The following is a 60,495-nucleotide window of genomic DNA, read 5'->3' as shown; positions in this document are numbered from 1 at the left end:
GGAAGCCCCCTGATGACAGAGGTGGAGCAGTACTGCTCCAGGAAGGGACTAGTCTTTGCTATGTCTCTCTTCTGCCCCTGACATGGAGACTGTGAGGGGTCTGCTGGATCCAAGTTGGAGCCTTGGGTATGTGACATATTAGACACATAACCCTAAGCAACTTTCTTAGTCTGCTGGGGCCTCAGTTTCTTTAGCTTCTGCACTTTAATCATGCTTGTCCCACCCACTTTCTTCAAGGAAACACCGTGTGCCAAAGTGCTTCGGTGGCCTGTCAAGCCCTGAATTTCTTTATGGGTGGGGCCAACTTCTAACACGGGGCCACTGAACGTGGAGATCCCCCGAAGGCTGGCAATGATTGTAGGGAAGGGTGTCTATCCAGCAGCAGCTCTGCATTCTGAGATCACTCCCATCCAAAGCATGAGCAATCCCTTCCACCTCCACCCAGTCCCAAGAAAAACTCAGGCTTGGGTTTGCTCTCCTGGTACCTGGAAACAAAGGGAGTACTAATCTGTGTCAGGGCTTGGTCTCCTTGGGGAGCTTCTCCAGCTATACTGTCTGCAGCCGTCATCTGGCTCACCTGCCCTGCCACTTGCTGAATGTCTGCTCTCTGGGATTGCCCCTGAGTGCCAGGAAGTATTCTAACTTAGGTTCCCTGTGAAAGCTCCCTGGTGGATTAGGAGTTGTTGTGCAGGTGGTTAGGAGAAGGGTTGCTTCCTGAAAAATGAGATAAGCCTCAGTGTGATGAAAGAGAGTGAGCTTTCTCCCAGTGGAAAGCAGGCATCAGAGAGCAAGAGGACATTGTCCAAGGTCAGACACAGATCAGCTGAGGAACTGTAAGTTCAAATAATGTCTATTTGATGTCAAGCTCATGTTTTTCTCCACCATGTAACACTGCCTTCCTGGATCCAACAGGCCCGCCTGCTTCCAGGAAAGCACCAGCATTTACAGTGTTTGCATACTAGGGGTCATGCTTCCCCCTTCTGGCCCTCTCTGCATGAGGGAAGGAGAGAAGGCACACCTCCAGGTGGCTGAGAGCCTCTCAGTGAACCACAGACAGAAGTTGTTTGTGATTAAGCCCTGGCAATCAGAGGTCTATGGGAAACAGGTATGCTCTAGTATGGAAGCTATGCTGAGTTCAACATTTGGTCCTGGTCACCTAAAACAGAAGAACCAGGGAAAAAAAATAGGGCACCATGTTCTTTTCTGCAACCACCTCCTCTACTCCTCCTGCCAGCCCCCTAATGCCATAAAAATGACCCATTTTTTTCTCCAAAGTAGGATGTAGCAGACAAAAGAAAATTTTCAGGGGAGTGAAGATTAAAAGGAACTCCTTTAAAACTCACAGAAACATTCAAATGGTAGAGAAGGAAGTACACTGATGTTGAGCTGATTCCCAAGGAAAGTGTTTATAGTTTATGTCCAGCCAAGTCAATTACTTGCTAAAACCAAAACAAACTAAAAAAAAAAAAATCAACTCTTTATATTCCTCCAAAAAATCCAGAGTCTCCAAAGTGTAACTCACAATGTCTAGGGAATAATCAAAAATTGACATATGAAAGACAAGGAAATGTAGCCAATTCTCAATAAAAAACTACCACAAATGACTCAGAAGCTGGAATCAGGAAACGAGACTTTGAAGCAGCAATATATCTATGTTCCATGATGTAAGGAAAACCAGGTTTGCAATGAATAGAAATGTAGGGAATCTCAGGAAAAAAATCCTAAAACATAACTAAATGGCAATTCCAGAACAAAAAATTGCAACCTATGAAATAAAGATTACAATATCTGAAATTTAAAAATTATGGAATGGGTTTAACATCAGAGTGGAAATGACTGAAGAAAAAATTCAGTGATCAACAGAAATTAATTTAAGAACAGAGAGGAAAAAGAAAAATTTGTTTAAAAATAAAAAAAGACTCTCAGACCAGCAGAACTCAGGGAACATGTGTCTAACACACCTATAATTGGAGTCACAGAAGAGCATGGAGCAGAAAAAAATATTTGAAGAAATAATGGCTGAACCCTGCTCAAATATGGTGAAAGACAAATTTATAGATTCAAGAAGCTCAGTGAATCAGAGGCAGGATAAATATGAAGAAAACTATGCCTAGGCACATCAAACTATTGAAAAGCAAAGAGAAAGGCACCTGGGTGGCTCAGTCAGGCGTCTGTCTTCAGCTTAGGTCATGATCCCGAGGGTCCTGGGATCGAGCCCTGCATCAGGCTCCCTGCTCAGCAGGGAGTCTACTTCTCCCTCTCCCTCTGCCATTCCCTCCATTTGTGTGCTCTGGCTCTTTCTCTCTCTTTCAAATAAATAAGATCTTTTAAAAAAAGAAAAGAAAAGGTAAAGAAAAGCAAAGAGAAAGAGAAAGCAGTCAGAGAAAAACAACATGTTAATACAGGGGAACAGTGACATGATTGCTAACTTCTCATCAGAAGCCATGGAAACATCTTTAAAGTGATGAAACGAAAAAGAAAAGTGTCAATTCTCATGCTAGTAAAATATCCTTTAAGAATGAAGGCAAAGGGATCCCTGGGTGGTGCAGCGGTTTGGCACCTGCCTTTGGCCCAGGGCGCGATCCTGGAGACCCAGGATCGAATCCCATGTCGGGCTCCCGGTGCATGGAGCCTGCTTCTCCCTCTGCCTGTGTCTCTGCCTCTCTCTCTCTCTATCATAAATAAATAAAAATTAAAAAAATAAAATAGCATTTAAAAAAAAGAATGAAGGCAAAGACAATTTCAGATAAGATAAAATTAAGAAAACTCATTGACAGCAGAGCTCCACTCCAAGAAATGATAAAATTCTTCATGCTAAAGAAAATACCAGATTGACATTCAGATCTTCAAGAAGAAATGAAGAGTTTTGGAAATATAATAATAAATATCTTGAGATAATAAATACCTTGACAAATAGAAAAGTCTATTTTTCCTCTTAATTTATTGAAGATATGTATGTCTTTGAGGCAAAGAAATATTTTCTTGTGGGTTTTATAAGTAGATATAATTAATACACATGACAATATAATATAAAGCATAAGATGGCACACTTTTCCTGTAAAGGGCAAGAGAGTAAATGTTGTGGATTTGGGGGCCATAGAACTTTTGTCACAAATACTCAGCTCTGCAATGGGGTGTGAAGCAGCCACAGACAAATGCAAGTGAAGGAGCCTGGCTATGCTCCAATCAAACTCTATGTACAGAGATGCCTGGGTGGCTCAGCGGTTGAGCCTTCAGCTCAGGGTGTGATCCTGGGGTCCAGGATCAAGTCCTACATCGGGCTCCTTGTGGGAGGGCCTGCTTCTCCCTCTACCTATGTCTCTGCCTCTCTCATGAAAAAATAAATGAAATCTTTAAAAATAAAATAAAATAAAACTCCATGTACATAAGTATCTCATAAGGCTGTATTTGGCTCACTAATCACAGGTTTGTTAACCCTTAGTATAAAAGAAAATGGCAGTAGGATGGCAAAAAGTCTTATACAGGGGCAAAGTTTCTCCCATTAAATGAAGTGTTGCAATATTCTAAGTGAACTGTAAAAAGTCAGTGTCTCTCAAAGGTGGTCAGATCATTCTTCGCTCTGTGTGTGTTGTGGCAGGGGATGTCTCAAGCATTGTAGGATATTGGGGAGCATCCCTGGCTTCAACCCACTAACTTCCAGTAGCAACCAAACCATTTGTGACAACCAAAAATGTCTCCTAACACTGCCACTGTCCCCCAGGGAGCAAGTACCTCCCCATTAAGACCAATGTCCTAAAGCAACCACTAAAACTTAATATTTTTAAAGATTTTATATATTATTCATGAGAGACACAGAGAGAGGCAGAGACATAGGCAGAGGGAGAAGCAGGCTCCCTGATGCGGGACTCGATCCCAGCACCCCAGGATCACAACATGAGCCAAAGGCAGATGCTTAACCACTAAGCCACCCAGGTGCCCCACAATGACTAAAAATTACAAAAAGATAGAGATAAAAAATCCAACAGGTAAATTAAAATAGAAGTCTGGGGGCACCTGGGTGGCTTAGTCAGTTAAGCATCCAACTCTTGATCTTGGCTCAGGTCATGATCTCAGGGTTGTGAGTTCGAGTCCTGGATAGGGCTCCATGCTCAGTGCAAGCCTGCTTGAGATTCTTTCTCTCCCTCTCCCTCTGCCCTTCCCCGTAGTGCTACATAAATAAATAAATAAATAAATAAATAAATAAATAAATAAATAAAAATCCTTTTAAAAAAATAGAAGTCTAGAAAATATTTAAATAGAAGGCAGGAAAAAAAGAAGGCAGGAAAATTTCCTCCCTTGTGTCTCTCTCTCTTTCAAAGGAAAAAAACAAGGGAGGAAAAACAGAAAATAAATAATAAGATGGTAAATATAAATCCAACCATCTCAATACTGCATTGTATGTTAATGGAGGCTACACACTCCAATTAAAAGGCAGATATTGTGAAAATGAATAAAAAGCAAGACCCAACTGTATGCTGTATCAAGAAACACACTTCAAATATGAGGGCATAAATAACTTGAACATAAATTAACAGGAAAAGATATACTATGCAGACAGTAAGCAAGAGAAAACTATAGAGTATATTAAAGATATACAAATAAAATCAAATTCAAGGTTGAAGGGCATTAATAAGATAAAAAGGGGTATTTTGTAATGTAAAAATTAAAAGGAAGATGAAAGACCTGTCCCCCCAGAACTATAAAATATTGATGAAAGAAACTAAAGATGATACAAACAAATGGAAAGATATTCCATGCTCATTATTGAAAGAACCAACATTGTTAAAATGTCCATACCACCCAAAGCAATCTACAGATTTAATGCAATTTCTATCAAAATATCAACATCTTTCACAGAATGAGAACAAATAATCCTAAAATTTGTACAGAGCCACAAAAGACCCCAAATAGCCAAAGAAATCTTGAGAAAGAACAAAGCTGGAAATATCCTAATCCCAGATTTCCAGATGTACTGCAAAGCTCTAGTAATCAAGACAGTATGGTACTGGCATAAAAAGGACACATAAGTCAATAGAATAGGATAGACAGCCAGAATATATGTGATTAATTAATCTACAACAAGATAAGCAAGAATATACAATGGGGAAAAGATGGTCTCTTCAATAAATAGCGTTGGGAAAACTGGACAAAAGAAAAGAACAAAACTGGACCACTTTCTTACACCATATGCAAAAATAAAATGTATTAAAGACCTAAATTTGAGACCTGAAACCATAAAACTTCTAGAAGAAAACACAGGCAGCAATTTCCTTGACGTTAGCCATAGAAACATTTTTCTAGACATGTCTCCTCAGACAAGGGAAACAAAAGCAAAACTAAACTACTGGGACTACGCCAAAATAAAAAGTATTTGCACAGTGAAGGGAACCATCAACAAATGACAAGGCAATCTACTGAATGGGAGGAGACACTTGCAAATGATGTATCCTATAAGGGGCTAATATCCAAAATATATAAAGAACTTATACAACTCAGGGTGCCTGGCAGGCTCAGTGGTTGAGTGTCTGCCTTTGGCTAAGGTCATGATCCTGGGGTCGATAGGATGGAGTCTCCAATCGGGCTCCCCGCATGGAGCCTCCTTCTCCCTCTGCCCATGTCTCTACCCTCTCTATGTATCTCATGAATAAATTTTTAAAAAATAACTTATACAACTCAATACCAAAAAAACCAAACAACCCAGTTAAACAATAGGAAAAAAATGGACAGAGGAACTGAATAGACATTTTTTCCAAAGAAGACATATAAATGACCAAAAGACACATGAAAAGACGCTCAGCATTGCTCAGCATCAGGGAAATGCAAATCAAAACCACAAGATGTTAACTCACCCTGTCAGAATGGCTAAATTAAAAAAGACAAGAAATAACTAGTGTTGTCAAGGATGTGGAAAAAAGGAACCCTTGTGCACTGTTGATGGGAATGCAAATTGGAGCTGCCACTATGGAAAACAATATGGAGAGCCCTTAAAAAATAAAAAATAGAATTACTATATGATCCAGTGATTCCACTACTGGGTATTTACCCAAAGAGAACAACACTAATTTGAAAAGATATATGCACTCCTATGTTTATTGCACATTGTTTACAATAGTCAAGATGTGGAAGCAACCCAACTGTCCATCAGTAGATGAATGGATACTGAAGGTGTGGTATATGTGCATAATGGAATATTACTCAGCCATGAAAAGAATGAGAGATCTTGCTATTAGCAACAGCATGGATGGGCCTACAGGATATGATGCTAAGTGAAAAAGCCAGTCAGAGAAAGACAAATACCATATGATTTCACTCATATGTGGAATTTAAGAAATGAAACACATGAACAAAGAAAAAAAGAGACAAACCAAAATACAGACTCTTCACGATAGAGAACAAAGTGGTGGTTACCAGAGGGGGGAAGGAGAGGGGATGAAGAGAGCACCTATCTTGATGAGCACTGAGTATTATATAGAACTGTTGAATCGCTAAAATGGTACACCCGAAACTACAGTTCACTGTATATGAACTATACTGGATTTAAAATGAAAAAAGTAAACTGTGTCAGTGAGCACAGGCTTGTGGCATGGCCAGTGAGGGGGAGAGCAGCAGGGGGAGGAGACGGTGTCAGAGTGACAGGCAGTGCCTTTAGGCCAAGGTACAGATGACAGATGTGGATTCTCTTAAGTGGATGAGAAGTCATTGGAAGGTGTCAAGCAGGGAAGGAGGTGCTCTGGGAAAGGGTACAGAGGAGAGAGTCCGGGAAGAAGTCTGCAGCTGCCTCTCTGCCCTGTCCAGGATCACTGCTTCCCATCTGGGCTGTGGGGACAGAACTCTAAGTGACAGAGTAGCAGCGGCATTAACAATCCCCGGGGCACCTGGGTGGCTCAGGTGGTTAAGCATCTGCCTTCAGCTCAGGTCATGGTCCGGGGTCCTGGGATTGAGCCCCACGTCAGGCTCCCTGCTCAGCGGGTAATGTGCTTCTCCCTCTCCCTCTGCCTCTCCTCCCTGCTTGTGCTCTCTCTCTCTTTCTTAAAAAAAAAAAAAAAAAAAAGAATCCCTTCCCCTTGCCTCATTCCATCTTCTCGCCCTTTAGCTCTCAGCTCAGGGAAGCTTCTTTGACACCTTCTGTATTATTTTATCCGTGATACTCCATAGCTCTCCTTCATAACCTTTTTACACTTTAAAATTATATATATATTTGTGCAATTCTTTGATCCATGTCTCTTCCTTTGAACTATAAACTTGAGAGCAAGGACCATGTCTTGTGCTCACCACCAGGGGCAGATGAAGGTTTTGTGGGGGTGGAAGATTTGATCATTTGGTGGGGAGAGCCTCTTTAAGAAAATAAAGATATGGGGATCTCTGGATGGCTCAGCAGTTTGGTGCCTGCCTTCGGCCCAGGGCGTGGTCCTGGAGTCCTGCGGTCAAGTCCCACGTTGGACTCAAGTTCCACGTCGGACTCCCTGCAGGGAGCCTGCTTCTGCCTGTGTCTCTGCCTCTCTCTCTGTGTGTCTCTCATGCATAAATAAATAAAATCTTTTTAAAAAAAGAAAATAAAGATATAATTATAAATAAAAGATTAACCACAAATAAATGTTCATTTAGAGTGAGTATGGGATTTGCCGCAAAATCCTAGAGCTTAGGAGCTGGAAGTCCCTTCTGAGGAGCTCACTTGGACATTTAGTAGACATATAGAGAAATGCTTCCTGGTGGTAACGAGGCTTCCTCCGCCTACTTACAACATTCCACAATTCCACAATTCCCAGCACTCACGCGGGCTGGACAGGTGAGGGGCCTGAAGCTTCATCGTCATTAGATGCTCAGTACTTCCATCTCTGTCCATCACCATAGCCCCAGCACCGCGCTGCTGTACAGGAGATGCTCAATGATTCACAGCTGCTGTAATGGTAACGATTATCTTCTTGCCCACATCTGAGTGTCGACCAGGATATGCAAAGACAAGAGAGGAGAAGAAGACGTCTCATCTCAACTCATACAACCAGTAAATGAGTGAGGTAGACAATCACAAGTGTGATGTCTTTTTAGGACAAGATTAATATGTCACCAGGAAGGACAGGAAGTTGAGTAACTTTTCTTCCAGAAGGCAAATCAAAGTTGGGAAGAGAAGACCACGAAGGTCAGTTAGGAGAATTCAGGCACACAAGGTGGCTGATGGGGCATTTTATGTTTTTATGAAAGTACAGTAGCAGCTAACACAAACTTCCATTTTGTTTTTTATTTCTTAAAAGATTTTATTTATTAGAGAGAGCATAAGCAGAGGGGAGGGAGAGGCAGAGGGAGAAGAAGATTGCCAATGAGCAGGGATCTCTATGCAGGGCTTGATCCCAGACCCTGAGATCATGACCTGAGCCAAAGGCAGATGCTTCACCAACTGAGCCACCCAGGCACCCCTTATTCTTTATTTTTTTAGCAGTTTTTTTAAGTAGGCTCCATACCCAGCATGGAGCCCAACTCAAGGCTTGAACTCATGACCCTGAGATCAAGACCTGAGCTGAGATTAAGGGTCAGACACTTAACTGACTGAGCCACTCAGGCACTCCCAAATTTCCATTTTAGACCAGAAGTTATAGCGCCTAGCTGCGGATGAGACAGGGCGGACCACCACACTAAAAGGCTTGGCACTCAGAGAGATGTGATGGCTATGTGCCCAGACATAGCCCATCTTAAAGCCAAACTGTCTAACAGAGCTTCCTCTCCAGGGGCTGGGCAGGAGGGTGGAAACCAGGGCTGAAGGGGTGTGGTTGAACCACAGGCAATAGCATGGAGCAAGTAGTTTTCATAAAGAACGAGGGTGGAGCCTCAAGAAATCTGTCAGGGTGTTTGCTGATAGCAAGGCCATCATAAAATAAGAATGCAACATCTGGATTCTGATATAGTCACCTGAGCACATAAAAACACTTAATATTTCATTTGGGGAATTCATGCAACAAGCACTGAAAGCCTTCCGTGGGCTAGGCAAATACTTGCTTTCTTCTTTACATATGTTTCTCTCCATTTTTGTACCTAAATAGCTTAAGTCAAGTTTATCTGGACACTTGCAAATAATGATACATCTTAACATAGGTATTGTGCCCCCCAGACGTGCTCAGACCTCAGCCTTCCCTACTATTTTTAAAACAACTATTAGGTGAGCCCCGCTGTCCCAGGCACTGTGCTAGACTCTCACATTCTCCCATTTGATCCTTACACCTATGCTTCCTAGTGGTGGTCATCATCTGCTCTGCTCTGCACAGCCCCATCTGATCTGTTTCCCAGATAACAGTAATTCTTTTTTCTTGGGAAAACCATTCCTTTCTTACTCCAGACACATAGTTCTGGTGGAGGCTGCCAATTCCTACGCTCACTCTGCTACCAAGAGGAATGGATACATTGCTTGGGATGAGCCAGTGGTGATACACCATCTCTTTGTTCATAGTGAGTGTTCTGGGAATGAACACAGAACCAAAGCCTGGCCAGAGTTTTGCCCCAGTGTTTTTCAAATTAGGGTCAGGAGAGAAGTTCTGTCTTTAACCTCTGACCTCAAAGATGAAAGCATAGGACTACAGCTCTAGACTTTTGGAAACAGCCAGGCTGAGAGAATAAAGCAAATGTGGAATCTAGAAGTACAGAGACAGATGGAGCCAAGCTGTCTCTGAGGCCACATATGACTTGGCCCTCCCCTTGATTTGGTTCCTCAAAGCATTTGATTCCCCCTTCCTGCTGTAGCTAGTTTAGTTTTAGGATTTCGCTGAATGTAACCAAGAGTCTTCTGAAGGTGTTTTCTATTTGGACAAATCCCAGAATCTCAGGCAGCCCCTGCAGCAGACCTAGAGTCTCAGATCCTGTTCCTCTGAGTTTTGACATGCTTTTGAAATTCTCTTCCTTCCTTTATAGCTGCTACCCCAGCACAGTAGAGCTAGAGCTCACAGCTCTGGCTTCAGCTCATAGCACTACTAAGATAGGCTGGAATCTTCAAAGACTTCATTAAAATTCTGAGGTAACAGCAAGCAAATAAATAATATGAAGTAAGAAATGTACAAAATAGATATGATTACAGAGCAGAAGAATTCAGCTAGCCCATGCTTCAGGGCCTGTTGACCTATTCTACTGCATGCGCTACACTGAGATTGCTTCATTCTAACCCTAAAGATGTGGCAAAACGTTTTAGCAATCCAGCTTGGGATCCCTGCTTCCTAGCTGAGTCTGACTACACATAGAGAGCATTGTTTAAAACATTAGCTAATGTAAAAAGCCGAATTGATTTATAGATGCAATGCAATCCCAATCAAAATCCCAGTAGGCTTTTTTTTTTTAATTTTACACTTCATAAGCTGATTCTAAAATTCACATAGAAATGTAAAGAACTAGAATAGCCAAAACAAGTTTGAAAAAGAGAAACAAAATCGGAAGGTTTCTGCTCATTAAAGAACCACTACAGCAATTCCTCAAAAAGTGAAACATATGTAAACAAATGTAAAAGTTAAAACTATAAAACTTCTAGAAGAAAACATATAAGAAAATCTTTGTGACCCTGGGGTAAGCAAGGATTTCGTAAGCACAAAAGTACAACCTTAAAAGAAAAAAAATAAATTAGACTTCATGAAAATGAAAAACTTCTATTCAGCAAAAGACACCATTACAAAAATGAATAGGCGAGCTATTGGCTGATAGAAAATGTTTGCAAAGTGTATATCTGACAAGGATTGGCATCTAGCAGATACGCACATATATATATATAGATGCAGAACTCTTGCAACTCAGTAATAAATCAACCCAATCTTTAAACAGGTACACAAAGGGGTGCCTGGGTGGCTCAGTTGATTGAGCATCTGACTCTTGATTTTAGGTCAGGTCATGATCTCAACATTATGGGACTGAGCCCCGCATTGGGCTCCATGCTTACTGTGGAGTCTACTTGAATTCTCTCTCTCCCTCTCCCTTTACCTCCTGCCCTGCCCACCACTCGTACTCTAAATAAATAAATAAAATCTTTTAAAAATAAAAATAGAAAGGTACACAAAATTTCAATACTTCATAGACACAAGAAGATTTAAGAAGAGCCATGAAAAGATATCCAACCATTAGTTACCAGGGAAATGCAAATTAACCCAAAATGAGATGCCACTAACCACCTACCAGAACAGCTAACATTAAAAAAAAATGGATACCACCAACTACTGGCAAGGGTGTGGCACAAGCTGGACTCCCAGTATGTTGTAGGTAGAAATATAAAATGGCACAACCGCTTTGAGAAGAAGTCTGGCAACCCCCAGTACTAAATACTGTAATCCTCCTGCGTCTATGGGGGGGTTGTTTCAAGACCCCCAGTGGATGCCTGAAACCACGGGTGGTATTGAACCCTACATATGTTATGTTAGGTTTTTCCCATGCATGCGCACCTATTATAAAATTTAATCAGAAATTAGGCACAGTGAGAGATTAACAACAATAACCAATATTAACATAGAATAATTATAACACACTGTAATAAAAGTTATATAAATGTAGTCCATTATAGTACTGTCCTCATCATCCTTCTTGTGATGCTGTGAGATGACATGAAGTGAGGGGAATGATGTAGGTATTGTGATGCAGCATTAGGCTACTGCTGAACTTTTTAAAAAAGATTTTATTTATTTATTTGAGAGAGAGTGAATGAGAGAGAGAGAACGGGGACGGAGAGAGGAAGAAGCAGACTCCCCACTGAGCAGGGAGCCCGATGTAGGGCTTGATCCCAGGACCCCAGGATCATGACCTGAGCCAAAGGCAGATGCTTAACCAACTGAGCCACCCAGGCACCCCAATTATCATTTCATTTTTAAAAGAAAAAAAGATTTTTTTTTTATCTATTCATGTGAGACACAGACAGAAAGGCAGAGACACAGGCAGAGGGAGAAGGAGGCTCCCCCCACCTCTGATGTGGGAGCCTGATGTGGGACTAGATCCCAGAACCCCGCAGATCTTGACCAGAGCTAAAGGCAGACGCTCCACCACTGAGCCACCCAGGTGCCCCATAATTTCATTTTTTAAAAGGTACTTAGGAAATTGGAAAAGAACTTCGACATAGACATTCTTAACCCTTGGACTGGTGAAACTAATCTGAGGACAGGTGAGACTGCATAAGACAATCACCACAGCACTCAAAGACAAGAACTCCGCCACTCACGTAGCCCCTGTCCCCATTTCACAGACAAGGAAACTGAAGCAAAGTGGAGGCACCTGCCAAGGATTGAAATCCAAGCATCTTTAACTCCACAGACCAAGTGTTCATCTGCCACACCCCAGCATCTTCCAAGAGTTCCCAAACTAGGAGCTTTGAGGTAGGAGGAGGGGGTCCCCATGCTAGCCTCAGGTGACTTCTCTGACTCCCACCTGCTCCTCCCATCGCACTCCACAGGCACATGCAATGTGCAGCTTCCAACATGTATGATATCACTGTATGCATCTTCTCTCCAGGCGAATTCTGAGAAGGCTTTTGTTTTTTGTTTTTTTTTTTTAAGATTTATTTATTTACTTATTTATGATAGAGAGAGAGAGAGAGAGAGAGAGAGAGGCAGAAACACAGGAGGAGGGAGAAGCAGGCTCCATGCCAGGAGCCCGACGTGGGGACTCCATCCCGGGACTCCAGGATCGCGCCCTGGGCCAAAGGCAGGCGCTAAACCGCTGAGCCACCCAGGGATCCCCCTGAGAAGGCTTTTGTATATAAACAAAGAAGTTTATAAATTCTGTCCCTTCTCAGGACTAGTGCTACACTTTATAGTTATGTGTATTTCCAGGAACCACAGGACACACCCTTAAGCCATGGCACAAAATATTTTAAATTAAAACACCTACTCCAGAAACTTGAAGTTCCCCCAAATAAATCTCACAGAATCACAAAGTTGGCCAAGTCCCCAGAAGCCTTCTTTTTTTTTCCCCCCAGAAGCCTTCTAATGGGGAGCACTGGGCAGCCTCCACGCCAGCACTCAGACATGTGGTCTTCTTGCTTTTGACCTCAGGCCTCATTTGATGACTTGCGGGTTCCCAGAAGGATTTCACTCCTGATATTAGCCAGAGAGCCCAAACAAACAAGGCCTTGCATTTATAGCCTTTTATCTTCATTTCACTTTAAATAGTTTGTCCTTCTGTGTGTCGGGGGTGGGGGTGGGGGGGCTGTTCCCTCTGAATGGCCATCAAGTGACCTAGGGGCCAGGGAAGCTCTCCGCAAACATGGGGTTCTGTCCTAGGTACCGCATTCACACAGTCCCCTTCTCAATAGTTCAACAGTCACGTTGGAAAGCCTGACTCCAATGGACCCTGACATTGCCTTGCTGTTGGGGAAGGTCATCAGAAAGACGTGACTGCTAATTGACCCGTGAGCTGGACCCCAGCACTTGGAGGCTCATCACCCCCTCCCCTGTCCTGGGAATGTGGGTTCTGCTTGCCTTCCCCACTCCTACTAGAGACTGCTCCAAGGACAGAGCCCTGAGGGAGTGATGTGGTTTTATGAACACCTACATGGTTTATGTGACTGAATCCAGTTAAAGGGCCTCTTTATACACTTTTAAGATTTGGCAGGCGAGTGTAGGAATCCATTAGTCTTGGTGCCGCCCAAGACAAGTCTCAGATGTAAGTTCCCTTGGCTTATTAAAACTGCCACCTGCCAAGCTGGAGCGGCCTGACTCTTCCGTTTCTCTCTGCCCTCTGAGTACAGAGACCAGTTTCCGATCACACCTGGGAAGTTTCTGGCAGGATTATGAACCCGTACTTGCTGTGTGGCCCTGACCAAGTCTCTTGACTTCTCTGGGCTTCTTATCTCCTCTACAGATGAGAACAAGCCAACTGGACCCAGTGTGAGCAGTGTGAAGCAGGAGCTGGGAAGAGACTGCCCCCACCCAAGAGATTTACAGAAACACAGTCAGGGGTTTTCGCATTTTTCATTCTCATCTCTAAGGCCTCGAGGGGCTCACGTGGCAGGACCCTGGACGAGGGTATTCTCTATTAGTAGTCTCTGCTCTCCACCTTCTTCCGACCTGCCTTTGGTCTCAGAAGCCAACTTCCAGAGACTACAGTCAGGGCACCCTCACCTCCAGCTTTGATTGGGTTTGGCCAATGGAGGACTACAAGAGGAAGAGGTAGGGGTGAGACTCCTGGCACCTCCACACTCTCCTCTCCATTTCCCTGTGTTCCTGGCAGTGGCAGCCTTTTGCAGATACAGATCTGGTTGGGCGGCCCCTCCTCCTGGACTCCAGCTCCCAGGGGTTTCCATCACAAAGTTCCTTTTACCTTATCTCTCCAGGGGACGGGCGTTAAAAAGACTTCTTGCCATTGTCAGCCACTGTCAGCCACCGGGGACCTCACACCTCTTATCAGTTCCCTTGACCCTGCAAACACCTCTGCAGACTGTCCTTCCATGACCAAACCCTCTGAATGGGCTCTTTCCTGTCATACCTATCTGACGCAGACTCTTACTGGTACCTTTCTTCTGGCATTCAGAATTGGTGTTCTAACCAACCCTGGCTCGGGACAGGTTCCCCTATAAGACCAAGAGGCGAGTTTTGAAGGGACAAAGCAAAGATCTCTTTGTGCCAGGCACTTTGTCTTCCAGCTGCACACACCCTCTCTCATCCTGGGTGCAAATGAGTGAGTGGAAAGTCATCTAATGGTCGGCTACTGGGTGACATGTTTTACCAAACACAATCCTGTTGCTCACCATAATTATCTGTATTTGTGTGTAAGCTGCATTCCTCTGGCCATCTGTCTTATTTTTGGTTGACAGACTTCCAGATTCCCACTCTTTTATTCATGCATAATACACAAATGATTCACAAATGGGAAAGTCAGCAGGGCTCCTTCTACCTCAGTCTCCTCGTCTGTATAAACGGGATAATAATACTGTCAACCTCACAGAGCTGGTGTGAGAATTAAATGAGTAACATCTGTGTTTAGAACAGCAGGTGCAAAGTATTGTCTAATACTATTATTATACTCTCTCATCTGGTTCCTCTTGGCTCACTTTCCTGAGCTTGTCTGTGGGCAGGGAAGCAGGGGACCTGGGTAGGAATCCCCAAGTCGCCCCACTTTCAATGTTTTCCTCAGCTTTCCCCTCCCCCTCCCCCTCCATACCCCATTGCAGAGTAGATCTCCTTCTTTGCCATCTTTTCTATCCCAAGAAGCTTCTGGAAGGGCAACCAGAGCAAGCTGTGATCCTTATGTGTTCTGCTTTCAGTTCTAGACTGGAGGTTTTCATATGGTGGCCTAGAGAGCCCTAGGGCTCCCAAAAAGCACCCCCCCCACACACACACACACCAGACCACAGAAAGTGGGTATCACTCTAGGTCACATCCTTTAGCTTGCTTTTATCTGTTTAAGCTTTCTTTCAAGATTTTGTTTGAACAGAGGCTTCCAGGACTTTAAAAAGTTGGAAATCCCTGTTCTGAGATATTGAAGCCCTAGATCTGGCAACTCTCAGTCTTAATTTCTTGGACTCCAGTGCCAAGGAACTTTCTTTACTTCATTCAAATAATTTGTATTCTTTTCTATTTCTGATGCTCTGTAACAGATACGTGAACAAGCACATCTTTGTGTATTTGCCTGGGATGTCTTTCCCAGGTGCTGAGCATGTTCAGCAAATATTGTCTCCTTAATTCGCAGGCCTCTAGGGAAGAAAACTACAGCACTGTTTAACAATAGAAACCTTTGAAGGCACTTGATGTTTACTGGCACCCTACTCAGCTACTGGAATACTTCCAACCCAGGAATCAAAAGACTACTAGGACTCTATCCTGATAAGACTGGGCCAAGCCTGCTCCTAATGGCTGCTAGCAATAAGGGAAGTAGGGTAGCAGAAACTGTACAGGACTGGCAGGGAATACGTGAAAGGAGCAAAAGACCTAACCTCCAGATCTTTGCCTGGAATGCCTTTATCCCAGATTGCCACAAGGCTCCCTCTCATTTGGCTCAACTATTATCCTATTAGAACTGCCTTAAGACTAGGGGCACAAGAAGCTCCTGCCTTGGGCTCTGAGCTCTCTGGTCGTCTTCTAACCATAATCTTTTCCACCGAGCAAGAAGCCCATGGGCCAAGGGCCCACTCAATTTCCTGCTCCTCATCCCTTATTAGATCATACTGTGGGTATCCAAGACCCTAGAATTCTCTGTCCCTATAGTACTAGGCCAGCTTCTAGAGATTTCATTGGCCTTTCCATCTTCTAGAGGAGCCAAGAAACAGCTATTTGCAGGAGGTGTGAATGAAGCTCAAATGTGCAGACTCAGGGATCCCTGGGTGGCACAGCAGTTTGGCGCCTGCCTTTGACCCAGGGCGCGATCCTGGAGACCCGGGATCGAATCCCACGTCAGGCTCCCGGTGCATGGAGCCTGTTTCTCCCTCTGCCTGTGTCTCTGCCTCTCTCTCTCTCTCTCTCTGTGACTATCATAAATAAATAAAAATTTAAAAAAATGTGCAGACTCAGATATTGTAGGTGTGGGCAGATGGCCCCTTGAAGTATGGGAAAGAGCTGGAGTGCAAAGAATAGGAAGAAGGCCAGGAACCAGTTACCCCTTAAACCACCCCATTCCGGTGTACATCTTGGGGGAGCCCAGGAATTCTAAATTTAAATTTGGCCTTCCAGATTATGATGAAGGTATACTGTCACAATGAAAGGATAGGAATTTTACATACCAGTTTAACTTAGTTTGTAATTTTTAAGTGTGTAGACATACGTGGGCCTCCATTTGTACTGTTGACCAAAGCTCTGTAAATATTAGGGGTAGACTCATCCCTGACCACACTATGTAAAATAAAATAGCACTTCTCTTGTCACTCTATTGTATAGTTCTTCGTAGCATTTGTCACCATCAAATCTACATTTATTTGTATATCATCTCTCTATCCCTAACCCCACTAGAATGTAAGTCAGTGACTGTAGAGTCTTGGTTTGGTTTCCTGTCTTAGCACCCCCCTTTTAAAGAGTTTATTTATTTGACAGAATGAGAGAAAGAGAGATAGAAAGCAGGCAGAGCTGCAGAGGGAGAGGGAGAAGCAGGCCCCACCTGGAGCAGGCAGCCCAAAGTGGGGCCCCATCCCAGGACCTGAGATCATGACCTGAGCCCAAGGCAGAAGTTTAGCCAACTGAGCCATCCAGGCTGCCCTACTATCTAATTCTTAGTACTACCTAGAGCAGTGCCTGGCACAAAGAAACCACTCAGTAAATGTTCAGTGAATAATGAGTCCGGTCTCAGATGGCTTACAGATGAGGCGGGCTAACAGAGAAAACACCCAGGAAAAACATCACGTGTGACAATGCTCTAAGGAGCTCTGTCTGTAAAATCACTCCGCCTAGGAGCTACAAAAGGTGACCAGGGAAGATAAACTATTAAACACCTTAGTACGCATGAACACAAAGTTAGTTGTGGGCTTCCTTGTGAGGGGACACCTGAGTGCCCAGGGCTTGGAGTTAGGTGTGGGGGACCTGGGCTGCTGGGAGCCCCACTGGAGGAATCGCTCACAACCTTGGGAGGGCGGCCAGACCCGGGCACCCAGGAAACCTTGATCCCAGCGCAACGGCCACGCCAATCTGGCCCAGCGCAGTGGGGGGGGCTCCTCATGCACGACTAGGAAGCCCTCAAATATGCTTCCTCGGAGGTCACAGGCCTCAGGGGTGTGGGCACATCTCATCCCTGTGGGGTCAGGAGGATCACAGACTCGGAGACCTTCCCTCTTCTCTTTCACCTGTTTCTAAACTCCCATCTAGCTGCGTGGAGCGGTCTCCAGAACTTTCTTGGTACAGCATGAACCGGTCCAATCTATTCCAACTTACTTCTTTTCCGTTAGATACGGGGCTCGTGAGAAGCCAAATGACCTCCTCGAGTCCCCAGCAGCCAGGGGAATACCGGTCTGGGTCTCGGCCGGACGAACGCCCCTCGGATTTGGGGGTGGGGGCTCCTGGGCGGGGGCTGCGCTCCTCGCACCCCTCCCCACCCCCCGCAGCGGGAGGCGGAGACCGGCGGGCGCAGGTCCGCGGGGGCGGGGCCTGGAGGCGGAGGGGCGGAGCCTGGAGGCGGAGGGGGCGGGGCCTGGAGGCAGAGCGGGCGGGGCCTGGAGGCAGAGCGGGCGGTAGAGGGGCGGAGCCTGGCGGCGGAGGGGCGGGGCGGGGGCGGGGCCGGGCAGCGGAGGGGGCGGGGACCGGCTGGCGCAGCTCCGCGGGGCGGGGGCGGAGCCGGGCGGCGGAGGGGGCGGTGCCGGGCGGCGGGGGGGCGGGGTCCCGAGGCTCCTCCCCGCGACGGACGCCGGCGGAGCGGCGGAGCGGCGGGGCGCCCACTCGTCCGACCCTGGGGCGCGGAGGTGGGCGCCGCGGCGCAGGATGGGCTGGTGCGGCTGCCGCTCGGGGCCGCCGCCGTCGCGGCTGCTGCCGCTGCTGCTGCTGCTGGCGGCGACCGGCGCGGCCCCGCGCTCCGCGCTCTACTCGTCCTCCGACCCGCTGGCGCTGCTGCAGGCGGACACGGTGCGCGGCGCCGTGCTGGGTTCCCGCAGCGCCTGGGCCGTGGAGTTCTTCGCCTCCTGGTGCGGCCACTGCATCGCCTTCGCCCCGACGTGGAAGGCGCTGGCCCACGACGTCAAAGGTGAGAGGCGGGCGGGGGGGGGGGCCGCGCCTCCCAGGCCGACCCCCTCCCTCTGCCCGCACCGGGCCTCCGCGCCCCGTCAGCCTCCGCCGCCCCGTCAGCCTCCGCCGCCCCGTCAGCCTCCGCCCCGCTCTTCCTCCCTGCCCCTCGCGTCCCCCCTCACCCCCGCCTTCTAGCCCTCAGCTCCGTGCTTTGGCCCCCGCGCCTCGCGGTCGCCTCCCTTGGCGGCTGCGGCGCGCTTCTCCCCACCGCCGGGCCCGGCCCTCACACCTGCTCTGCCCCCTGCCCGCCCTCAGCCGGCCCACTGCCGCGTCCCTGCGCCGGCCTCTGCTGTGGCCTGTGGCAGGCACCTTCCTGCCGGGGTCCGCAGCTGCTCTGGGGTCGGTGCTGAGGAGGAAGGGAGCGGCGCCCGGCCACTTGACCCGGCTGCTACCACACAGACGTCGTTCTTCAGCTTCAGCTTCACTTTGGAGACGGTCCTCCTGTCTCGGTTCTAGGCCTCTCCTGACCTGCGGCCTCCAGCTCCTGGGCCACATGCTCCCCCTCGCCCTTGGCCAGGCACCCTGTCAGACCCATGAACCCAGATGCGCGACCGAAGGCAGCCTCTTGGTGTGTGGCCCTTGCTCCATGCTCCATGCTCCTGGTCACCGGCCTGACCGCCAGCAGCATATTCCCTCGATTCCAAGAGCCCCTCCGTTGTGAGACGTGCCACTCGTTTACTAACGGTCTGAGGGGGTAAAGAGAGAACGAGACCGCTAAATGTATTGAGATTTTTGTACTCTATTACAGAAATGGTAAACTTTTTTTTTTTTAAACACTTAAGATCTGAACTGAAAAAATATGGTAATAGGAGTAATGTTTACAAACGCTCACTCTGTGCCTGACACCTTCCTGGGTAAGTACATGACTCCATTATCCCAGAGTTTCCTTTCCAGAATTTAAGGATCTCTGTGGTGTCACACGGCTGCCTAGCCCAGATAGTGGGTGTTTGGTGGGTGTGGTGGTAGTGATTTGCTTCTGATTTGCTGCCTCCGAATGGAGCTACTTCCTGGTTGTGGTGTTAGGGCCCTAGCTCGGCTCCTGACTGGGAATGATCACTGAATGAGAACTGTGGGCATCTGAGGGAACAGGCCTCTCTCTAGAGAGAGAACTGGAACCGTTGTTTCCATGCTGTGCTGTTGGCATTTTTTAAAGCTTTCATTATTATTATTATTATTATTATTATTATTATTAATTATTACTCATTTGAGAGAGAGAGAGAGAAAGCACAAACCAGGAGAGGGTTACAGGGGGAGGGGGAGAAGCACACTACCTGCCAAACAGGAAACCTGACATGGGGTTCAGATATTGACCTGAGGATCATGGGACCCCAGGATCACAACCTGAGCTGAAGGCAGACATCTAACCTACTAAGGCACCCAGGCACCCCTGGTATTTCTTGCTCATCTCAACCATTCGTGATAGAGTAGTGCATTTGTAGCTGTTGGTTTTCAAACTCAGGCTTCCCCTGAGCAGCTTGCATAGTGGTTACTGAAGTGGCCAGATGGAAAGATGTGTACATCTGTTAGCCATATGGAACGTTATTTTTAACAAAACCGATAAACTGTTTTTACCTCCAGTATACATGTAGGCACTTGTCAGCATGCCTCTCTGGTCCCATCACCTGAATGTGCCATTTCTCAGCAGCTCTTCACACTGTTTCAGTGATGTCAACACATCTAGTCAGGGCAAGAGGAAGCAAGAGTGCTGAACATGGAACAGGAACACCTGAGGGGACATTAGTGTTCAGGGGACCTTGTGGGCCTGAAAAATCATAAAAACCCCCAGATCAGTTTCTACCTTGAGGCTATGAGAGGTCTTGAAGGGCTGCTGATGAGCTCAATCTAGAAGATTCTTCTATCTTAAGAATGCTGGAGGGAAGGTTTAGGTTCCAGCTGACTCATGTGTTTGGCCTTCTGCAACCCACAGTTTTCCAAAGAGTTGCATAGCCAGACACTGACCCAGCTCACTCCTGGCTGAGGGCTGCCCCTTCCAAAAGGGGTCTTTTCCTAGTGCATGGGGTGACAGACTTCCCCTAAAAACTGCAAATGGAAGCTTCATCTCAGGAAGGACAGGGGAAGCATCAAAATCTGTGGAGATGAACCACAGCCAATGGGAAGTAGGAAATTTAGGTGGGGAGCAGAGGTCTCCCATGAGCCACTGGGATGGGTCAGTCTCCTTAACAAGATCGTGTTGGGGGAGAGCGCTGGCCAAATCTGGTGTCAGCCTGCAGTGATAAGAATGCCCCCACTCCATTCCAAGGATGAGGCCCCGCTGAGAAGCCAGGGTTGTTCTCACATCATCTCTGTTTTATTGAGGTTCGAGGCTCCTTGGCTCCAAAATGGCTGTGGGCCTGCAGAGGGCTTGAACATCATCTGGGGCCTGTGGGAGTGTGGCTCCTGCCTTCTGCCAATGCTGTATCTGGGGTAGGAGCAGTGAGAGTGTAGAAGGTCATGAGGGGAGAGAAAAATTTTTGCAACCCTGCCCAGCTGGCCTCAGGCATTTAATCGGACTGGCTAAGGCTCATTTATTCAGTGACTTGTGGGATGGGTTCTCCAGGGCAGTTGTTGCCATGGGCCAGGGCACTGGCTTCTAAAGATCTGGTTCATCCCTTTCTATTCCAGGACGGCTCTCACTGTGTCGCCATATGTTTGGGAAATTGATTGTGTTCCTTTTAGATCTTCATTAGTCTTCACTGGCTAATCAATCCGTAAATATTTGTTAAGTGACCTCTGTGTGCAAAACCTTGTTTACATTGCAGTTTGGGAAATGAGCTACACATAGCAGAAAAATTGGCAACAGTAAGAGGCTGTGTTTGAAAAAGGCCAAAGGAGTGGCTCACCCATTTCTTGTAGGAACTCAGGGAAGGGGACAGTCACAGAGGGCTAAGCTGGTCACCAGGCCTTAATTTAAGCAGTTATTGGTCACACACTTGCTTAATGCACTTTGCTAAGGGCCTTTACAGGTTCCTATTACTGGTGTGTATATGTATATACACACAGACACACACACACATATGTTATATATAACCATTATGAGAAAATATCTGAGGAATCAATTGTTCTTTGTTTTTAACAGATAAGTAACTTGCCCAAGATTGTACAGATGCTGGGCGAGGTTCCTGAACCCATCTCTTTCTCTCTAGACCATAGGCAGGTGGAGAGATGGGTGACACTCTGGGTGACAAAGTGGTCTCTGCAAAGCCACGGAGATGACATAAGGCATGGATGTTTGAGTGACACTGACTGGTGTTGGTTTGCCTTCTTTTCTTTTCCACGGGTGTAGACCGCCTCTCTTGTACCCCTGTGATGCCTTAGCGCAGAGCCTGGCACAGGGTAGGATCCCACTGAATATTCACGCAGGCCAATGGCATGAGCCTCACAAGATTCCAAATGAGAATATAGTGACCAAACCTTTTGCTGGTGCTGTGGCTCTTCTGGACTCAGACCTGGGGTGTCAGCCAGGTGTGAAGGCTAGGGATGGCATTTTGTCTATCCTGTGACCTCACTGCCCAGAAGTCTGCAACAAGGAGGAAGGGATGCGGTGGTGACAGCATGGCACAGGTGGGCTAATTCCCCATCAGGAGGTCTCCTGGAGACTTGGATGGGGGTCTGGTTCTGACCACTCGACTTGAGTGGCTCTTGGTACTTTGGGTGAGTCTGGCCTCTGTCTTTTTTTTTTTTTTTTAATGATAGAATGAGAGAGAGGTAGAGACACAGGAGGAGGGAGAAGCAGGCTCCATGCTGGGAGCCTGACATGGGACTCGATCCCAGGACTCCAGGATTGCGCCCTGGGCCAAAGGTAGGCGCTAAACCACTGAGCCACCCAGGTTCCCCCTGGCCTTTGTCTTAATAGGAGCCTGATTAACATTCAGAGGACTCATGGTCATTTTTCTTGTGGAGAGTTATTTGCCATCCAGCACTTGAACAGTTGTTCGAACTGGAAAGGGCAGGAGATACCATCTATCCTGGTCCCCGTTTGACCCACAAGGCCCAGAAAGAAGACATATGGTGCTTTGGGCACTTAGAGCTATACGCAAGTCACACAACTTGCTCTGGGTCCATGCCCCTTCCTGGACTGGTGAGTGGGGGTGGGGATACTGCCTGTGTCTCCAGATGGAGCCCATGACCCCCCCTCACTACATGTGCCTCCACTCGCCACCCCAGAGACCATAGCTACCCCAGTTATGCTTGTGTCCACACCCTTCCCCTCTCTGTTTGCTCATTTACTCCGTTGTTAGTAGAGAAATCACTTTGCCAGGGCAGTAATTGCACCAGGAGACATTCTCCCCAAGAGTCGGGCTGGACTGATACTGCTAATGTTAAGTGTTGCACCTGCACATTGTGGTGTTTTAAGTCACCTGACACTTAAAAAGCCTCCCTCACCCAGTCCTCTTCTTTGACAGCAGTGCACTTTACCTAAATGCAGCTTTGCATTACCAGTGGGCACCCAGATAAGGGTCCTCTTTATTCCTCCTACGGTTACTAGAATGATGAATGGTCAGGCCCGTGGTGATTAGAATCAAACCAGATCTTTATATGTCATTATGGCTCATTAAGGTATTGACATTGATACTCCTGAGAAACATTGCTTAGCCAAGACTCTTAGCACCTGACTGGCCTCAGCCTCCTCCTCCTCCTCCCCCTGGGGCTGGAGCAGGTAAGAGGAGGCAACGGTTCCATTTCATGGAGGGACATGGAATCAAGGTATAAATATAAGGTATAAAGAAGTCAAAGACCTGCCCAGAAGCAAGGGGCTGGCCACCACCTTTCCTCCTGGTTTACGAAGGGCCCCCTCCACCCCACCGTCTCTGGCTTTCCTGGTTGGACAGCCAGGAGAGCAGCTCTGTCTTCTGTCTTGGGCCCCCTTGAGACTAGAGGAGAGACTCAAATTCTAGGTTCAGATCCCAGATTTACCTTTGATTCATGTGTACCTTGGGCATGGTTCTCGGATCCTTCTTTTACAGTGGGGAAAAGTTCTGGAGATAATAATTCCTGTCTTTCTTCCGAGGGTAGTTGCAGGTTGAAGGAGATAAGGGCAACAGACCCTTTGTAAACTCTCTGTACGCATGACACATCATCTAAGAGCCAAGCCTGTGGCAGTGACTGGGTGCTTGAGTTCGAGAATCATATGGTGTTTGAGGACAGCATGGTTTTTACCATTCTCTCTTTCATGGGGAAGGTGGTGATCAGAGCAAAGAGCGAAAATAGAGGGGTAATTCTGCCCCTGGTGAGGCAGAGGGGGAAGAGAAGTGGGTTTGAGTCTGGTAGCCCTCGAACAACTTGGCGGCTTCAGTTGCTTTTTGTAAAGTAGGGGGAATGGTGTCCCCCTCCAGGGCCAGCAGCCGAGAGAGGTCATCTAGGGTGTCCCCATTGAGCGCCAACTGTCTCTTCTGTCCCCTACCTGTTCCTTCAGCCTTTACGTGCCAAGGGCAGCAGGCACTGACTCCAGCCCAAGGGATGGCCTCTTGCACTCTTGGAGAGGAGAGTCCTTGGTCACCCCACCACGTGGCTTTGTGAGACTCCTTGCCAGCAGCCCTCACTGGTGGAAGGAAAAGAAATTGCTCTGTTCCATGCTTGTGTCTCATTGATTTAATCTTATGAGAGTATCCAAGTCTCCTCTGTGGGTCTCACCACACAAAGTGACCAGAGCCCGAGATGTGTAATAGAAAGAACAAAGCCTAGAGTGTGTCAAATGGTAGAAGGGGGTGACCTGTGCTTCCCTCTCTCCCCTGGGCCTCCCCTGGGCAGGGAGGAGGGCACAGAAGGGCGGCCTGAGGTGCTCTTGTCTGTGTTCCAGGGCAAACCCTGTACCTGGGCAGCTCTGGTCGTGGGCATTACCTTCACCCCTGGCTTGGGCCTGCTAGGCTGAGGCAGAGCTGAGAGTCGCTGTCCTGGCACTGGGGCTGCTGAGAGCCAGGCCCTGGCCCATGTGACGCAGTCAGTGGTGTGCTGTGTGCTGCAGAGCAGGGAAGCCAGGCAGTGAGGATGCAGGAGGCACTTGGGGGTGGACAGGCTCGTAACTGTGGAGGAGCTGCAAGCAGGGCCCTGGGCTTGTTGCTCACACGGGGCCCCGTCAGCTGACCAACAAGCTTCCACTCAAGCTTCCCTTTCTGGCAAAGCTCGTGCTCAGTCCCCAGGGCTGGTCACCCCCGTGTCCTCACCCCGGTTGGGCTCTGTGCCACGTGGCAGGCATCTATCCATCACCACCTCATGGTGTGTGTGGCTTCACATGCAGGAAGCTGGCCTTCCAGCTGAAGCGGCCTTGCTGTAACGTGGAACTTCCGTAGCTACCAGAGGGGCACCTGGGCCAGAATCAGAGCCCCGGCGGCCTGTGCAGTAGGGAAGTCTGTTTTCTGTTTCACAGATCTTGGGCCATGGCCCAGAATGGTGCCATTAATTTCTTCTGCCAGAGTTAAAGCAGAGGGAGGCCTGGGGCCTATGGCAGGAGCGGAGTGCCCAGGCAGCTCAGGAAGCTTTTCATCTCCTTCCAGACTCTGGCCTCAGGGCTCCTTTCCCTGCAGTTACTAGATTCCAGGTGCCTATGCCTTCTTCCCTGGGCTTCCTGCTTCCATCTCCAGCAGGGGAGCCAGTCCTCAGCACTCTGTGCGCCACCCATGCAAGCTGGGCTGACTGCCAGGACCTCTGGCTGCAGAGGTCTTCACCAAGCATCCACTGGGGAGTTCTAAACATCCTGAGGCATGCTAATCGCTCTTCTGGAGCCCAGCAGGGACAGAAGCCATGTCAGGGTTTCTCCCCAGGGGTTCAAGCCCATCTCACATCTCTCTCCAGCCCCTGTGGCCTCCCCCACTGTGGAATAATGGAGGAGCACAGATACCATTAGAGGACAGCACTGCTTGTGCTATTTGGCCATGTCCTGAGCACAGACTGAGTACAGAATGACCAGGCTATCTCAGAGAACCTTCCTGAGCAAGGGGATGGATGACCTTTCTCATGAGAACCTTGGGGGCACTGGTATGGGTGGAGTATTACCTGGGGGGAGGTGAACAGACAGGTGCCAGCCCCTCTTACTTACCTAATTGTTTTTCTTTTCCTTTTAGACTGGAGGCCGGCACTGAACCTTGCTGCCCTGGACTGTGCTGATGAGACCAACAATGCAGTCTGCAGGGACTTCAACATCCCTGGCTTCCCAACCGTGAGGGTACGTGAAAGGGAGAGGAGAGCAGGTGTGGGGCTGGCAGGTGTGGTGTTGCCAGTTGCCCCATGCTTCCCTGGCATCGGAGCTCCATGGGGTCCTCTGATGTTTCTGGGCTTGATCTGCTTAAATCACAGCCCCTGGAGCATTGCCCCTGTGTTTGATGAGACACCTGTTGTAGAGGCAGAAGGAGGGTGTGCATTGGGAGGTTCATTTGGCCTGGCATGTTCTGCCCTTTATAAGGGAAGGGGCTGTGGCAGGGGAGGGTACTTGTGATGGGCTGATTTGAGCTGTGAGGTGGCTGTCACCTGGGGTCATGAGAACCCCAGCTCCTAAGGGCCTCTTTCCAATTCCTCTCACTCCTGACCTCCCAGCCGTAGAGGTCTCTAACCCTATAAAACCCACTTCAGGCTCTGAGCCTGTGGTCAGGATCAGATTCAGGGGGGCCTGATGATCTTCCAGAAAATACCAGCAGGCTTCATCCTCATCCGGCAAGTGCCTTGAGACCAAGTAGCTCAGAAGTGACCTGTCAGGGTAGCCTCACCCCGTGGTCAAATGCCGATGCCTCGGGCAGCAGGGATCCCCGTCGCGGGAGTCATCACACCCAGCACATGAAGGCTCCATCACCCCAGCTCTCCAGTGAGGCCTTGCCTGACACCCTGCCCACTGTGGGGCATCAACAGCTTAATTAACATCTGAACAACTTCCAAGACTCTCAAGTAGGAGGCCCTGGAAAGCCCAGAGTAACAAGGCCATGCAGTTATACTTAGTGCCCTCCCCAGGGCTCAAACCCAGCTGTAATCCAATTAGCTTGCTTCCAAATTAAAGAATCAGAATCTCTCTCCTTACCTCCAGGTACAATTAGCCTCCTTCTACCAGAATGACATCTAGAAAAACATTTCCTCTGTAACCACGAAGAACGATCAGGAAAGGCCTCTGAAAGCTAAAATGCCAAGCACTGTCCCCTGAACAAGATATGAGTTCAGGGGCCTCAGGTTCCATGCAGAACCACAAGCCATATCTCAGCCTAATTACTCCAAGAGAATTTTTCTGGAAAGCAAGGCTCTACACTCCAGCAAGAATGCCCCGCTCGAACTCCATGTGACCTTTCTGTTCCTCACACCCAGTGAAATCCTGCTGGGTTCAAGGTTCCCACAGCCCCAGAGAGCTCCCTCCTACATTCTTGTTGCCACGTGGGTCAGGCCCAGACCCCAAGTTTAGCTGAGGCCAGACTGGTCCAGGGAACAGCTCCTGCTATATCATTTAAAGGTGGCAGTAGTGGGATTGCTTATCAATCATTCCTTTCAAGTAAAAGACGTCCCCGGCAGGGCCATTGTTTTATCCACATCCCGAAACATGTAACTGAAAATATTTAAAATTACTATCCAGGGGAGGACAGGGATCTCTGTTGCTTTTATGAGCCAGGGTGAGTAGCCCTGTGTGGGAAGTTGTGGGAAGACTGGTGTGCCTGGAAGAGCCAGTGATGACTGGCCATGGGGTTTCAGCCCCTGGGAACGGGATTGGCATTGGTGCCAGGTCAAGGTTAGGACATCCTGGGGATGGGGATGGTGGCGGTGGGTTCAGTGGGACCTGGCACCCGAGGCTTTGTATTTCTTCCTGGGAGTGGCCGGGGCTTGGTGGTTATGAGGGAGGTGGCTCAGGCAGTCCGGAGGTCCCGAAGCTCCCAGTGCCTACCCAAGTCACGCAGCACACGCAGCCTGAATGCCTCAAGTGATTAATCATCTCCTGCACCGCCCAGCTGGCTGTGGGAGGAGAGCTGGGAGGGCCCCGAGCTGGTCGTCTTGACCTTCCCCAGCCTCCACACCGGCTGGGCCCAGCAGTTTAGTTTCAGCAAGGAGAGGCCCTCAGTGAGCTGTCCTCAGGACTCTAGCCCAGGGGGCAAGTAGTCCTAGCTCCCACTGGGTCTCTGCTCTAATGCCCAACACAACTGGCTTATCAAACATTTTTACTATGACTCGTGGTACAATATATTCATTTTACAGTGAGATCCAGAAGTTGGTTTGTATGTGATCACTAAAACAAAAGTGTCCTCAAACAATATTTATTCTTCCTAAATGCAGTACATGCTGCTATTTTCTGTTCCATATATTTTTTAAAAACTATTTCTTTTCCCACTTATTTTTTAAAATACTAGCTGTTACCTCTAAATCGTTACAGCTTACTACTACTACTACTATTACTACTATTCGTTTTCTTTTTTAAGATTTATTTATTTATTCATGAGAGAGAGGCAGAGACACAGGCATAGGGAGAAACAGGCTCCTCAGGGAGCCCAATGCGGGACTCGATCCCAGATCCTGGGATCACGACCTGAGCCGAAGGCAGGTGCTCAACCGCTGAGCCACCAGGCATCCCAGTTATTACTGTTCTTTTAACTATTCTTGAATTTGCTGTAGTTGCTTCGAACGTTTGGGAAATGCTGCTCAAGGAGATTGCAGAGCTCCAGAGAGTCTGGTGTGCCTGTAGGCATCACACCTGGATTCCCTGAGAGCCATGCAGACCCTGGAGGTTGGCCTGGCTGCTGGTAGGCTGCAGTGATAGCCCTGTTGCCCTGTCTGCTGCCCGCCCTAGGGCTGGACCTGTCCTCACTCCTACCTGTAAAGGCTATGGGAAGTCTAAGATCAGGACACATGGTGAGCAGGGGAAGAGAGAGTGTTGCTGATATGATGGAGACAGACCCACACATGAGTCTGGGCCACCCCCAGTTACATGTATCATTGTCCCTTTCCTCTGCCTCCTGCCCCTTGTCAACCATTAGCAAGCAGTCAGCTTCCACTAGCTCAGCCTGTTTAGCAAACACCCGGCCCTACAGGGCCAGCTGGCTGTATCAGGTGCCCATCAGGGAGCTGGAGCCCAGCTGGAAGAAAACAAAGGTGTCGGGGAGGGAGAGACTACTCCGCAATAGTTCTGGCTAGAGCTTGGGAACCTAGACACTGGACCAAGGAGAGAGAGGCTTTGCCATGGGCCACAGGAGTGCCCTCAGGGAGGTGATCCATCAGGACCCCTGTAGCCAACGGCCCAGCTGGGATCAGGATTACAGAGAGCATCAGCAGTGACAAGGACACAAGTCTCCCCTTGGCAAGATTCTGAGGTAATTGACGTGGGTTCAAGTCCTGGTTCCAGTGCTTACTCTACATACTGTGTGTGACTCAGAAAGTTGTTTGACAGTTCCTCAGCAACAGGCCTTAGTTTTCTTTGTAAAATATGGCATGATAATATCTATACCTAATAGGACTGTTGCCAAACGTGAAGTGAGATCTAACACATGAGTGCCAGGACACTGTGTGGTATTACTTGGAGTTCAGTTCATGTTACTTGGCTTCCTTCCCATTGTCCTACATCGTCCCTCAGTCACGCTAGCTCCTCCATGGGCACTGCATTTAGGCAGTCCATCTGTGAGCAGCTGTTGAGCGAGTGTTTGCTGGGGCCTGCCCGTGCTCGCCATTGTTGGGGGGCACATGGGGCTTAGCAGCTGGCTGGCAGGCAGTGAATGATATGTATGCCATGGGTGCCAGCAGAGCTCACCTGGGCTACAGAACCCTTTCCCTGACCTATCAGAGAAACTTGGCGGAAGAAGACTTCCACTTGGTGTTGAAGGACACCTGGGTTTGCCTAGGAGAGGAGGAATGCGGGCAGAGGAGGAGGTAAGAGCAGAGGCCCTGTGTGGGCAGAACTGTGTGACATGTTGAGAAGACTGGTCTGACTAGAACAGAGGCTCCAGTGCAGGGCTGAGGCAGGGCAGTGGGGCCTAGTAATGGCAGGTCCCTGAATTCAGGGCTGAGAGTGTGGAGGTTCAGAGGCTAGACTATTACTTTATGTGGCTCTTGCTAGAGGGTGAGATGTCAGGGAGGGTACTTCTGCCTCCCTCTGGAAGAAGGATATGCACCCCCCATCCCACCCCCGCCACTGTCAGTAGCTGCCTCCTCTCCTCTTGCCTCCGCCACAATCAGTTCCAGCACAGCAGTGGTTCGGTTTGTGGATCCTCCTGGACTCACCATAAGCTGTTTGGAGACTGCCTCATTTTCCTTGAAACTTGTTTTAAAAGCTTGGATTCAGCGTCATCGATGGTAACTCCTGGAAAGCATGCTTTCCATTCAGCCTCATTTGACCCCTAGAAAGGCAGTTGCTCCTTGATGTTGGTGTTGCTTCTTACTGGATTGGTAGAGACCCATCTCCTGCCCCTGGGGAGACATGAAGGTCTTCCAGGAGCACCAAAGTTGGGGAGAGCAGAAGCTCCTGTGTGAAGTGATGGAAGGAAAGGGACCAGGTGCTGACCACTCCTGGAAAAAAGAAACTCACCACTGACATCTTAATTACTTGTTGCCAAGGAGCTGTGGTGGTATTCCCTGGGGAGGGCACACGCCTCCAACAGCTGACTTAAGAAGGATGCATTTTAATAGGAGGACAAAAATGTGCCCTGACTAGATTTTAATATGGTTTTCACATGAGCATCTAAGATGATCAAAGGGCAGAGATTCTCTGTTCAATTGAACAGATGTCTTCTGAGTACTTCTATGTCTTAGACACTGTGGGGCTTACAGAGATGCCAAAGTGTGGTCCTGTCCTCAAGAAAGTTCAGGCCCATCAAAGCTGAGGGGTAGGGAAGAGGAGCAGTGGAAGGTAAATTTCAGAATCTGGGTCAGATCCTGGAACTGGAAGGCCTTGAACGTAGTAAGTTTAGATATTATTCATTGGTAATAGGGAGTCATGAAAGAGATTTGAGGAGTGACATGATCAGACCAGAACTGTGCTACTAAGCCAAGTGACAATGAGGAACATAGTTGGGGAATGAAAAGATTGAGCGGATTAAAATTTCTGAGCTCAGAAAGGGACAAGTATGGGTGGTTGCATGAGTCCAGGAAATCGGTGGTAAGCCCTGGTCTGGACAAGGCAGCTGGCCTAGAGCACTGTTGAAGAATCACAAAGGTCAAATTCACAGAACTTGTCCACTGACTGGCTGGTGGGGATCAGGGGAAGAAGATGCTGGCCTGGTTAACAAGGGGAGGACATGGGGTGAGACAGGGAGCACGGATGGAGAAACAGGTTGGGGGAGGGGTGACCAGGTCTTGGAGAGTAAGGTGGGACAGGCACCAGGAGGAAACAGAAGTCTAGGAAAGGTGAGGACTTGAGACAAGGGTTCAGATTGCGGATCGCAAATCATTTAGACCAAGTACATGATGTTGGCAAGGAGGACCAACAGTAAGCTTGTTTGTTCACTCATTCACTTGCCCCTTCATTCAAAAGCATGAATTGACCCCCACCACCACCACCCACCCCCTGCACCGTTTGTAACAATGCCTTCAGGGCTTTTTAAACAGAAGAATGTCAAGAGCTGATACATGGCAGGAGGAGAGACTGGGGGCAAGAGATGGTGGGGGCAGCAGACACAAGAGAGGAGCCAGAGGAGAGGCTAGGACAAGGGTGAGGGGAAGGCTGTGGAGGTGGCCAAGAAGGCCTGGTCATTGTCAGGCAAACCGAGGGAGGTGGCAACATGAAGGCCAAGAAAGAGTGTCAGGAATATGTGGTGCAAAAATTACAGCCCCTGGCTGGGAGTGCTAATGTCAGACACTGCAGAGAAAGCAGGGAGGGGCTGGGGAGGCCATTGGATTGGTCAGCTGAGCTGGAGGGGTGCAAGGGGGGGGATGCCATGAGACACGGCCAGCTGCTCATGGCTGTGAAGAGGGGTGGTCGGAGGGGGAGAGCAGACACTACTTTGGGAAATTTGGCAGCACAAGGAAACAGGACATGAACTGGAGGAGGAAGGCAGGCCTCTCTATTCCTATCTGCCGTCACTTCCTGTACTCTTTTTTTTAAGAAATTAGATTAGGAGGATTGGAGTCTATTTGTAGGCATAGGGAAGTTGCTGACAGAAAAGGAGAAAGATTAAGTGATAGGAAAAAGTTCCTATCCAAGAGCATGAAGTGTGGGAGCCAGAGCTCCAGTGGTGTCATTGCTCTGGGAGGTAGATGCAAGGCTTCTGAGGACAGAAGGGAAGGCTGTGTGGCAGTCCAGGGGTACACGGAGGGACACGGGAGGCCTTTCCGTAGCCCTGCACTCCACGGGCTTTTCTTTGCATTACCCTGGGTCTGTCTTGCTGGGGGCTGGGGAGGCTGTCTTCAGTAAGGCACCTGTTCAGGTCTGGGGGAGCTGGTGGTGGCTGAAGAAAAGTGCTGCTTTGCATACCTGAAAATAACAACTGTGGCAGTGTCGGTCCATAAAAGCCTTCACATGCTTTCTCTACCTGATCTCATCACAATTCAGGAAATTTGTGAGCATTTTTACAAGTGTTAGGATAACATATAATTTCCACAAAATCTGTTCAGTCACCACAAAGAAGCTTATTATAAATATATGTGGCAGAGATCAGTGGATGGTTTCCACCCAGAATAAAAGTTTATATTGATGGTCTAAAAAAGAGAGAGAATAAAGCAGTTAGCAGGAGTTAGGAGCCAGGTAAGGTCAGAGGGAATGGGAGAAGGTTGCAGGTGGGAAGAGATGGGTGGCTTCTGTCCATCTCTGTGGAAGGGGTGGGCAGGTGGCCCCTCAATTTTCATTTTCTGCCTACAAATGGCTGTAGTAAACACATGCTAGCTGATCAGTGTTTCCTAGTGTTTAAAAGGTGGATCAAGGGAAGGGGATGATGATAATCCTGCAGTTAACATTTATTGATCCCTTGCTGTATGCACCAGACACAAGCACTTTAGGTGTATTGTCTTTGAACTCTCACAGCAATTCTTCAAGGTGGATAGTGTCATCCTCATCTTAAAGATGAGAAGGTACAGAGGGCTTAATGGATTGTCCAAGATCACACAGCAGGAGTGTAGCAGAGCAAGGTCTTAAACCCAGGTCCGGTAGACCCAGGGGCCTGCACTCAACCACGAGCTTGGAATAAGGCCAGATGGCCATGCTGTTGCAGGCAGAGGTCCAAAGAAGCTACAGGTGGTCCCAGAGGATCTCAGGAAGAGGCCTCTTCCCGGCCAGCAGGCTCTCTGCCAGACAATTACATGGCTGTCGGTCTGTCAGGACACCTAAACTTTATTCCCTCCTGAGTTCAAGAGAGCCCAGGCCAGAGCTCTGGCAGCAGGCTTGCTACTTAGGCAGAAGCCCAGATTCTGATGAGTAGTCCTTTGTTCTCTCTGTCCTCCTACCCAAGGAGGTGACAGACTGAGCCTGGAGTGTCACGTACATGGGGAAAGAAGACAAAGTGGTGAGTTAAGTTGACCTGTCTGTAACAAGACTTGTTCCTTTGGGGGCTCAGGCCCACCCTTGGACAGGACTTGACCTGGAGACTCCTCCCTTCACGGAGGTTCTGCTGTGCCAGGCTGGGGGTTCTCAGTGGACAAACACCAGCCTCCAAGGACAGATTGCCTCAGAGGGCAGCTGACATTTTCTGGGGGAAATATGAGGCGAATTTGTTTTATCAGTTGGGTCAGCCTCATCCATTCATTCATGCAATGAATATCTTCTGGGCACTGTGTGGTAGGTGCTGGTGCTTGAGAGAGACCGCCCAGCACTAGTACAGTGTGTAAGCGCCGTCTGCACTTCCCTGGGTGTGTCAGAGCCACGGGGGTGGGGATTGGATGCAGAGACTCTGGGGACAGGAATCAGCATTCAGCTCCAGGAGCAGATACCTCCTTATTCTCCTTTTACACATGAGGAAACTGAGGCACATAAAAGTTAGTTAATTTTCCTAGTCAGCCCCTTGAGGAAGCAGCCAGGTCTTAGACATGGTCTTTGGCACCGGCGTCGTGGTCTTAGCTCTGTGTGTTACTGACTCTTACCTGTGTGTTTGCTTCCAGTTCTTTAAGGCCTTTTCCAAGAATGGCTCAGGAACAACACTGCCAGGTGAGTGTCCTGGTTCCAGTTACCAGTATCTTCCTCTTTTTCTTTCCTTTTGATTTCCACTGAGGTGAGGAGAGCCCAGCAAGGTCTACAGGGTAAGGAGTTTCCCAAGTGAAAGCAGAGTCTGTATTTTCCTGGGACCTTCCCAGCCAGCCTGGAAGATGCCTTCTGTTTTGGTCCATTCGGAGTCCTGGGAAGAGGGGAGGGTCACCAGGTACCCGGGCTAATGCTTCATGGGGTTGGCATCCAGAGGGACAGACCAGACAGCCTTCGAGGGCCTGAGGGCTATCGCCCCAGGCCTAAGGGACTCTTTCCTACCCTCTGAGGGATGGGGCTCCTTGTGTAACTTAGGGGCACAGAAGACCCCAGCCCCACTGCTCTGATCTCTCAGAACTAGCCTGTGCCCCGGGCCCTTTGTTTCAGTGAAGCTGACAAGGGCAGTGGGATTACTCTCCTTACCTCCTCATGTTCACGCCCCCCCATGTCCATCTTCATCCAGTAGCTGGTGCTGATGTGGAGACGCTGCGGAAGAGGCTCATCGATGCCTTGGAGTCCCATAGTGACACGTGGCCCCCCGCCTGTCCCCCACTGGAGCCTGCCAGGTACTCTGGGCTGGAGCAGACTTGGTATAGTGTGGCCCGGGATTACAGGCCTGGCAGCGAGAGGGTAGTAGGGACAACTGCGTAGGGAAGATGAAGGCCTTTGTCTTTGGAGCAGACACCTCTGTGGCCTCGAGTCCAGAGTCACTCTGGAGCAGCTGGTGGAAGACTGCCTGTTGCTGGAGGTCCTCCCTGAGGAGCCCTGGCTTCATGGGGCTGACAGGTGCAAGGGCCTGTCCTGCCAGGTAGGAAGGAAGAGATGGGCGGGGGTTTCTCCAGGTCATACCTGCCTCTGCTTTTCACATCCTATCCTCAGGAACATTTTGGGGGCACAGCAGACTTCACATGATCTCACCCAGAGGGGGCCCTGAGAGAGTGGACACGGGGAGGAAGGAGGGAGGCTCAGAGAAAGGAGCCCTGTCTGTAAAAGGAAGTTGTTATCTTTCTGAGCAGTGGCTGTGATTAGGGGGAGGGGACATGTGACTGTTGTGCTGCAGAGCATCAGGCACGGTGGCTGGTGGCTGGTATCTGCCTGCCAGGCAGGCTTCCAGGATTGCCTCTTCTAGGGGAGAAAGGGGCAGGCTGTCTTGCTATGGCTCTCCCACGAAGAATACATTGAGAACACTGGGTCTCGCCCTTCCAGATGAGAAATCAGGACAGGCTAGAGTCCACCTCAGGGATTCCTGCCAAGAAGGAACAAATCCAAGTACCAGTGGGCAGAGCTCAGCCTCAGAGCACAGTGAAGATTCCAGGGCCTGAGGAAGCCTCATGAGGCAGGCCCTGGTGCTCCAGGTCCTCCCACACTGACTTACTGATGTTCTCGAAAGTCATAGCCCTGTGGAGGGACTGTGCTTCTAAGCATCAGTTGGGGTTGAATCCAACCCATGAGGACTTTTTAATCAGCTTCTTCAAATGTCCATCCTCCCGGAAGGTCCCACAGAAACCCAGGGCCCAGCATTCACCTGGGTATGATTTGGGGCTACACAACGAGATCCATTCTCTCCAGGAAACATTCACACCAGCCTGCTCCTTACTTAACATTTCTTGATGACCATGTCCGTGTCTTTCTTACACACATCCCCCAGGGTGTCAACCTCCCTCAAGGTGACCCTACTAAAGAGCTTTACAGAGGAGGCAGTGATGTGTGATGAAGTGTGAGCTGCCTCTTCCAGAAGACTGAGTGGGCATGCATGGGGTGGGGGGTGTAGGCCACCATGTAGCCTTGCTCATCTGCCAGCTGAGAGGAGGTCTGGTGAAGTGGCCTGAGAGGCTGTTGGCATCCACAGCACCTCTTTCCATCCCCCCCTCAGGGTACACTCTGGCCCCCGCCTCTGGTATATCCTTTTGGACTGCCACTGGACTGGGCTGGGCTCCAGCATTGGCCCTGTGCTCTGTGTTCTCTCTGGACGTGATCACACCACATCATGGGATCCAGGGGAGGGAAATAGTCCATCAGGTTGGGGATAAAAAGAAGTTGCAGTCTCCCAGTGCCCTCTTACCGGCTGGTCTCTTAAGCATGTGTTGACGATGTTCTGGTTTTAATTGGAATAAGGAAACAAACCATTCTTGTGCAATTACTTTCTGTCAAAATTTTGAGATCCCAGAACAGCTTATAGCTTCATTTTCTGATTTGAGGCAATAATAAGACTTGCCTTCTTATCAATTTCCACCTTTGTTCTGGGCCTCAGTTTCTACATCTTAAGATAAGGAGGTTGGGTTAGACAGCTTCTGAGGTCTCCACACAGGACTTTGATTCTTTAATTCCCTTTTTATGCCAGTTCCGGGAGAGAAAAAAGCAAACCTCCCAGTTAGTAGTGACTTGCTACTACCTTACCGGAACATAGAGACCTCTGGTCTCAAAGCACCCCTCCCCCATCCTCAGTCGCCCCTGCCCCCACCCCACCTCCCCCAGATGGCTCATACTCACTCGAGATTCTTACCGTGAACAAGCAAATCAGCAAGGTGGGCCAAATGGAGAACCAGTTGAGGTGGTGGAGGCAGCATCCCTTGCGCCTCCCTGCCCCCCGGAGGGCTGGCAGTGCGAGACTTCCACAGAGCCTCGTGTGGACACAGGAGGGATTTGTGTGGCTGTCCCTGCATGGCTGCCAGCCACTCCTGGCGTCCCCTGCAGTTCTGCTTTATCCCCACTGGCTGTGGAGGGTCACTGCCGGCCTGGTCTCTTGCAGGCTAGAAGAGATTGATGGATTCTTTGCAAGAAACGACGAGGAGTACCTGGCCCTGATCTTTGAAAAGGAAGGCTCCTATCTGGGTAGAGAGGTGAGCTGCCCACAGGGTCCTGGCACCTTGGGGGTGGCCATCGGGAGGGAGAGAGCCCAATGAGTACAGGGACAGCGCTGTCCAGGTGGACTCTAGGGCCTGGGCCATGTGTGCTTCTTGGCCCAGCACTGGCCTGACCCCTGCTGGGGGACATGGGAAGTGTGGGAGCTGGACCTTTCTCCCTCATTGAAACCACCCATGTAACACCTACTTTCATTGAGCACCAGACTACAGTGCTGGCACACGTGGTCGTTAATCCCCACAATTAAGGCTGATAAACAGGTGACACGTTGACGATCCCACAGCCAGTGAATTGGTGGAGCAGGGCTTTGAACCACGTCGGTGAGCCCTGCAAGCCCAGGCTGTTTCCACACTGCCCTACCCCTGCAGAATTGGAGTGGAAAGCTGGGGCACAGGGAGGGCCAGCAGAGCTCGTGCAGTGCCTCAAAACCAAGTGAGGTCCCAACCTGTGAAGCAGTGAATATCCTCTCTGTGATGATGCCTGTGATCAAGTTACCCAGCTTCCCCAATCACCACTGCCCTGTCTGTAAAGCAGTGATAATCACCTCTCCTTCGAGGATTGCTGGCACAGATGTGGGGCTGTTTAGGTAAAAGGCCTGGATTGGTAGTAGCTGGCACAGAGTAGGTGCTTTTTAAAGATCAATTTCCCTGGCTTCATGCGGAGAGCTCTCCATTCTGCCGCTGGCTTGCAGACTTCTCTAGATCCTTTGTGGGCTTTTCCCAGGTGCTGAGCACAGATGGGCCAGGGTATGGGTGAGGTTGCAAGGCAATGTAGGGACACAGAAGAGGCATGAGAGTGGAGAGGAAATTAAACACCACTGTTAGCTCTGAGGGGCTTTCGTCCTGGGGCTCATCAAGCACAGCCCAGAGAGTTCTGGGCTGTTTCCAAGCCTCTGAGCCCCAAGAGGGGAAACACAAGAAGGAGATGGGGAGGGGCACAGGGCTTTGCTGAAGGATTGCCTGACCCCTCTGGGGTCCCAGTCCAGGCCTGGGGTCATTCCTGTCATGAGGAATGAGTAATACATGTTCACTGGAATCAGATCCTCTTCCCACTGTCCCCCTAGTCCTCTGAGAAGCCAGAGGCAAGGACCTTGTGTCCATGCAAAGGTGCTCAGGGGTGGTGAGTTTGAGAAGCAGGAGGGGATGGTGGCCAAGAGCCCAGGCTCTGGAGCCAGGCTGAATTGGGATTTATTGCCCAATTCCAGTGCTTGCTGACTGTGTCACCTGAACAATTGCTTTCACTCCTCAGCCTCGGTGTTTTCATTTGCAATAGGCATTTTAGTTTTTTAATGAACATTCAGTCACTGTTACACGTTTTATAAAATTAACCCCTTCAGACCTCTTAACAGCCCTCGGAGGTTGGTATGTTTGTTATGATTCCAATTTTGTAAGTGAGGAAACTGAGTCACAGGGAGGTTTAGGCCCATGGGGCCAGAATACAAACCCAGGCAGCCATAGTATATTGTGCCTGCTGGCTTGGTCTCCTAATAAGAGTTCCTGTTTCATAGCATTATTTTGGAGATTAAATGAAGCAGTATATGAACAGCACAGTGTGGTGTGCACAGTTCCAAGGCAGCTTGTCCTGGGCAGCGTGTGACTCTTGTCCCCTGGGGGGACGATGTGGCTGGTGGCATGAGACTCAGCACACTGGTCCACTCTCTGAAAGGCTTAGAGTCTGTATGGAGCACAGCTGCCACCCAGGTGCCTGCCCACAGCTCCCTCTGCCCAGGGGCTGCCCCTCCCTGCCCCACCTCTGACAAGTCTGTCTGTCTCTGCAGGTGGCTCTGGACTTGTCCCAGCACCAAGGCATAGCAGTGCGCAGGGTCCTGAACACGGAGGGTGAGGTGGTGAGCAAGTTTGGGGTCACCGACTTCCCATCTTGCTACTTGCTGTTTCGGAATGGCTCTACCTCCCGGGTCCACGTGTGAGTGCAGTACCTCTCTGACCCCTCCTTCCTCTCCGCATCCCCTGCTGTGGCCCATCCTGTCTGCCCACCTAGAGAAGACTGCTGGCCTCTTGCAGGGGCTGACAGGTTCTTTTCTCCTGCAGTTCTTCTGAGGAGCCCCTGTGCAGGAGAAGCAGCTGCTGGCCTTTGGGGGTGGGCAGTGCAGGGAACACAGCCCCTGGGCCCCAGCTCAGGACTCCTGCCGTAGGAGTCCTGCTGCCCCCACCACCCCTGCTTCTGCACCATGGCCACCTCAGCGCTGGCCCTACTCCCCATTCTCCTCTGTTCACAGACTGCTTGGCAGGCTGCAGGCCTGGCAGGCGCTCAGTTTTGCCTGAACCTCCCTCCCTTTGGTTTTCTAATTGCAGAAAAGTTCATTAGGAGCTAGACAATAGCCAGTTCCAAAATGCCAAGGGAAAACAATCAGGCCAGCCGCAGTCCCTCTGTCAGGCTCCTGCTGCTGAATGGCCCGGTAAATGGCGCCAGATGGTGCCGTGGTGCCCTCTCTGGGCAGATGATTGATGTAGCCTGGCGCCTGCAGGCAGGAGCTCGAGGGCCAGGGAGATCAAGACTTGCCTGAGGTGCCCAATGAGCTGCTCTGCAGGGCCATTAGTGCCCTCCTGGCCTGAGGCCGGGCAGGGCGGCCACGTGCCCTTGCCAGCCCCAAGCACCAAGGAGCCCTGGGCCAGCTTCCTCGGAGGATTCTGCTGGGGGAAGGAAGCCTGATGGCTGCAGGGGGAACAAGGAGGGACAGAAAGTGCCAGGCCTGGTGGGGAGAGGAGGCATTGTTTCTTCACTTGGAGCTGGTGGAGGGGAAAATTGTTTGTGACGATGCTGCTTCTGAGCCATCTGCTCATCGATAAACGTCGGGCCAGGACAGTGGAGTGGAAAGCAGTGCTCCCCGATGCCAGCTCCCCCAGGATGTCCCGTCACACTGCTGTTGGTCCTCACAGCCTCCCTCCAGGCGGCTGTGACCAGGAGGTGGCACTCGCCCCTGAGGACTATCCGGAGAGAGAAAGCAGAAGTATCCCACAGGGATTTCAGAATTTCCTGTTGCTGTTGTTACCACCTGTTTTTTAAAAATCAGGTGTCCGACTCCCTTGACTTCCCATGGGGAGTCATGTCGCCTGTGGTACCTCAGAGCAAGCTCAAGAGCCAGCAGCTTCCTTCCGTCCCTGGTGAAGGTAGTGAGACCCGGCCATCCTGTCCATGGGCAGAAGCAGCTCCATCCCACAGCCTCTCCAGGGCAGGCTGAGGAATTCTCAGTCCGGCTACTTTTCCAGATGGGACTCTGACATCAGACTGGTGTCAGAGAGGCTTTCCACAGCAAGAGTGGGGGGGTAGAAAGGCTAAAGTGAGGCAAGGGTGCCTTGATTTGACCCCACTGAGGATAAGACCGAATCAGAATCAAATATTTCTTAATAAACATTCCCGTCAAGGGGTGCCTGAATGGCGCAGTGGGTGAAGCCTCTGACTCTTGATTTTGGTTCAGGTCATGATCTCAGACACATGAGATCAAGCTCCGTGTCAGGCTCTACACTCAGCACAGAGTCTGCTTAAGATTCTCTCTCCCTCTGCCTCTCCTGCTTGTGCTTGTGCTCATGTGCTCTCTCTCTAAAATAGATAAATCTTAAAAAAACAAAAACAAAAATAAAATAAACACTTCTGTCAAGTGAGCCACCTGCCTCCTCCTGACGTGAGTCCATCCTGGGATTTGTTTCTCCATACTCACTGCCTGTCCTCTGTGGTTTCTTCCCTCCCAGGCTTCAGGAATCCAGGTCCTTTTACACCGCTTACCTGAAGAAGTTCTCCAAGCTCACCCGGGAGGCTGTCCCAACCAAGGTTGTGCCAACCACCGCTCACACGATAGCTCCCACCGTGTGGAAAGTCGTGGATCGGTAAGGCCATGACCACTTCCTTCCCTCCCCCGAGCCTTGCCTCTGATCACAGACCCCCTGCCTTCACACCACACTCTGTTCCCTGTCTTGAGCTTAGCACATGCCTTTCCAACCCCAGACCCCCTGAGGGCTGGCCTTGGCTTTTGGGCTCCCCTGGCTGCTGACCATACACAGAAGAGTCATAGTTGTGTGGGAGTGGCATAGTTAACCAGCGGCCAAACGGCATTTACTGGTCTCCTTCATGATGGAATAAATACTTTCCAATGCCCACAGTCCTTAAACTTAATGCTATTCAAGAATAAGTAGAGAGTCAGCTTAGAAGGATAATCTGTGGCCTTCAAACCAGCTTCCCTCCACCTCCAAGCAACTGTCTCTTGAGCAAATATTTTGAGTACCTGCTACACACTAGGCATCATAATACAGATATGTAGTCCCTTCCCACAAAGAGTTTACAATCCCTTCTAGGAAGGTACTGACCTCATTTGAATGCCTCTGATGCTGGGGAGCTCACTACCTTTTGAGGTAGTCTGTATCTTTGTGCACAGATGTAACTATGAGGAAGCTGCTTTCTCTCTAAGACTCCTTGGCTCTGCTTGGCAGTAGAATTCCTACTTGTGGGGCAGGAGATGGGTCTATAAACCTCTTGCACTGGCACCTGACAGTATACCAAGTAGAAATGGCTGCCCAGGGAGCTCAGAGCTGCATCAGGAAGGTGGCCTCCATGAGGAGACTCTACAAGTGAATTGGGGGAAAGCCATCTGATTTCCAGAGGATTTTGCATGCCAGCAGGTAGGACTTTAAGGGCAGAAAGCACCAATGGAGAGATTTTTTTAGTCAATCAGGTGAGAAGGAGAGACAGAGAGGTGGTCATTGTGGTCATTCACGTTAGGATAATTAAAATCATTCAAATTATAACAACTGACACTTACTGGCTTTATGTGCCAAACTCTGTGCTAGGCACCTTCCATACATTATCTCCGTTAGTCATGGGGCCACCTCTTGAGGCAGACCACATGAATGGAGAGGGACTGAGACCCAGGACACCACGGTGGGGCACAGAGAGGGGCCTTTGCCGTGACGGGGAAGCCCAGGTGGTCACAGTGCTGCCCCCACTCCAGACCTTGTTGGCTTCCTACAATGTGAGGAGGTAAATGTGACAGGAGTCATCAGTTCATTTCACAGGGGAGTTGACTGAGGCCCAGAGAGGTAGATTGAGTTGCCTCCCAGAGCTGGCTCGCTGCAGAACAGGCCAGAACCCAGGCCTCAAGAGGCAGGGATAGAGAAGCAGCCAACACATGACAAGCCCTTGGCTTCAGAACCCCAAGCCCAGACCCCAAGTGAGCATGATGGGCACAGGGTGGAGCAGCCAGCATGGAGCCTGCAGCCTTTCCTCTCGGGCTGGGATCAGCCAGAGAGGTTTGATGTGGAGCCTTACCCGCTACCCAGGGTCTGGCAGCTGCAAGGACATCAGCCCCCACATAAAAACACATCCCACTTCCCCTCATCTGCCACCATGCCCTTGGTGGGCAGCCAAAGCCCTGGTCTTTCAGAGCAGGCCCAGGTTTTCCAGAGGCGTGTTACTCGGGCACACCTGTCTGTCTGTCCTTAGTGGTCTTGGTTCAGAACGGGGAACGAAACTCAACCTTCCACTAGCAGCCTGATTAAGCACTTTTAAGGATTCATGGGAGGGACTGGCCCTGAGCCTGTGGAGTTTGTGCTGGGAGTTGCTGACAGGTTTACATTTCGGTTTCTATTTATTCTTTTTATCAACCTGCCCATGAGCAATTTATTATTTACTTACTATCATACATGAGGAATTGAAGCTCAGAGAAGTTGAGTAACGTACTCAAGGTCACAGAGCTAGGTAGAGGCAGAGCCTAGTGCCAGCCTACAGGACTCTGCGACTATCAGCAGTGGCCCTCCTCTTCTCTCCCCTTTGCTCTGGGTGCTCGTCCTCAGCCCCTGCCCTGTGGTTAACACCCCTTTCTCTCTCTGCATCCTTCTGGGTCCTCCTCAGCTCCAAGATCTACATGGCTGACTTGGAATCTGCACTGCACTACATCCTGCGGGTGGAAGTAGGCAAGTTCTCTGTTCTGGAGGGGCAGCGCCTCGTAGCCCTGAAAAAGTTCATGGCCGTGCTGGCCCAGGTGAGCAAGGCCCCAGTATCCTTCGTCCACACAGCTCCACATCGGATCAGTATGCCTCCCTGCAGCAGGCCCTATGCCAGGCCAGAGGGGTCAGCCCGGCCTCTCCCTCAGGAGATCATGATCTGGCTGGACATCCAGGGCCCCCGTGGGCTGCTGCCCTGCAGTCTCAGTCATACCTTGCACCAGGCTCACACTGCCAGGGACACCCCTTCCCAGCCCTCCCTGTGCAGGTGGCTGGGCTGGGCAAGGCCAGATGCCCTGGGGATGGCCTGGCTGATTCAGTGACTGTGGCTCTGCCTGAGGCCTCTACCAAACGTGAACCTGTGGCTCTGCCTGAGGCCTCCACCACAACCTGAACCTGCAGTGTGGCCTCCCACTTCCTGCCATAGTCACTGGGAAGCAGGACCCATGGAGGCTACAGTAAAGGAAAGAAGCCTTTCCGAACCTCCTCTCTTCCCTCCCAGTCCCTGATCATGGTCTGACTAGGTCCTTGGCCCTAGCCATACCTTCCTTATTCCTTTGTAGTTTCCTGCCAACTTGGCTACTCTGAAGTGTGTAGCTCTTGCCTGTTGAGGACCTGCCGTGTGTCAGGCGTTTAATCCTCTTACCTTTGCTGCACAGTGGCAGGCGTTACCCCCTTTAAGAGGCCCAGGTTGTTGAGGTGACTTGCTTTACGCCTCCCAGGGAGGAGGTGCTACGAGGATCTGAGCTGAGGTGCCCCTTTCTTTGCCACGCTACTTCCTCATCTTTGAAGGTGAGACGCAGGCCCCTTTCCTCTCTGCACCTGACTCCTCCCTCCCTGCATCCTTCTGTCTGGCCACTGCCAGAGCTGCCCTACTTAAAGCCCAAGGCTCTGGGCTGCTGAGGACTGCTGAGTCAGATGCGGGCTCTGGTCCCCTTCCGAGCCTGCCTGCTGACTCAGCCACCCTCAGCCCCTGGGTGCCAGGTCTGAGCCATCCTCTGTGGGGCAGGTCCACCGGCAGCTGGGGTACCTCTGGGGCTGATCTGGGCCTCCCACTCAGGAGCTGCCAGCCAGCCTGCTCCCTATTCCCCACCTCACCCCCAGGCCTGGCCTCCCTGCCCAGTGGGCTCAATCTTTGTGCCTGAGCGATGCTGTTATCGTCTGAGGCTGGAGCCCCTGGTCCCTCCCGCGGGTCCCTGCTCTCTCTCAAAAGCAGCTGGCGGGCCTGGCCACTGGGTGGCGCGCGGTCACCAGCGTTTCCTGCTCCTGGCAGAGGGTGGCTCCCTCTAAGTCCAGAGGCCTTAATTCATCCTTCCTCCTGACACCAGGGCCTGAGAAGGAGGAAGGGTCCAAGTCAGGATGACGGCGAAGGTCAGTGAGAAACGCTGACTTGAAGCTGTAAATTCATGTTGAGGGCCTGGAGGCCTGAGTGCGCTGACCAAGAGGGAGCATGTTAAAGACAAGATTCTTCCGGCTGCTTCTCCCTCGGGGCCTGTGTCCAGCCCTGGAGCTTTGAGGGGAATATGTAATGGCTTTCGCAGAGGCCTGGATCCATCGGCAGGCATTTCTATTCAGTGATCATTCTTTGCTCTTTATCCTCCAGCAAGTTTCTTGGTGTCTTGGTCCTCTTGACCTGTGCCTTGGTGGTTTTATCTGCCCTGCTTCCCTGGCATCCCTCTCTTCTCCTGCCGGCCCCCCCGACCCCCCGCCCCTGCCGCCCTGGGCATGTGTGTGCACACACACGCCTACACACATATCTGTCCTCCTCCCTGGGGTCCTTGTGGTTTTAAAGTGCTGATACTAATCAGATTTCAGTTGACTTATTGTCAGAGTAGCTTTTCATGTTCCTCAGAGACTCTTGGGAGTTACCATCAAGGTCTGGACTTGGCTATAAGCCCCCGGGCCGTCTTGTCCCCACCAGCAGTCCATGGAATACAGATGGAAGGCTGTTCACCAGCCTTGCCCAGCAGTCAGTCAGTTGGCAAGTCAGCTGGTCTTCAGAAGATGACACGCAGAGAGGACTGTGTGGCCCAAGTTCCCAGCAGCCTTGGGAAGCCACGCGGGTGCTCAGCCTTCTTCCCAGGGGCAGTGTGGGATCAAGAGTCAGTCTTGAGAGAGGGAGGCCCAAAGGGTCCAGCCTCACCCAGAGCCTCGGGCCTCTCCCCACGCCATCCTTCATGTTGCCAGGTGCCCCAGAGCAAAGGTAGTAGGAACCTGCATTTGTGTCTGAGGCAGAATGTTTTCCTGGTGGTTTTGGAGAGTTTCAGGGAACTGCCTCCGCCCACTTCTGTTTAGTCCCCTACCCTCTCCAGGACTGGGACTGCCGAGCACTTGGGGACTTGCTTTTCCCTCTCCAGCTTTCCCTTATGCCTCCCACAGCACTTCCCGGGCCAGCCCTTAGTCCAGAACTTCCTGCATTCCATAAATGACTGGCTCAAGAGGCAACAGAGAAAGAAAATTCCCTACAGTTTCTTTAAAGCTGCCCTGGACAACAGGAAGGAGGTGAGTCTAGAGGAAACTGAACACCTTCTCCGAATCCTCAGTAACTGTGGGGGTGGGAGGGGTTCGCCCTGCAGCCTCTGTGCTCCTTCACCCCCTTGTATTCAGGAAGGAGTCCTCGATCTCTCTCAGTCAGGTCCTTCCATCAATAAACTACTCACGGAGCTGTCTGCATGCCCATCTTGTGTAGCCTTCCCAGCGGTGGTGGGAGTAGCTCTGATCCCCATTTAGCACATGGGGAAGCTGAGGTTAAGAGAGGTTAAGTAACTTGTCTAAGATCATAGAGCCAGTGGGTGGTTGGGCTGGGATTTAAGACCCGAGTGTGAAATTCCAATTGTGAGCGAGTTTGTAGCAGCTTCTCCCCGTAGCCTGCAGGCACATCGAGCTCCTCATATAGTTCCTCTGGCCCTCTCCAGGACCCCTTTCTGGCTACTGTGTGTGCCACTCTTTGCCAAAGTGGCCCACTGCAGCTGGCAGAGGCACACAACCTTACAGATGTGTAAGATGCCAAAGCTTGAAGGGACCTCAGAGGCCAAACCCCTCATTTTACAGATGGAGAGGTTGAGGCTAGAATCAGGATGCGACTTGGTTCGTGTCACAGCTTTTCAGATCTGCTGCTCCTTTGATGGGTGTAGACAATGAAAGGGAGATGCCACCTTCCAGGTGATAGAGAGAGGGACCTCATTTGTCTCAGGGCTATATGCTGACCTTCAAATCTCCTGAAAGCTTCTTTCCTCACCACCCATCCCATTCTTCTTTTCCATATATGCACTCATGCAAGTACGTGTTCCTTAGGGCACTATGATTGCCAAGAAGGTGCACTGGGTTGGCTGCCAGGGGAGTGAGCCACATTTCCGGGGCTTTCCCTGTTCCTTGTGGATCCTCTTTCATTTCCTGACGGTGCAAGCAGCTCGGCACAATTTAGACCACTCACAAGAAACAGGTGAGTCCAAGGCCTGCCCGTGTCCCCCGCTACTCCCAGCCCTGTGCCCCAGCCCCCGTGCCCCAGCCCCACCCTGCCCTGCCCTCCACAGGCTCCCCACTGCCTGCCCAGATGTAGCAAATTCTGCATTTGCAGTTGGCCTCATGCACTCAGCATAGAACCAGAATGGGGAGGACCTGAAGAAGCCCCCCAGTCCTGCCCCCTGTCTCAGGGTGGTACCCCTTGCAGGCTCAGGGACACCTGAGTATCTTTCTGGATTTCCTGGAGCCACGAGCTTGCTTTGTTTATAGAACTTTGTGAAAAATTTGTGGTTCAATTTTTTAAACTCCTATAAAGGAAATTATGTCTATTTCAATCCACGTGGCTGATAGTGTGCACTTTGAACAATTCTGTTGTTTCCCATGGAAAAGTCATTTTCTTTTTCTTTTTCTTTTTCTTTTTTTTTTTAGAGTGGCAGTGCACAAGCTTGGGAGGGAGGGGCAGAGAGGGAGAGAGAGAATCTTAAGCAGACTCCATGCCCAACACAGAACCCGACACGAGGCTCAATCTCACCACCCTGAGATTGTGACCTGAGCTGAAATCAAGAGTCGGACACTTAACCAAGCCTGAAAAATCATTTTTTAAGGGAAGCTGGGGAAACGTCCCTCCTGCCTTGCTCCCTCCTTAAACTGCGTGGTGGCCTGCCATCATCCATTCTGCCTCACAACCAGAGGGCAGGCCTCTAATCCAGTCCACATTTACTGAGGGTTCTCTCAGGCACTGGTTCAGCCTGGAGGATGTAAAGGTGGAAAAGAAAGAGTCCGTGCTCTCAGTCGGGCAGGTGAGCAGAGAGCTGTTCTGCAGTGTGCCAAGGCCGAGAACTGGCAGAGAAGGCATGCAGTGAGAGGGAGGAAGTGCTCCATGCTGCTAGGAGGGGCAAGAGGAGGAAAGCTGAGAATGGATGGGTGAACAGGAGCTGAGCTAGGAGGGAGGAGCGCCCTGACAGAGGGAGGGAATTAAGAGGAGCTGCCAGGGTGCAGCCAGCCACCCAGCGTTTACGAAGCATCGTCAAAGGGTCAGGCCCTGCTCCAGGAGGGGGTACAGTGGTGCGTGAGATGTGAAGTCCTTCCTCAGAGAGACAGTATTCCAGGGGCAGGAGACAGTAACCATACAGATAGATCATCTCGGGTGTGGTGCTGAATGCTCTGAAGAAGATAGACTACGTGGTGTGGAAGAGGGGTGGGGGAGGGCTGCTGTGTTCAGACAGGGTGGCCAGGGGAGGCTTCCCTGAAGACGTGGCCCAGTACTCACCCCTGACTGGAGAGAGGGAAGCACTGTGGGACATCTGGGAAGAGAGGCCTCCAGGCTGCACTGGTTATGCCAGGGCTGCCAGAAAGTGCTACACACTAGGGGACTTGCACAACAGAAACTCATTTTCTCCCAGTTCCTGAGGCTGGAAGTCCGAGACCATGGTGTGTCAGTAGGGTTGGTGTCTGCTGAGACCTCTCCTTGGCTTGCAGATGGCCGTCTTCTCCCTGTGTCTTCATGTGGTCTTCACTGGGTGTGTGCCATGTCCACATTTCCTCCTCTTATAAGGACACCGGTCATATAGCTTAGAGCCTGCTCTCATGATCTCATTTTACCTTAATTATGTTTTTAGACACTTTGTCCAAATACAGTCACATTCTGAAATGCTGGGGGTTAGGACTTCGACATGTGAATGTGAGTGGATGCAGTACAGCCCATAACGCAGGCCAAGGACTAGCAGGTGCCCAAAATAAGTCTGGCACGTTTGCAGCACCAGAAGAAGGCCAGTGGCAGAACCTGGGGTAGGGGAGGCGGCGGAGAGGGTGCAGGTCTGGTGGTCTCAGTGAGGGAGGGGTTTGGATTTCTGATTCAGCGTTACGAGACACTCCTGGAGAGTTTCATAGGGGAGTGTCACCAGCGATCAATCTTTAGGGAGACTGCTGGGTGGAGGGTGGGCTGCCCCAGGAAATGGTGGAACTAATCCAGGAGAGGTGGTGGTGGTCGCCCAGACCAGAGCTGTAGGCAGCACGTGGAAGAAGTGGTCAGGCTTGGGAATATTTTGAAGGTAGTGCTGATAGGAGCCCGTAGCAGGCTGGATGAAGAATACATGCAGGAGCCAGGACCCAGGGTGGAGGGTGGACCCCAACGTCGCTGGGCCTGAGTATCAGGCGGACGATGGTTCTATGAGCTGAGAGATGGGAAGGCTCAGGGGTGGGAGGGTAGAGACGGTGAGGGACTTTGCAGTCTGGGCCCATCAGCTGTCTGAATGGAGATGTAGACAGGTGAGTCTAGGGTTCTGGGGGGAGGTCCAGGGCAGAGATACAAATCTTGTGGGCATTAGCATGTGGGCGATAGTTGAAGCCTCAGGACGGGGCAGGCAGAGACAACACTGAGGCCTCTGCTCTGGGGCGTGCAGCCTCTGGGCCTCTGCCGAGGAACCGGAGCCAGCAAAGGAGACTGAGAAGGAGCCGCCACTGCATCTCCAAGTACAGTGTTGGAAGGAGGAGGGTGCAGTGAGCCGAGTGGGGGCGGCTGTGCTGCTGGAGGCGCTGCCAGACAAGGAGCTCTCTGGCAAAAGCTGTTGTGGTAGAGCAGCCAGCAGAAAGGCCAGGCTAGACTGGGCAGAAGAGAGAATAAGAGGCGAGAAATTGGAGATAACGGGGCAGTAACTGGGGTCAGAGAAGGGATGTCTTTATTGCAATTGTCTTTACCGATCAGAATGATCTCGTGTTAAGGCAGAAATTGATGATGTGATAACAAAGGAATATATTTCCAGGTGTGAAATCCTGAGACGGCCAGAAGGGGTGAGGTCCAGAGCACAGGGCAGGAGAGAAAGCAGAGCCCAGCTGCATGGCCAGCGGTGGCAGTGGACAGGTGGCAGTGGGTGGCTGGGCCGGAGGCCAGAGAAGGCCGCCCAGAGGGGGCCCAGGAGGACAGAGGTGGGGCATGGCTTTCAGGGGTGCTCAGGGTGCCAGGAGTGATGACGTGGGGAGTAGTCATGAGCAGGACACAGAGCAGGGGCTGAAGTCCCAGTGGGTGCAGGTGTGGGACCCAGAGTTTGGTTTGGAGGGGCTGAGGTCTTGGAACAGGACAGAGAGTTTGGGAAGCAGCCACCAGCAGGGAGGGTCCTTCCGCCACCCCCAGGCCTGACATGTGAGGAGTGTAGAAGACCAGAGGGTTTCAGAGGGGCGTGTATCGGGGAGCCCAGTGTCAGGGGAGGAAGGTGAGTGGAGTATTCAGAGGTGTGTGCTGATGCCAATCCAGGGGGCCCTGTGGGAGGGAGTGGGGGGCAGGGGGAGATGGAGACAAAGCAGGGGATGTGGAGAGGCAGATCCGAGGGTCCCTCGGATCTGCCTCTCCAGCAGTGCCTGGAGTGCCTGAGCGCCAGCAGTGCCTGAGGGAACAGGAAGCCTAGAGCAGATTGGGCACAGGAGGGGTGCAGGGCACAGCTGGTAGGTAGCTGGCCCCTGCCTGACTCTCCAGACAGGTCTCAAAGAGCCTACGTGTCCTGCTGATGAGTTTGGACTTTATCCCAACTGTCAGTAAGTGACAGGGACCTGGGTGAGTGGCAGAGAAAGGGAACTGGGATTTGGAGTTTGGGAAGAGATGGGGTCAGCTCTGGAGTGACCCCTATAAGGCAGACAGGTATGCAAGGAGACCCCGGGCCCCTCATCAGAAGGTGGGCCGTGTCAGGAACAGAGTAGGGGCTGGTGGGCGCAGGCCACCCCCGAGGACCCCGTGACCGGAACAGCATCTCCCCTCCCTGTAGCCGAGGCCCAGGAAGTCCTCCAGGCCATCCGGAGCTACGTGCGCTTCTTTTTCGGCTGCCGAGACTGCGCCAACCACTTCGAGCAGATGGCGGCGGCCTCCATGAACCGGGTGGATAGTCTGAACAGCGCCGTGCTCTGGCTCTGGTCTAGTCACAACAAGGTCAATGCTCGCCTGGCGGGTAAGGAAGGACCGCCTCCAGGGCTGGAGTCACCCCCAGAGGAAGAGGGAGGTGGGGGAGTTTGGGGGACCTGGACCAGAGGTAGGAGAGGGACACTCAGCGTCCCCAAGGGGACACCCCATGTTCCATGGTGCTTCACGGCACGCAGGGCCCTTCCACGTGCTTTGCCTGCCGTGCTGAGGTAGGTCAGTGTCCTTAGACCTGTTTTCCGAGTGAGGAAGCTGAGGCTTAGATGCTCTAGGACCATGGTCTTCTGATGCCTCTGCTCACTCTGTCCCCTGCACCAGGGCCCCTTCCTCAGGATGTCTGGGGTCCCTGTCTGGCCTCCCCTGTTCTGCTTTCTGACTGGCAGCTCCTTCCTGACTCAGACCATTAGTGAGGAGAGCCGGGCTGTTCCACCCACTAGGAGGGCTCTGGCAGTGAAATGTGCTGGAAGAGAAAGACCGCGTGGACCGATTGTCTTCCCCACTTACAGTGTTTTCTGCTCCCAGCGCACAGGAGTGGGACGTGCCCAACAGGCAGAAGCATTAAACTCCAGGGTGACCAGAAGCTGGCGGGTCAGGAGGGAGCCATCTGCGGTCTGCCGGGGGCCTGGGCTTATCTGTGGGGAGGGGGAAAGCTTGAGGCCCATGGTCACCGCCCCCCTCCCCAGGGCTGGGGGGTTAAAGGAACGAGTGGAGCAGGTGGTGGTGCAGGCTGCTGTGCTAGCTCTGTCTCCTGGGGCCTCCTGGTGGACTCCGGAGAGAAGGCACGCGCCAGTCTCTCCTCTCACCCCTTCCCTCCCCGCTGCCACCCCGCCCCTGCCGCCACATGCTCCATTTGACCCTCCAGCCCCTTGACCCCGGCAGGCTCCTTGCTTCCCTTGGGACCCAGCAGGAGGGCCAGTCAAGGCTTCTCCTGGAGGGGCCCAAAGGAGGGCAGTACCCTGACCTCTGTGGCAGAGTCCTTGCGGCTCAAACTAGGAACAGTTCGAGGCAGGTATAAACTGAGTGCTCACTTTGCAAGGCAGGTCTCTACTGCTTCTCAAGGCATCTTTGGAATCTATCTGATGCCCTCTCCCCAAAATAACTGTTCCAACTTTTACATCACTTGCCCCTGCTTCATTCCGGCCCGCACCTTTTTCTTCCCCCTATTAAACCCTTTAGGAGAGGTGCCTCATCCAAGCGATCTGGGCTGATGGGTGTCCCCAGGGCGACCCGGGCCAGGAGCAGCCAGTGGCGGCCCTTGGGGGCTCAGCCATCAGGGTAACTTCCTGAGTCTCCCGAGTGCCCTTTCCCCATCCAGGCCCCTGGGCACCCCTACGCACAGCCATCAGAGCCCACCTGGGAAGGAAACCCCGCTGACTCCTACCTATCCCCGGGGGCTGCTGGGACAGAAAGGAGGACACCTGTGGAATGACCACCCACCACGAACTCTTGTTTTAAAACACATTTTCCCTTTAAATTACAAAAGTAATGTATCTTCACTGTATAAAACTTGGGGAATTTCAGAAAAATGTGAAGAAAATGACCAGCAGGCCAACCAAAGTCTGCAAGATGGAACGTCTTTCAGCCCTTTCCCGTGCCTGGGAGGGGGTGGGGAGCAGCCCAGCAGCAGAGCTGATGAGGAAGTGGCGGCAGGGGGCTGTTCTCCGTCCCTGGGGGCTGTGGGGGGCTGCGGGTAGGAGTCGGCCCTGACCAGAGCCGCACCAGCACTGCCCTGTGCTAGTTTCGTCCCTGGCTTCTGTCACGCCCATCACTTCCAAAGGCAGCGGTGAACCCTTTTTGCAGACGAGGAAGCTAGCATTCTGAGTGAGGAAGGAGTTCTGGGCTTTGAGGTGGGCGCAGTGGTGACAGCAGCCTGTGTGTGCTTCCCTGCTCAGGTGCGGCCAGCGAGGACCCTCACTTCCCCAAGGTGCAGTGGCCACCCCGTGGACTCTGTTCTGCCTGCCACAACGATCTCCGGGGTTCACCTGTGTGGGATCTGGACAACACCCTCAGATTCCTCAAGACCCACTTCTCCCCAAGCAATGTCGTCCTGGACATGCCTTCCGCTGTACCGGGCCCCCAGATGGGTGCCCTGAGGATGGCAGCCGGGAATGTTACTCTGGGCCCCAAGAAGGCTGGGATCGCGGTAGGCCCAGGGACCAAGTCCCCCGGAACCACTGTTCCTGAGGTTCCCACAGAGAGACTCAGTGCCACTTACCCCCAGGATATGCTCCTCGGTCTCAGTGTGACCCCAGCTGAGCCAGACCAGGGATCTCGTGAGCACAGAGCAGAGCTTCAGATGGATAAGCTGGAGCAGCCAAAAGGGCAGCAACACTTGACCAAGCGAGACACGGGAACAGTATTGCTGGCTGAGTTCCTGGCTGAGAAGAACCTCCCCAGAAGCCCTTCAGAGCTGAGGCGAGTGGGTCGCAGCTCAAAGCAGCTGGCCAGCATTCCTGAGGGGGAGCCGGAGGCTGGGCCCATGGGGGGCCGGGACCAGTGGCTGCAGGTGCTGGAAGGGAACTTCTCCCACCTGGACATCAGCCTCTGTGTGGGGCTCTACTCCCTGTCTTTCATGGGCCTTCTGGCCATCTACACCTACTTCCGGGCCAGGATGAGGGCACTGAAGGGCCATCCTGGCCACCCCGCAGCCTGAGCCATTCAGCCTGGGAGCGGGGCAGGAAAGGGAGCTGCCACTCACGGTGCTCTTCCAGCCCCCTGCCCCTCTCCCCCCTTTTTCCCCTTGTTCCTTGTCCAGGGAAATCCAGGGAAACTAGTTGCTCCAGTGAACTCCTTGGGCCTTCTGGGAAGGAATGTCCCATAGACATAAAAGCATGCATAGGGTTTGCGTTCAGCTGACAGCACCCGGGAGGGCAGCCTTGGGTAGAGGGGTTGGGAGGCTCAGTCCCTGGCCCCTCAACACCAGTTTCCTCTTTTTCATCTTATTCAAAGTCCTGCCTGTTCTCGCTGAAACTTCCATGTCTCCCATTGGTCTTGGCCCTAAACTGGGGCAAGCAAGGCCACAGCTCCCCAGTTTCCCCATCCAAAGGAGGGGTCCCAGGGCTAGTGGGCTAGAGCAGAACTCTTTGCTATATTCCAAGGCTCTGTCCATCCCCCTCTCTTCTGAATATAAAGAGGCCTTCGTGCCAGAGAAAGAAGGATTGCCTCTGGCCCTCTGTGGCCTGTTTATCCTCCAGCCCCTCATATCTCCAGGATGGGGTTTGCTCTGTGTGTGTGGATGGCGGGGGGGGGGGGGGTGTCTGGAAGCTTCTGAAAGTCCTGCTGGTCTCCCAGGTGAGGCTTGAGTCAGGGTTGGAGGGAGGAGAGCCTCTGGATCCTTCCCCAGACCTCTGCCACTGGAAGTGGTGTGGACTTGGATGAGTGATGGCCACAGGGCTGGGTGGTGAGCAGCTGGCTCAGTGGGACTGGAGAAGAGCTAGTATGGGATTTAGGAAGGGTACTGGTGTCTTTAGTGCCTTGGCTCTGGGCTTAGCTGTGAGGATACAGCAAAGCCACAGGAAAAAGATGGTTGCTTCAGATGTGCTTTGGCTCCTCCCCAGTGGACTCTACCCCTCTTGGAGTGGGGTCTTTTATCTTTTGATCTTGGCCTCCAAAACAGATGCTAACCTTTGAATGTGGAGGGTGCTGGAGTGAGAGGGGAGTATCATTTCTCTTGAGGGTCCACCTCCCATCGTGTAGAGGTTAAAAGGGTCAGAGGGGAGGGTGACTATATGTACACATGCTTGATTCCCACTCTACCCCACTGCTTGGGGTGGGGGATTGTGGAATAAATTATTTTTGTTAAGGCAAGCCCTGCGTGTTCTTGAACTTACTGTTTGAGACCTAGTACCCAGGTCTGGGCAGCAGGCACAGAATCCAGCCTCAGTGGGGATCCAGCCAGCCATGATTTCCGTCGGCTCACATAGCTCCTGCCCTGCAGGGGACAAGGTGGCCTGGCACAGCCCCTTTCTCCTGGTTGGGGCCCTCTGAGCCCGTGCCACCTCCACATGCACCAGGAGGCCGATAGGCCTTGGTGGAGGTCTAAGGCCACCTCCTTCTGTCCCCCCAGCCTCTCTGGAGCGCCTGCGTCGGTGCTTCCAGTTCTGCTCCAGGAACCTTCCTCTGCTCCTGCCCAGGGCTCTACAGCCACCCCGCCTGCACCTCCGGCTCTCTCTCAAGGAAGGAGAGGGTTTGTTTGTGAGAGCAGGTCTGCACTGGCTATTCAGCAAGGAGGAGCCTACCAGATTAGAGAGCCTGCCCCTAATCCGGCCTGCTGGGTTTTACAAGGATCAGAGTGGCTGATAATGAACCTCATTAAGGGGGAGCAGGGGCCTCAATCGGATTTGGGGTTTTCTCTCTGACATCTTCACTCAGATGGCCTTGGCACCGATGGGCAAGGGGGAGCAGGTGGGATGCCAAGCACCCTCACTCTGCTAGGGCAGCTGGGATGGGGGGACACAGGCAGGGGTTAACCCCCCCCCCCATCCCTGCTTGTGTCAGCCCTGTGTTACCTCTTTAGCTGAATGGATTCCAGCCTGGAGCCTCTCTGCAGGCCTCTCGTCTGCCTGCAGGTTCTCTGTGTCCCGAGGGGGTCCACTCATCCATCTGCCCCCTCTATTCTCCTAGGCTGGCTCTGCCCCTCTCCCCTCTGCCCCACTGGGGTCTGGCTGGGAGGCTGACAGGCCAGCAAGAAGGAGAAAGAGGTCCTAGGGCCAGCGTACACCAGGCCAAGACCACTCGCCTTGCTCCTCTGGTACCTGACAGTGTCACGGGCAGAGGATTTCCATCAGTGAGCCCTTCTGGCTCTAGTGAGGCAGGCCCCGGGGGGCGGGGGGGGGGCTCGACTGTGGGTGTGGGCCTCTCCCTCACAGCCCAGCCTTTCTTGGGCTGTCCCAGCCACTCTGATTGATCAACAAGGGTGGGCCCCTCCTCAGCGGGGCTGCTGCCTTTCACCTTGATTTCCCCAGGGCACGCTCTGCGGCATCACCATCGATAAACGGGCTTGCCCACCAGCCTGGCCCCTCCCCCAGCCCGTCTGCCAGGCTGGGAGGACGGGCTTCTGTGACTTGCCATTCTAGGACGGGCTTCTCTGCTTGCCATTCTGGGTGGTTCTCTGCATCCTGGGAGAGCTCCCACACCAGAGAGGGTCCTCAGGGAAGCCCTGCAAACTGAAGGCTCTTTGATCTGGGGCTGGACAGAGAAATTCCCCTCTGCCTGGAATGCAACCTACTGAGCATTCAGAAATGCTTTCTTAGAGATGGAGGCAGCTAAGCAGGCTTTTGAAAAATGAGTGGGTGTTAGCAAGGAAAATGAGGAAAAAGGCATCACAGACCAAGGGGAAAGCACATGCCAAGTCCAACAAAGAAAAATAATGAATACAGGAAATTCTCAAAAAATATAGAATTTTTTTTATTAAAAAAAATTTAAGGGGCATGTGGGTGGCTCAGTCAGTGGTGCATCTGACTCTTGATTTCATCTTAATTTCGGCTCAGGTCATGGTCTCAGGGTCTTAAGATCCAGCCTCACCACAGGCTCTGTGCTCAGTGGGGAGTCAGCTTGAGATTTTCTCTCTCCCTCCCCTCTGCTCCTCCTCTTTACTCATACACGCTTGCTCACTCACTCGCAAAATAAATTTTTAAAAAGAACTTTAAGGGTTTTTTTCAGTGTTGCCCTGGACTAAAGCTGGGGATACACAGAAGATAGGGTTCTCACTGTTGTGGTGCTTCACTCTAAAGGGGAGAGACAGGAGAGAAAAATGTGCTCAATGCTCTTAAGGAGGGACCAGCAGGAGGATTGGGGGAGGCTTCCCTGAGAGCTGAAGGATGAGAAGCCAGGGGGTGGCCCCATCTCCAAGCCTGGTTCCTCCTGGGCAGCCTTGGCATGGGGTAGGGGTGGGGGGCAGGTGCTTCACATCATTCCCTGGGTGTGGGGGTAAGGACTGGGCTCTAGGGGACCCACACAACCTTGACCCTTGGTTACCAGCAGTTGAAGGAGGAGGAGGTCTCTTTCATTCCTATGGCTTGGCCACTAACCAGCTGCATGTGATGGGTAAACCATTCATCTCTTGGGTGCCAGCCTCCTCACCTCTAAGATAAAGGCCTCAGATGAAGCTTCATGGTCTCTAAAGTGCCTTTACCTCGCTACAGTGCTTTCCTGTCAGCTCAGCGAGGGGGCATGTCCCTTCAGAGCCTTCCAGTAAGGACTTCTGGCCAAAGGAAATCACAGCCTCTGTGATTTGTGCCCTCTTGGAAGCCCAGGATGACCATGAGAAGGGAGCGCTCATACCAGCACCCCACAGGTGTCCTGCACTGTGCCCCAGCACTGCCTGAGTCTCCCCCGTGGATTGCCTTCCTGTGCCAGCTCCAGGGCCAGCCCAAGGACCCCACCCTAGAGTCCCTCTTCTTCCCCTTTGCCTCATTTTAGGCCCCACCTCCTAGGAAGGCAAAGGCTGTTTCTTAGGCAGGTTGATAGGATTTCCCCCCTTCACATAGTCACCAAACCCCTGATCCCCTGTGCCTGGCCTGCCTCCTCCTCCGGCCTGCCTCTGCAGCCCCCACAGCAGTGCGGGGCCCTGGCTTCTCCTGGCTTCTCCAACCTAGTCCAGCCTGTGCCTCCCACTTGCCTCCTCTCTTCCTCTGCCACCTCTGTGTGGCAGTGTGTGGAGGGGGTCCTTCACACCCAGGAGGAAAAACAACTGCTCTTCTCATTCGTCTCTCTCCTGCCCTGGGTCTTAGCCCTCCTGACGGGGCCCCCAGCAGTGCCACCTCCTCAACAATGAGTGGCCTGCCTCATGCCCTCAGGATCCCAGTTCCTGGAGCGACTCTGTTCACCGCATGCAGATCCCCTCTCAAAGCCTCCGTCTCTGCTCTCAAAGACAGCACCCCCAGTGAGTGTCTGCAGGAGCGTGGCTGGAGTACTCGAGATTGGTGGCCCAGTCTCTCTGCTCTCCCTCCCTGGCCCCTTCTCTCTAGGCTTTACCTCTGCCTGGGGAATGTGTGTGCCGGGCTTGGGTCCCAGGCAGGAGGGAAAGGATCTAGAAGTCACAAGGCAAAGGCTGGGGGTGGGGATGGGGGGATCCCTCCGCTAACACAAGGGGATGAAGTTGAGGGGGAGCTCCACAGGGGTGCTGACCTTGGGGGAGTCAAGGAAGACCCAAGGAGCATCTGCTTAGATTTTAGGGTGAGATCCATTTGACTGAGTTGGCAAGTTTCCAGGTATCTCGTTGGCAAGACTTGCCCATCTCTATACTGAGAAGCAAAAGGCCTTTCCCTGGGGCTGCCAGGCTCTTCCAGAGGAAAATGGGCCTCCGGGCCGCCTGTGAAACCACTTTCTCCGCCACCAGGAGAGCATGACCTGCCTCTCACCAGCGTCAGCTGTAAGCCACTGCCACCGCAGAGAACCTTGTCTAGCTTGATCTGCTCTGCACCGTCCTCAGCAGGTCCTCAACCATCAAAGCTTCAGCTGTTCACGTAGTTCTGCCTGGAAAGAGGGAGGGGCCTTTGGGCAAATGATGTTGAGGATATTGATTATTTGAGGAAAACTCAGCTAGGATCCCACCTTCACGCCATACACAGTGATGTAAAGAGAATAAGGCATAGGAAAATATAGTTGAATATTATTTCTGTAAGCATAAAAACAATTGAAAATGTAACTGAGGTGAGCGTTTGATCTACTTGACAACACCAATTTTTTTTTTTGACAACACCAATTTTTTAAAAATAAGTTTAAGATGGGGCACCTGGGTGGCTCAGTGGTTGAGCGTCTGCCTTTGGCTCAGGCTGTGATCCCAGGGTCCTGGGACCGAGTCCCACATCGGGCTCCCCACAAGAAACCTGCTTCTCTCTCTGCCTATGTCTCTGCCTCTCTGCCTGTGTCTCTCATGAATAAATAAAATCTTTAAAAAAAAATCTAAAAATGAAATCAAGCTACATGTTAAAAAACTGGGAAAATATGTACCTTAAATATGATAAAGGCATATGACTATCATGAAATATGCAATCCTAAGAATGAGATCAGTTTGCATAAAAAGATGCCCGAGAAGGATGCATTTTTGTAAACATAAATACTATTATTTATTACTATATTATTTTAAAATGTATGTAGTGGGGCACCTGGCTGGCTCACTCAGAAGAGCATGCGACTCTTAATTTGGGGGTTATAAACCTCATGGTGGGTGTAGAGATTACTTAAATCTTGTGCACCTGAGTGGCTCAGTCGGTTAAGCATCCAACTCTTGGTTTCGGCTCCGGTCATGATCTCGAGGTTGTGAGACTGGGCCCCAAGTCAGGCTCCTGGCTGGGCTTGGAGCCTGCTTAAGATTCTCTCTCCAGGGACCCCTGGGTGGCGCAGCGGTTTGGCGCCTGCCTTTGGCCCAGGGCGCGATCCTGGAGACCTGGGATCGAATCCCACATCAGGCTCCCAGTGCATGGAGCCTGCTTCTCCCTCTGCCTGTGTCTCTGCCTCTCTCTCTCTCTCTCTCTCTCTGTGACTATCATAAAAAAAAAAATTAAAAAAAAAAAAAGATTCTCTCTCCACACACACCACCCATGCTCTCTCTCTCTCTTTCTCTAAAATAAATAGGTCTTTTAAAAAATAATAATTAAAAAATAAAATCTTTAAAAAATTAAAATGTATGTAGTTATATAGAGATATATAAATGTTAATGTTTGTCTACAAAGTCTGGAAGAATCTACACCAAACGCTGACCAGTGGTTATATTTAGAAAGCGAGATTAGAGTGGCCTGGAATCAGGGCTGGGACGCTACAAAATTTAAGGAGACACTTATCCTCAGGTTTGGGCCCTGAGAGCAAGCGCCCCTTAAACTTGGGGTCCTGGGTATCTCCATAGCCTCACCCTAGTCCTGGCTCTGACATAAATACCTTTTCGAATTTTTGCAATAAATAACATTTCTTTTGAAAAGAAAGAATAACAGGGAAGATAACGAGGATTAAAGGTTTTTAAAGTTCTATTGTAAATAGGGAAATTTATTAAAGCCATGTTGAAAATAATGGGCTGAAGTATGAAGACCAAAGGAGAGGTGCCACTTTTGTCTCTCCTATTGGCAGAAAATGAAAGGAAAAAAAAAAGATAATGTCTGGTGTTAGCTCGAGGGAGGGAAAAATGAGGTGTATCAGTTATCTATTGCTGTGTACCAAACCACACCAAAGCTTAGCATTTCCAAACAATAGTCCTTGGGATGCCTGGGTGGCTCACTGGTTAAGCGTTTGCCTTCGGCTCAGTGCGTGATCCTGGAGTCCCTGGATCGAGTCCCACATGGGGCTCCCTGTATGGAGCCTGCTTCTTACTCTGCCCGTGTCTCTGCCTCTCTCTGTGTGTCTCTTGTGAATAAATAAAATCTTTAAAAACAAAAAACAGTCCTTGATTTTGCTTACAAATCCGCATTTTGGGGGCACCTGGCTGACTCAGTTGGTGGAACATGTGACTCAGTCTTGGAGTTGTTAAGTTCAAGCCCCACTTTGAGTATAGAAATTACTTAAGAAAAATAAAATTAAAAAAAAAAAGACCCACACCAAACTCTAAAAAAAAAGCCAAAACCCAACAACAACAAATGTGCAATTTGAGCAGAGTTTAGCAGAAAATGGTTCATCTCCGCCCTGTGCAGTACACTCGGATGCAGTTCGTCTGGCGAGCTGATGCTGGCTGTCACCTGGAAGCTCAGCTAGGCTGTGGGCAGAGGGCTTCGGGTCTTTTCTTCATGGGCCTCTCCTGGGGCTGCCTGGACCTCCTCATAGCCTGCGGGCTCTGCTCCAGGAGCAAGTATCCAAAGAGAACAAGGCGGAAGTGTATGGCGTTTCCAAGTAAGAGCCTCAGAAGACACGTAGTGTTATTGTTGCTAAACTCCATTGATTGAGACAGACAAACAGACATAAAGTCTCCCCCAGGATGCAGATACAAAGGGCTGCCCCGGTTCAAGGGGAGGAGTCCTGGACTCCACCTTTTGGCAGGTCAGTTTCTGGAAAACCATGTGAGATCAGAGAGATTGTTGAGGCCACCTTAAAAATGCATAGTCTGCTGCGGAGCATCCTCATGTACTGCTTGTAGGAGGGAAAACTTTGGGAAATGTGTCATTTGTAATATAACATAACTGGCAATATGTTTTAAAAGCCTTAAGAGAGGGGATCCCTGGGTGGCTCAGCGGTTTAGCGCCTGCCTTTGGCCCAGGGAGCAATCCTGGAGTCCCGGGATCGAGTCCCACGTCGGGCTCCCGGCATGGAGCCTGCTTCTCCCTCCTCTTGTGTCTCTGCCTCTCTCTCTCTCTCTCTCTCTCTCTCTGTCTATCATAAATAAATAAATAAATAAATCTTAAAAAAAATAAAAGCCTTAAGAGAATATATAACTTCTGATCCAGCAATTCTATTTCTGGAATTTGTCCTAAGAAAGTAATTGAGGATATTCACTAAGATCTGCTAAATGATGAATATTTGTAATATCAAAATAAGTTTGATCTAAAGTCCAAAATACGAGGTGATTAAGTTATGGTACATCATTACGGTGGAATACAACTCAACCCCTAGAAAAAAATCTGGTTGTGTACCTTTATTTTTTAAAAAAATATTTTATTTATTTATTCATGAGAGACACAGAGAAAGAGGCAGAGACACAGG

At 50.9% G+C, this 60,495-nt stretch overlaps 1 protein-coding gene across 1 annotated transcript; it reads left to right on the top strand.

Moving 5' to 3' along the window:
- Positions 1-18,247: 18,247 nt before the first annotated feature.
- QSOX1 (quiescin sulfhydryl oxidase 1) lies at positions 18,248-53,679 on the top strand. The gene is made up of 12 exons (XM_072733257.1): positions 18,248-18,600; positions 25,700-25,800; positions 33,615-33,660; positions 34,157-34,259; positions 36,443-36,533; positions 38,333-38,478; positions 40,263-40,397; positions 42,415-42,544; positions 44,886-45,008; positions 45,801-45,948; positions 49,724-49,903; positions 51,765-53,679. The coding sequence occupies exons 1-12, from the start codon at positions 18,342-18,344 to the stop codon at positions 52,523-52,525; spliced, it is 2,223 nt and encodes a 740-aa protein (XP_072589358.1). The 5' UTR covers positions 18,248-18,341; the 3' UTR covers positions 52,526-53,679.
- Positions 53,680-60,495: the final 6,816 nt, after the last annotated feature.

The sequence above is a fragment of the Vulpes vulpes genome, chromosome 13 (genome assembly GCF_048418805.1).
Source record: "Vulpes vulpes isolate BD-2025 chromosome 13, VulVul3, whole genome shotgun sequence".
NCBI classification, from domain to species: Eukaryota; Metazoa; Chordata; class Mammalia; order Carnivora; family Canidae; genus Vulpes; species Vulpes vulpes.
This window is presented reverse-complemented; position numbering and strand designations above follow the sequence as displayed.

What these genes read in the sequence shown, in the direction of transcription:
- QSOX1 (XM_072733257.1), top strand. Translation starts at nt 18,342, where the DNA reads ATGGGCTGGTGCGGCTGCCGCTCGGGGCCGCCGCCGTCGCGGCTGCTG. An exon ending in CTCAGGAACAACACTGCCAG is followed by an intron (nt 33,661 to 34,156) that starts GTGAGTGTCCTG and finishes ATCTTCATCCAG; the next exon opens with TAGCTGGTGCTGATGTGGAG. An exon ending in AGACCACTCACAAGAAACAG is followed by an intron (nt 45,949 to 49,723) that starts GTGAGTCCAAGG and finishes CCCTCCCTGTAG; the next exon opens with CCGAGGCCCAGGAAGTCCTC.